General features: G+C 37.9%; 2 protein-coding genes and 1 pseudogene across 3 annotated transcripts; 1 reads left to right on the forward strand and 2 right to left on the reverse strand.

The window, feature by feature from the left end:
- Positions 1 to 13184: 13184 nt before the first annotated feature.
- On the forward strand, positions 13185 to 17056 carry LOC107824023 (uncharacterized). 2 transcript variants are annotated; one of them, XM_016650748.2, is made up of 2 exons: positions 13185 to 14266; positions 16718 to 17056. In XM_016650748.2, the coding sequence occupies exons 1-2, from the start codon at positions 13370 to 13372 to the stop codon at positions 16853 to 16855; spliced, it is 1035 nt and encodes a 344-aa protein (XP_016506234.1). In that variant the 5' UTR covers positions 13185 to 13369; the 3' UTR covers positions 16856 to 17056. The 2 variants fall into 2 exon arrangements, with proteins under 2 accessions (XP_016506234.1, XP_016506235.1); XM_016650749.2 differs by having other exon boundaries at positions 13187 to 14266; positions 16721 to 17056.
- Positions 17057 to 21693: 4637 nt separating this feature from the next.
- LOC107824022 (dynamin-related protein 4C-like) lies at positions 21694 to 24455 on the reverse strand (annotated as a pseudogene).
- Positions 24456 to 31478: 7023 nt separating this feature from the next.
- On the reverse strand, positions 31479 to 33083 carry LOC107824021 (uncharacterized). The gene has a single exon (XM_016650747.2). It carries the CDS (start codon positions 33041 to 33043, stop codon positions 31622 to 31624), a length of 1422 nt encoding a protein of 473 aa, XP_016506233.1. The 5' UTR covers positions 33044 to 33083; the 3' UTR covers positions 31479 to 31621.
- Positions 33084 to 72089: the final 39006 nt, after the last annotated feature.

Below are 72089 nucleotides of genomic sequence, written 5' to 3' on the forward strand. Positions count from 1 at the left end.
TGTATAGGTTGCAAGCTAAAGTATAGTAAAGCGACAAGGTCTTATGACATGAGTAAGGATAAGAAATGGCGAGTGAAGAGGTGACTAGAAATGTATAAGTCATAAGGATTAAGCCCATGAAAATAAGAGAGATAATGGTTTCTCTCAGTTATAGAAAGCTCAGTATAGCCTGAATGAACTCAAATGAGTCTAAGACTAATAGCATTTAAAAGAGATGGAATGTTGCCCTGGTAGTAAAATGGGGGTATACTTGTGATAAATGAAGGATGACGTTTGGACCTTTGATTGAGTGATGATTTGAAAGGATTTCATGAATTGTACAGGATTAACATACCCACGTAAGTGAGTCACATTGGGATGCTATAAAGTACGGTTGTTGAAGGACAGTATCGCCACTAAGTGGATCAGGAAAATCACTTCAAATATTCCCCGACGAGACATGATCCCTAGCAACAGTGTTACATAAGAGGTCAAGTTATCAGTGGTAGATTATGGATCAACGTTAAGGTGAATCGACAATAGATGGATAAAATTCCAATGTATGAGAGGAGATAAGGATTCCATCCTTTAGATGAACAATAATAAGGAAACATTTAAGGACATGGATTTATACATCTATGATAAGAAGCAATGAAAGTAACCTGGAGTTTGGTAGCAGACCTCAATAACGATAAATCAAAGTAAGAGTAATGGTATAGTATGACCTACCTAGATACAGTAAAGTCATACGAATGGATAACCGGGTCTATGAAATAAGATATAGCAATATTTGTGAGTTCAATAAAGTATCGAGCAAAGAACTTCAGTATACCTATAGATGCCAGAGAGACATCTTATCAAGCTCTGTATATGCTTACAAAGTGAGGCCTAGAGATTGGCTAAAAAATTGGAGGAAAAAAGTGAAAGAGTCTCATAGGCGCACATACAAGGAAAAAGCGTACATGCTGCATGACAGAAGGTAGCAACAGTTACGAGATTGGAAAAATTTCAACCACAAGTCGTGGTGTGAGCAAGAGGCCTAAATGGGGGAATACCCTAGCCTTCGGATTTATTCAAAGAATAGTTGCCTAAATGAAAAAGAGAATATTAAAGTATTCGGAAGACATAAGTTATGAAAATGATAAGTGCACCAGTCAACATTCGAGGACGAATGTTCCAAAGGGGGGAATGATGTTACACCCCATATTTTCATACGTGAAAGTCCGTCATAAATAAATTGATGAAAGCTCAGAAATGAGATGTTATATCCCACATTTTTGTACGTTAAAAAAATTTCGTCGTAAGTTAATCGACGTGAATTTGGGAATGAGGTTATTTTGAAATTATAAGTATTACGCTATTTCAAACATGCGATGAGTAAATTCGTGAAGGAGAAATGATAAGCAGATCGAAGAAATGAGTTTTGTCGAAGTTTGGCATTTTGGGATAAAATATGGCTCGAGCTAAAATACCCGATATTTTTGGACTTGTACCATACAAGGTACCACATGACCATGATAGTAAGGAGTACACGGTATGTTAAAAATAAGTAGTATTTTAAGTAAGTTGAGATAATTCTTAATTATTGAATAATGGGATATTACCTAATTAATTAAGAAATTATGTGGATAATTGGATAATTATTGGTTAGTGGGATATTAATAAATTATCAATAATTTGGATATCTTTAAGAGGGGATAATTATTGGTTAGTGGGATATTAATAAATTATCAATAATTTGGATATCTTTAAGAGGGCAAAACGTGGCAGTCCCTCCCTTAATATTTAGATGACTCTTAAAGTCATACTATTATGTGGCAAAGTCTAAAACGTGAGTCACACATCCACTTTCAAGAAAGAGTTACAAATCCCATATTTTTTGACACTTTTGGAAAAAAAAAGGCAAGACTATTTCCTTTTCTATACAACTGCTACAAATATAATATTAGAAGAACTCCTTTTTAATTAAGAAGGCACATTTGGAAGACTAAGGGGGCTAAGTCATCAAAATTAGTGGGGCCTACCAACTAACTTTTTTGAAGAATTCATTTTAAAGTGCTAAGCTTCATTTTTGGATGCTAAAGCTTACGGATGAGACTCCAAGAATTCAACCAAAATAATTCCTTATCATCTTAGCAACGTGGGTTGCTTCAATATTTCCTTCAAAATGTGAGATTTCAAGGCTCTTCAGAAATTCAAAGTATGATATTCCATAGCGTCTTCAACACTTCAAAAACCCGATATTTCATAGCACCTTAATTAACGTGAGATTTTGCAATATTAAGGGAATACAATATAATCTTTCTCAAGAGAATCGACTCAGGTATGTTAAGGCTATCCCTTCTTTCTTTTTGGCATGATCCAAATAATACAAATGAAACGAGCAAAATACGCAACTTCCATAAATGACTCCATTCATAGAAATACTAGGAGTGTCTATATTCTTCATTCCCCGTGTGAATTATTATTATATATTCTGTTCATGGGTCTTAGAAAAATACGTATTTGATAAAGTTTATCCGACATGCATATTATTTTTATGACATTTCGAGAAATCTTATTAACGTATTTCTTATGCATTTTATGCATTTATACATGTACATTGACCCATGACCAGAAAGCGTTATATACGCGTATATTATATGTATATGGGATATGAAAAAAGGTTAAGTAGTTATATACGCACCACCACCTGATCAGCTGGTATACGTTGATGATGTTGCCCACAGTGGCTGAAATGATATGATGGGATGCCCTCAGAGGCTTGATGATGTTATGAACGCATATACACATACATGGTATGACATTTATACGCATATGTATGACATTATAAAAATGAAATGATTCACAGAGCTATGCAGACGAACATGTCTAGTCTTTTACTCCATGTTTCTCTCATATCTATTATTTACTGGTTTTTATTCCTTACCTACTCGGTATATTATTTGTACTGACGTCCCTTTTGCCTGGGGATGCTGCGTTTCATGCCCGCAGGTCTCGATAGACAGGTCGAGAGTCCTCCAAGTAGGCGATCAGCTCAACAGAAGATATTGGTACACTCCATTTGCTCCGGAGTTGCTTGTTTGGTCAGTATGATTTAGATGTGTATGGTTTGGTATGGCGGGCCTCTGTCCCGACCTTTATGACAGTTATATATTCTTAGAGGCTTGTAGACAGATGTAATGTATATGAAAGATTGTACGGCCTTGTCGGCCTATGTTTTGAGTTTATTAATGATCATGTTGGCCTATTAGGCCCGTATGTCACATGTATATGATGATGTAATAAGAAAGATACGTTACGTTAGTACTCAGTTGAGTAAGGCACCGGGTGCCCGTCACGGCCCATCGGGTTGGGTCGTGACACTTATGGTACGTGAATATATCCACATGGACCCCATACAAGTAATGACGCCAAAACTTCAATGCAAATACCACCGCCGCAAGCTCTAAGTCATGTGTTGGATAATTCTTTTCATGATTCTTAAGTTGCCTAGAAGCATATGCTATCACGTTGCCATGTTGCATCAATACACACCCAAGCCCGATTCTCGAAGCATCACAATATACCACAAACCTATCTGTACCCTATGGCAGGGTCAACACCGGTGTCGTAGTCAATCTTGATTTCAATTCCTGGCAGCGTCTTTCACAAGCCTCTGACCATTAGAACTTAACTGCCTTCTGCGTCAATTTAGTCAACGGAGAGGCAAGAGTAGAGAACCCCTCCACAAACTTCATGTAATATCTAGTTAAGCCCAAGAAACTGTGAATCTCTATTGGGGTAGTAGGTCTAGGCCAATTCTTCACAGTTGCAATCTTCTGAGGATCAACCTAAATTCCTTCTATAGAGACAACATGACCCAAGAACGTGACAGATTCAAGCCAAAATTCACATTTTGAAAACTTCGCATATAACTGGTGCTGATATAAAGTTTGCAAAACTACCTTGAGATGATCGGCATGGTCCTCCCGACTCCGTGAATATACAAGGATATCGTCAATAAACACTATCACGAATGAGTCAAGAAAAGGCTTGAAGACCCGATTCATAAGATCCATGAAAGCTGCCGGGGCATTTATTAGCCTAAAAGACATTACCAGAAATTAAAAGTGCCCATACCCGGTCCCAAAAGCTGTTCTCAGAATATCCCTCTCCCTGATCTTCAATTGGTGATACCCGGATCTTAAATCAATCTTGGAGAAGTACTTAGCAGCCTGCAATTGGTCAAATAAATCATTTATCCTTGGCAGTGGGTACTTTTTTTTTGTTGTAACATTGTTGAGCTGCCGATAGTCAATACACATTGTTAGTGACCCATCCTTCTTCCTCACAAATAGAACTGGTGCGCCCCAAGGTGACACGCTCGGCAGGATGAAACCCTTTTCTAACAAATCCTTCAATTGCTCTTTTAGCTCCTTCAATTCTGCCGGTGCCATTCTGTAAGGTGGAATAGATATAGGTTGCGTGCCTGGAATCACATCAATCCCAAAATCAATCTTCCTGTCTGGCGGGATCCCAGGGAGCTCATCCGGAAAGACCTCCGGAAATTCATCACAATCGGCACGAACTCAAGTATAGATGCCTCAACATCGGTGTCCATAACCTGGACCAAATGGTAAATACACCCCTTGTTAATCATCTTCGTGACCTTAAGGTAAGAAATAAACCTACCCTTCGGCACCACATCATTCCCCCTTCCATTCAATCACTGACTTATTTGGAAATTCAAACAAAACGGTTCTGGTTCGACCGTCAAGCTTGGAAAAATATGAATAAAGCCAATCCATACCCATTATTACATCAAAATCAACCATTCCCAATTCAATGAGATCAGCCATGGTGTCCCGACCACGCATTGTGACAACAAAATCCCTATAAACCCACGTGGCCAAAATAGACTTACCAACCGGAGTAGATACAGAGAACGGCTCATGGAGCTATTCTGGTTCTATCCCAAATCCCTTAGCAACATAGGGAGTAACATAGGACAAAGTGGAACCGGGATCAATAAGAGCATACACATCATGAGATTGGATAGTCAATATACCTGTGACAACATCTGGAGAAGCCTATGAACTCTGGAGACCCCTCATATCATAGAAACGGCTGGGTCCTCCCGAACTCTGTGCGCCACCCCTAGCTGCGCCTCCTCATGTGAGTGCCGGGGTGCCTCGAGCTGGAGAAGGGCTGCAGATGTAGTAGCTATAGAACTGGGTGGTTGTGCTGTACCCCTGCCCATCTCTGGTGAGACGAACGGCAATCCCTCTGAATATGACCCCTCATACTACACCCGTAGCATATGGGTTGGTCTATGTAGCACGTCCCAAAGTGCATATTCCTACACTTAGGGCATGGGGGCCTCCGCTGCTACTGAAATATCCCGCCAGACCGACCATGCTGGATCCCATGTTGCCCTGGCTGGGCCTAAAATAGTTCCCCTGCTGCTTACTGGGGCCCGATGGCGATGTACTGACTGAAGACTGAGCAAAAGACTGGGATGGCACTGATTACCCTCCCCTGAAAGCTGTCCTACCACCACCACTAGAAGTACCATTGAAGTTGCCCACTGACCGGGTCTTGTTGCTACTCTCTCGCTCCATTATATCCTTCAGTTTGCCTCTGTGGCTTGAGAAAATACCATCATCTTACCATAGTTCATATCAGAATTCAAGGTAGCTATGGCGGCCTCATTAATAACCAATGGGCTAAGGCCCTGCACAAACCAACGCACTCTAGCCTCCATAGTGGGCAACATGTAGATGACATATTTGGGCAGGCGCGCGAATCTCATATGATACTCCCACACACTCATGCTCCCCTGTTTCAGGTTCTCAAACTTGGCGGCATGGGCTACTTTAGTCTCAGCAGGCAAGAAATGATCAATAAAAGCATCGACAAACTCACTCCATCTCGCAAGAGGGCTTCCCTCCTCACGCGAATCCTCCCACATTTCAAACCAAGAATAGGCCACCCCTTTCAGGCGGTAGAAGGCCAACTCTTCTCCCTCTGTGTCAGTAGAACGCATAACTCAAAGAGTTTTGTGCATCTCATCAATGAAGTCCTGGGGGTCCTCCTCAGGTTCAGTACCTGTGAACACTGGAGGATCCAACTGGAGAAATATGTTCACCTTGGAACTAGTGGAATCTCCTGGTTGACTAGAAGAACTGGGTGCAACATTTGTATGGATCCCCTAAGATTCTCATCAGATACATCAGAACCGGAAGTTGGGGCTGGAAGTGGAGGTGGAATATCAGTTGGAGGGATTGTTGCACCCTGAGTAGGTGTAGGGACAAGTGAGGTCTGATCAGGTATAGAATCAGGCAGAGTAGTAGTCGGGGGAATGTTATCGCCCCTCGGGTGCTCACCTGCATCATCAAGTATCAAATCAATTTCCACTCCTGGGGTGACATTGGCTCCCTGGCCAGTTTTTGCCTTCTTCCTAGGCGCCATATACTGAAAGTTAGAGCAAAGCACGAGTTAAAGGAGGAACAACCTTACAATCAGCTTTATCGCATGATCTAGAACATCAAAGAAGGGTATTATTCCTAAATGCCCGAATAGCCTCCCACTTATAGATGTGGTCGACAACACACCGATAAGAATGACTGTACTATACACGACTCTGAGACATCCTATGACACTTTAAAATCTTAGGCTCTGGTACCAAATTTGTCATGCCCCGGCCTCGGTGAGCGTGACCGGCACTCAACAGAGTTACCTTGGTCGAGCAAGCCTACGCAGTGCCGTCTACCCAACTCACCCATGACTAAAGAGAAGAATACTCTTCGTTAATTAGACCTTAAGAGGTCGGGTGGATAACACCAGTTCATTTCCATTAGTTACGTAATTAACAAGTCTTTGAAACAGAATATAGTACAATCATAGTTAAACTTCAACATAGTAATTGGGTAGCATGAGATGATAGTCTGTGCCCCCTGAATAATATGAGCAACCCCTTACCATAAGGGAGTTGCGAAGAATTATTTATGTCGCACGGGGTTATCCTTTAGGCTAAATATGAGCAACCCCCTTTCTTTATATATTTGTTATTTACACTTAGTCACCTAACATAGATCAATGTAGTTGTATCCTTGTAATCATTAAAGATTTGTACCGATTCTCATGTGTTATGATAAGACTCTCCGACTTCAATATCTCCTTTCGTTTATTTGATCACCTAGCCTAATCACATAATCCACATAGTTTAAAATTTGGTCAGAACCCACAATTGTGGACCTCGAAGAGTACCTAACAACTTCTCTTTGAGGTAATTTGAGCCCTTACCCGGTCTTTGGTGATACAGACAAGTCAAACAAAGTTATTTGCAAATAGGTGCCCTAACGCACCTTAAAAATCGTTAGGTGGCGACTCTTCTCTTTTAATACCTCCATTTAAAAGAGTTGTCACACGTTGAGGCCCGCTTTCACGAGGAAACGGGGCACGACACTTCTACTGGAATGAAATGTGCTGACTTGGTCAGCCTATCCACAATGACCCATGCTGCGTCAAATTTCTTTGAAGTCCATGGGAGCACAACAACAAAATACATGGTAATATGCTCCCACTTCCACTCGGGAATCTCAAGCTTCTGAAGCAAATCGTCAGGCCTCTGATGCTCGTACTTTACTTGCTGACAATTCAAACACCGAGCCACATATCCAACTATATCCTTCTTTATTCTTCTTCTCCAATAATGCTGCCTCAAATCCTGATATATCTTGGCGGTACCTGGATGATTGGAATACCGCAAATTGTGGGCCTCCTCAAACTACTTTCAGACGCAGAAGAAGCTACTAGCAACTTTCAGACGCAGAAGAAGCTCACACCAAAACAGGCTCGGTGGCAGGATTTCTTGGCCGAATTTGATTATGTGCTGGAGTATAAGCCGGGCAAAGGTAACGTTGTAGCCGATGCCTTAAGCCAGAAAGCCGAGCTTGCTGCAATCACTTCAACAAGATGGGACATTCATGAGGCTATAAAAGAAGGCATGCAACATGATCCAGCATCCAAACAACTTATCGAGTTAACCAAGCAGGGTAATACGAGACGTTTTTGGGTCGAAGACGACCTACTACTTACCACAGGTCGTCGGGTCTACTTGCCTAAGTTTGGAGACATTAGACAGCGGATCATAAGGGAGAGTCATGACACAATGTGGGTTGGTCATCCAGGCCAACGTCACATTAGGGCCTTGGTTGAGTCAGTCTACTACTGGCCACGCATGCGAGATGATATAGAGTGTTATGTGTAGACTTGTCTTGTCTGTCAACAGGACAAGGTTGAGCAACAAAAACCAGGGGACTTTTGGAGCCACTACCAGTTGCAGAACATCCATGGGAGAGCGTAACTATAGACTTTATCACATGCCTACCGAAGTCCGACGGTTATGGTACTATTATGGTGGTGGTGGATAGGTTTTCCAAATATGCCACATTCATGCCCACCTCACCAGGTTGCACTGCCATTGAAGCCGCCAAACTATTCTTTAAGAACGTGGTAAAGTATTGGGGCTTACCAAGGTATATTATCAGTGATCGAGAACCCCGTTTTACTGGAAACTTTTGGAGAGAGTTATTCGACATACTAGGCATGGAACTGCACTTTTTCACTAGTTTCCACCCACACACCGATGGATAAGAGGAACGGGTCAATGCCTTACTAGAATGCTACTTGAGGCATTATGTAAGCGCGCATCAGAAATATTGGATAAGGCTCCTAGACATCGCCCAATTCTCTTATAACTTGCAGCAGAGTGAGTCCACGGGGCTGACACCATTTGAGCTAACCACAAGCCAACATCCACAAACTCCACATTCATTACCAGCCGCGTTTGAGGGAAAGAGTTTGGGGGCTTATCATATGGCCAAAGGATAGGAGGAGCAGCTTGACATTGTTAAGTCCTACTTGGATAAGGCAGCTAAGAAGATGAAAAAGTTTGCGGACCATAAGAGGCATCCCATGGACTATAGAGTTGGGGACATGGTCATGGTAAAGTTTAACCCAAGACAGTTCAAAGCACTACGGGGCATGCATCAGAATCTGATTCGCAAGTATGAAGGGCCATTTAAGATCGTCGCCAAGGTAGGCAAGATCTTATACAAGCTTGACATGCCATCATATCTTAAGATCTATCATGTCTTCCATGCCAGCATGCTTAAGCCATATCATGAAGATGTGGATGATCCAAGTAGGGTCCAATCAAGTCGAGCGCCTATGACTATCACCTCCTCGCATGATAGGGAGATTGAGGCTATTATGGATTACCAGGCCAGGCAAAAACAAGGGCAAAAATCCACCGCTATGTTCCTCATCCATTGGAAGGGTCAATCACCGGAGAAGGCCACATGGGAATGATATGAAGACTTATGGCAATTCAAAGATAAGATCCGAGAGTTTATGCAGCAGCATTGCGCCGCAGTCGTCGCAACATTAGGTGGGGGAGAGTGTGATGATCCGCTATGTCATCATGTCACATATGTGTCATTTGGCATATATTAAAGCCATGTGGAAGCTTACATAGGAGAAAGACTAGCAATTGTAAGAAGATTTTAGAAAAGTATGGACATTTCCTTTGGAAGACCCTAGATTCCTATGGATTTGCTAGAAAAGTTCTTGGAATCTTCCAGGCTTGTAGAGAATTCTAAAGAAAGCCCTTATCATGTAAATATTAAGGACTTGTGTAACAATTAATATTTACACACTAGCCCCTAGGAGACTAGTATATAAAGAGGGCCATTCATTTGTAATTCACCAAGCAAACAATTCAAGTTCTCTCTAATACAAATCTTCCTTAACGATTCTCTTATGTTCTTTCTACCATTTTCTTAGCGATCTTGAGTGTAGTAAGGCTGACTTGGCATAGCAAGAACGTGAGCAAGTTGTGCAAGATCGTGAGCGAGTTGTCAAGTGCCGCACGTGTACTTAGTTAACGACTAAAGACGTGACAAGAAGCTTGTATAACTCCCGCCATATACAATACAATTTTGATTAAAAGAATGTTATGGCAATAAAGGACAGTAGGAATACCCTTCTAGAAGGTTGTCATCCGACACCACTCGGTGAGAAGTAGATTGTGTTTGAAAAATTAATTTGAAAAATACTTTTGAGCAGCAATTAGTGTTTGACCAAACTTTTAAAAAGTGCTTATAAGTGTATTTTTCTCAAAAGTAATTTTTAAATAAATATTTTTGGAAAAAAATTACTTTTTTCTGCTTCTCAAAAACTGCTTCTGTTTCTACTCAAAAATATTTTTTTTCCTTCTAAAAACTTGGTCAAACATTTAACTTTGGAAAAAAAAACACTTTTGTCTCCAAAAAATATATTTTTGACCAAAAAGAAGCTTGGTCAAACAAACTATAAGTGTATAAAAAAAATACTTTTTAATAAATGTATGTGTGTGTGTGTGTATATATATATATACTATATTAAAAGCACGAAGGCCCTTAGCGAAATGTCGTTAGCCTTTTTTACCCTTTAAAAATAAATTTCACATATGACAAAATAGTAATTCAAATTATTTCCTAATATTTAGGACTTAGTTCCTTAATTAAATTATGTATCAAGTCCTAATATTTAGGAATTCAAATCAATTAAGATTTTACCTTATTTAAATTATTTTATTATTTAAATTATTTATATAACTATAATCACTCCATATTAAGTTCTTAATACGTAGGATTTTAACATCAACTAAAATTCTATTAATTAAACGCTTTAATAAACTCACCCTACACACGCATGTTCAATGGTGGTAAGAAAATACAGGGGAACATCATGGAAACCATTTGGGCTAATTGATTGTTTTTTTACTTTAAAACTAATACTAATTTAAATTACCTTATATGAATTATTCTTTATTTTTAGTAACGTGACATAATTGTCATTCTTTTCATGTTATAATTAAATATTTAAAAGTTGGCATGAACAAAAATCTAATGAGTTACTATCACAATAAAATTAAATAATTAAGCCTTTGAATTAATTATTAGCAATAATCCAACTATTTTTCAAATGCATCATCTGACTAGAATTAATTTTTTAGTTGACAAAAATCTTTGATATACAAATTTGTTTCCACAAGATCAAGTAAATTGACGGTGAAACAAATAATAAAGGATGAATATCAATTATAATATAGCATTAAGAGTAAAATTGATTAAAATACAAACTAAAATTAATAAGAATAAAATAGTAGACATGATTATCTACTATTTGAATTAAATCTTTTCTTATTAGAACAATGTACGAACTCCAATATCTAGGTACTTAGAGTATATTGCAAAAATATCTCATTAAATATAAATTTAGGTAAACTAATATTAATTAAGAATTGAAAGGGTGGGAAGGAGATTTCCACGTTTTAAAAGCTTGGACGAAATTATAGTTATATTTAAATATTTAAAGTTTGAGTTAATATGGATTTGAATCAAAAGAAAATTAAATTTTTGCTTTAAGGTTGAGAACCAATGGTTAGTTCTTAAATTAATTAACTAATTATTAATTAAAAGTATCCAATTCATTTTTTTTTTCAAATTTATATAAGTAAAATAATTTTTTAAGTTGACAAAACTCTTAGGCTACATAAATTTATTTCTATATAAAAAAGGCACTGGTAGTGAGATATCATAAAATAGAGCAAAGTTAGTAATAGTATTACAATTCAAATTGATAAAAATACAAACTTAAAGCAATAAGGATGAAATATTAGTAGATAAAATTTATTTTAAATGTGAGTTAATTTTTATAATTATCTTTTTATTTCTTTTCACATTCATTTCAGCAAATGATAGCTCCTTATATATTTTTTATATTAAGTTATTTTTGAAAAGATATTAACTCAACAATTATTCTTAGACTTTGCATCATCATTTATCAATATTTTTGTGAGCTATAGGGCCAATCTTTTAATTCTCAAATCTCTAAGATACCAAAAGATTTAATTATTCAACTTTTCAATTTATTTTACTTGACAAATGTTTGAAGAACCATAAAAGTATTTTCTGTTTTAGGCAATAGAAATGCCAATAATTTTAAAATCACAATAAGACATCTAAAAACTTTGATGGAGCATGATTTCTTTCATTAAGTTTGCCAAATGAGATCGATATTCATTATTTTAAAAAACATACCCTTCTCCTAATTTTTATTTAATAACTCAAATACATAATAAGATTTTTAAAAATTGAGTACTCATTAATATAAATACAAGCGCAAAACGCATACTCTAAGACTAGTATATATATATATATATATATATATATATATATATATATTAGATAGAAGCTCTTGAAAATAATATAAATCAATCATTAATTTTGGACCAACATAAAGGCTCCGAGCTTTGGTGCCTTTATTTATAGTTTGAGTTTAAAATTGACATGTAAGTCGAATTGTAATTAAAAAACTAATATCATCAATGTAAAATACGTCAATGATGATAATAAAGCACGAACCAAAGAAAGGCGAGAGGGAAATAGCACATACCATATTAGCTTATTTACCTAGCTTTTAGGCTATTAATTTTGGCACTTTCATCTTTCTAATTCAGCTTTATTGTCAACATCTTTTTTTCTTGTTTCGCATTTGATGTGATATTTGATCTAAGTCGGCAGACTCGGCACTTGTAAAGCGTCGGCCCTTATTTAGTGGTCGTATATTACAATGAAATGAATGCAAGCTTGTGTAAAAGCTATTTCAATTTTTGATATTTGGAGAAGGGGTGCGACCTAAATAGAACAATAAGAATCGAGAGAAGGAAAAAAAAAGGAACTGCAACAAAGTATTTAGAAAGGAAAAAAATTGAAGAAAAGAAATAATAGGGAAATTTTTCAGAAAATATTTTAGTCTTAACATTGTGATTGAGATACACATATTTATATAATATTGACTAGAGATGAGTTTAAATAAAGTATTGTGGTAAGTGAAGTTCATACAATTCACATGACTTATTGGGGTTAAAGCGTAGCTATATTATTATTGCATTTTCATTAGGATAACATGTTGGTTAAAGATAAATTTGATATATAATAAGTACTCTATATTAAAATATATAATATTAAAATATATAATATATATTTTTTACGTTTGTATAAGCGATATTCTGAACATATTATTATGTATCCAACTTGTCTTAGATTTGGTGTCTCGTAACGCGTCACAGAAAATATGTACTTATAAAATAACATGAAACGTTAAATTATGTTACGGGGGGGGGGGGGGGGGGGTCTCAGTCTCATCTCATCTGATGGGAAACTGGAAACTACATTGCAAGTTGTGGGTATCTGTGGTAACCCACCAATCCAAAAAGTAGTTGATGCCATTCAAAACTTGCTCCTCCTCTCTTTTGTCCTAATCTCATATCTAGGGTTTCCTGATCAAACAACAAACCATGGATACCGAATTTCAAGATTGGGAGTTGCTCCACCCCAACTCAGCTTCAGATTCCGTTCTCCCCGTTAACTTACCCCAAAACCAGGAGGATACTTTCGTCGAAGAAACCAAGGGTCTTATTCAACCCAATTATTTCTCCATAGATTCTCACAGTACTCCTACTTTTGCTGCTTTTAACGGTTCTGAGGAATCGGATAATCCGACCTGGATTGACTCTGGTAGTGAAAGGTCTGAGGATCGGCAATTTGGGGAATTTGACGGGAAAAATGATGTGGGTGTGTTTGAAAACTCGAAATTACAAGTGGGTTCTGGAGGAATTGGAGATATAAGTAGTGAAAATGGGAAAAATCTTGAGGTGGGTGTTGTGGAAGACTCGAAATTGGAAGTGGCTTTAGGAGGAATCGAAGATATAAGTAGTGAAAATGGGAAAAATCTTGAGGTGGCTGTTGTGGGAAACTCGAAATTGGAAGTGGGTTTTGGAGGAATCGAAGATATAAGTAGTGAAAATGGGGAAAATGAAGATATACGTAGTGAAAATGAGAAAAATCTTGGGGAATTTTGGTCTGATACTGGTGGAGATGGAATTGGTGATGTGAAATTTGGGGATGTTGAAGAGAGGTCAGAGGCTTGTGTAGAACAAAAGGACGAAAATGAGAGGGTTGAAAGTCAAAAGAGGGATGAAATTGAAGCAAGTAAAGGAGGAGAAGAGAAGAGGAGTTTGGTGTGGTGGAAGGTGCCATTGGAGCTTCTCAAGTATTGTGTGTTCAGGGTTAGGCCTATGTGGGCCTTCTCCGTAGCTGCTGCTGTTATGGGGTTTGTGATATTAGGTCGTAGACTGTACAAGATGAAGAAGAAGACTAAGAGTTTGGAGCTCAAAGTTACTGTCGATGATAAGGTCAGTGTTACTTTGCCCATTTCGATACCATTATGTTAGTAACATTGTTTTTTCCACACTATAGGTGCTAACCTTAAGCTTGAGTAGTTTGTTTCTTCATCCTCTTTATCCAAAACATATTAAATAAATGAAAGAATGTTGATTCATGTGTTATGCTTTTGAAATATCTAATAGTTAAGCAAAATGAGGAATTGATAACGTTACATAGTTATTTTTGTTAAAGGGCTGAGCTTTTTTCATGGTAGATACTTGAAGAAGAGGGAGATTAAAACTCGAATTGGAAAATAATGGGGCCCTAGGGATCATGACACTTCAGTATACTCTTTAGCGAGTGTAGGGGAGATCAGTCTTATGGCTTACAAATGTTATTATAGTTATATGACCCGTTAATATAGTTATATGACCCGTTTCACAGGAATTAGTAAAATATAACACAGGAGATCAGTAAATAATACCAAGGAGATATTTGTAAGATCATAAAGGAGATCTTTGTAAGATCATTTTCTTCTATTCAAATCCTCGTGAGTGTAGTGATATTGTATTGTGGATGGCCCTGTCTATATGCAAGACAGAGTCATAGGAATCAGTAATTAGTTTGTGTCATCATTGCTTGGATGTCTTATAGTGTATGCTTAGATGTGCCATTTCATTTTCTTTTCATTTGTTGATAACAATTTTAGTTATGGGAAGAACAATTGTTTTTTAACAATTCTTCCTACTTTGGCATTTATTTGATTTTTTGGGTCGTCACTTGCATCATGTTCAAAATTTTATATTGAATTTTGTTCCAGAGTGCTGTGTATCTTGAAAATATAGGATGTGGGATAGAGCAATGGTATAGGACTATAGGCTGATAATGCCTTTAGAATTCTGTTGCCCTGTATCATTTAGCAGTTCGTTTCTTGTACCTCTTGACATTTCAGTAATTATGATTGCTGTTTCTTCTTTAGCGAGTGAAGTGCTTTATCTAGCTTGAAATAACAAGGCAACTTGTTTATTCTAGCTCGGCCTTGATATCTCTTGTGATTTATTTATGGAGCAAGTCATAGTCACATAGCTGGAGAAACCCAAAATCGCTAATTATATTGAAGTTGTTTCAATAAGATAGAGAATAAACAAATGGTTCCTCATGGATGGAGATGTAACTACCAAATTTAATAGTCTGTGCTATAAAATACACCCTAACATTCCTGGGAAAGATAAGCCTTGTGTTACAGTTGTATTAGATAATGAAGACAGCACAAGTGTTGTTTATCAATACCCCTATAGTAAGTGTTTCGAAAGTCTCAATCATGAATAAGTTGTTTTTTCTTTTCTTTTATGGGAGTGGGTGGGTAAATCTATACCTTCAGTTTGTTCTCCAACTTCTGCTGCTTCCAGCTTCCGCCACGGTCCTTATTAGCACTTGTGAAATGTAAACAAAGAGGATACAAGGGACCACAGCTTGGAAGCCACTCTGTAATAGAAGTTGCTAAATAGACACCGGTATTGTTAAGGCACTTTGTGAGTCTACCTTGGATTAAACGACTGCTGCTTCATTACTTCTACTAGTGCTCCTTTAACATTATTTTAGTCTTCTGTTGTAAATTGTTTCACATGATGATTTTGCTTTAAATTCCACCAGCAAAGAAAAAAATAAAAGGAGAAAAGAGAAGGAAAAGAAGAGAGAAAATAAACCAACGACTCGAGACATTTTCATTTGGTGCAGATGGTGTCTACTTCGTTGGCATCGGCACCGTCAAATGCTATCTTTTCAGGCTTAACGTCAAGTTTGGTTTCATTTTTATTTAGTTTATGGATTTTGTATACCTTTTGCTCAATTCTGCATGTTGCCAAATAGCCTGTTTGGCCAAGATTCTAAAATCAGCTTATTTTGAGAAGTGTTTTTTCTCAGAAGTACTTTTGATGAGAAACAGTTTGTATTTGGCTAATTAATTTGAAAAGCAATTCCGAGCAGCAATTAGTATTTGGCCACGCTTTTGAAAAATATTTTTAAGTGTATTTTTCTCAAAAGTGCTTTTCAAAAAAGTGTTTTTGGGAGAAGCTGCTTTTTTTTTTTCTCAAAAGTGCTTGGGAAAAAAGTGTTTTTGGCCATGAAGAAGCTTGGCCAAACAGGCTATAGATGTTACCAGAAGTACATGCTCTTTGACATGTGTAACTATGGAAACTGAATTTTTAAACCCCCTTCTGAAGTGTCCTATAGAACTATCCAACCTTAAACAGCTGTAAAACTTGGAATAACCAAACAGTGTTCATGCTTTGTGTCTCGAACAGATTTTGATGTTTTTGACTTGAAACGTTTTCAAAAAAATTTGTACTTCTGTTGTGTGAATATTATAGGGAATCATCGGATCAAGTCCTTAAATCCGTCCTTTGCCTTGGACCAGCACTCTTTCTTCTCACTATCGAATCCTTGTCTGTGTGTTGATTAAGTTTCTTCATTGTGTGCAGAAGGTATCTCAATTCATGAGCCGTGCTGCACGCCTTAATGAAGCATTTTCTGTTGTGAAGCGGGTTCCTGTGATTCGGCCGCAGCTGCCAGCACCTGGAGTTTCACCATGGCCTGTTGTGAGTTTGCATAGGGTGTAATCATTGTAAAAAAAAAATGAAGTTTATGTATATTGGAAGAAGCATTGGTGTCGTCACCAAGTCCCATTTGATATATGGCTGTGTTTTTGCTTGGCTAATTTGTGTTTAAACTTTCTTTCTATCTGTGCTCAATATACTCCTGAACAGACTGATGTACGATTTTAAAGCTATGTATGTATAAACTCTCTTATCTTTTGCCCATATGTCGTGTTGTATGTCTCTTTAACAGTTTTTCTTTTCCCACTACCAATTAGTAATTCAAGGGGAAGTGGGTTCTTGTTTGACATTCCTGCAACAGAGTTCTGCAAAATACTTTTTCTGGTCTTTCGAGGAAGCTCTACAGTCAAGTGATAAACAAAGTTCACATTAATCATACACAAGAAAAATAAAAAAAGTTGTACATTTTAAGGCATGAAACTGTCGTATCTATATTTTTATGGTCTTTTCCAAGTTTATAGAATAATTATCTGATAGCCTATAGTGTATTGCTCTTACGATTTAGCTAGTTATATTTATATTAGGTTAGGTATTTGTCAAGAATTTTGCTACTGCTAATCTTACATGTTTCCATTAAACCTCGCAGGCTAACAAAATATTTACTTTATATTGCCTTATAAAGTAAATACTCCCTCCGTTCACTTTTACACGTCCACTATGAACTTTGCACACTTCTTACGAAATAATAAATGAAGTGTATAATTTACCATGATACTCATATTAATTGATGCATATTTTTAATGGATTTGAGAAAATGATTTGAAATGAGTAATGAATATTGTCGGTATAACAGGAAAAGAGAAAAATGTCATCTCTTGATATGCTAGAAGTGACAAATATAGAGGTGAAAATTTATTATTTTTAGAATACTGGATACGTAAAAGTGAACGGTGGGAGTATTTTGTTTGCCTGCGAGGCCTAATTGAAACACGTAAAATTAGCAGTAGCAAAAGTTTATGGATTCTAGATGAATGAGCTCCTAGTTAGAGTCTTAAAGAAACAACAAAAATTCATATGATTGTTTTTGACAAATTAAGGAATTAGATAGTCTTTTGAATATGGCTGAACATTTAGGGGTCGTTTGGTAGGGTGTATAAGAATAGTGCAGAATACAGTGTATTAGTAATGCATGGGTTTGTAATGCAAGCATTAGTTATGCAGATATTATCTCTTATAAACTGTTTGGTGTGGTGTATTAAAAATTATAATGCATTGCATAATTTTTAAGAAAAATAGTTATTTACAAAAATGCCCTCCATATTCTCTAGCTTTAAGGGACTCTAAGGACAATTTTGTTTTTAACCATACTAATGCATGCATTAATAGCCTTGGTATTACTAATGTCAAGGTTTTCTATGCCTTACTTATACATAGGTTAATACCAAATATGATGTATAACTAATGTATTAGTTATACATAGGTTTAAAAAATGTACCAAACAAGGTATTAGTAATGCACAAAGCTAATGATTGCATTATTTTTCCTAATACCTCCTGTCAAACGACCCTTAAAGTATTGCATCATTATTAATGAAGACACCTTCCTAGGTTGCTCTAGCTGTATCACTATGTCCTAATTAACTTCATTAATTATTTGTGCTCGTGTTAATGCGTATCTAGTTTTCTGGTACGTTACCTCCAGTTGGTTAGTATTTGACCTTTTGATATAAGTAAAACACGATTTCATTTCTTAGAAATTCTTTTACATTTTACATAGGACAAGGACATTGGGAAAGGGATTAATAACAATCGACAGTGAGAGTCATGCAACTTTTTCCATTACATAAGGGAGAGAAATCTCACATGGTCACCCAAAGCTGAAGTTTAAATTAAATAAAAAAAAATTATGGGCTTTTCTTATTTTTCTGTTTCCTTCTTTTTTTTCTTCATAAAGCAGATTGTTTCACACAATTTGGATGATTTCTTTAAATACAAAGCGCATAATAACTTTTATTACATCTCCTCCTCTAAATTTTGAATGCATGCACATAAAAAGCAGAAAAAGTAATTAGAAAACTTTGGCCAATTTTAGCTCCAATCAGTGAATGGCTAATTTGTAGTACTGGTAACTTTCCTTACAATACCAAATTTTTAAAAAGCTAGCCGTTAATAGTTTCATTTAAATACACTCTTGAATCTTAATTGAGGTATTAAGCAACTAAGATCTTTGCTTACATTTTCTTCTTCACAAACAAAAGATTTTCACAATATTTTCTTTTAGACAAACAAAATCTTCTTTGAAAGAAAATGACTTCCACTCGTTGTGCAGCTTGCAAGCAATTAGATGTCCTTCGGATTGTATCTTTTTACCATATTTTCCTCCAAATAATCCACAAAAATTTTCTTGTGTTCATAGCATCTATGGTGCTAGCAATGTTGGAAAGATGCTCCAGGTAAGTACCATATCATATTCCTATAAGAATCTTTGTTTATTCTCTTGCTTGAATTAAATACGTTTTAAGTATATTTGTACAGACAAGATATTATTTTGTATATTCTTTTCTCATTCAGTGCTTCATAATATCTGTGTAAATATGTTTCGGCAGTCATTTATTTAGGTTAGTTAAAATGTTTGGATCTTTCTTTCTCTTGCTCCTTCAATGATAAGTGACAATAAATTAAGATAACCACATAGAGAAGTAGTTATTAACTTATTTATTCGTATTGATTACTATCTCCATAATGTTATAATGTTATGAATTGAGACCCATAATTAAAATGGTTTCATCCCATAGTTTAAACCGTATTCTTTTGAGGTGGAAAGAGTAGTATTTCACACTTCAAACCATAGTTAGCGAGGATTATTTGCATGTCTATGTATCCAGCTTTTGGATTCGGAAAGATACGAGTTCCTAGTTGAACTTATGTGTGCTAAAATATGTCAAAGAATTAAAGAAACTAATTTCTTTTAATTTTATTTTATAACAGCAAGTACAAGAGCATCAACGAGGGGATGTAGCAGACACGTTGTACTATGAGGCATATTGCAGAATAAAGGATCCAGTTTACGGTTGTGTTGGGATCATTACTATTTTACATGAAGAAATCTACCAATTACAATGCGAATTGACTAAAGTACAAGCTGAAATTGAATTACTCAAAGCTCAGTCACCACTTCAAGGACAACAACAAGTTGAATATTTTGCTAACTTATTGGCTGATCAAAATGGAGTTTATACTTCATCACCATCTTTATTTGATCCTTCATTCCATTGGTTTTACTAGAACTTATTATGTAGTGTTCCTTTTTATTTTTCATGACATATTTTGGCCATTTTATGGATTCTCTTGAGTTACTTTGAATTTTATTAATTTGATTTGGACTTGTATCCTTAACTTCTACACGCTGATTTCATTCATCCTATCTTACATTTGATCAACACCATAATATGCTTAAACTCCTAGTAAAATTAAAGTTAAAATTAGTAGAATTTTGAACCATAAAGTTTCTCTTGCCAAGTAAATCCACAGATAAAAATGCAAAAACATTCTTGACATGTGAATACGTACTATTCAAAAAGAAAAGAGAAAAACATTATTTTCAACACATCGTACTAAACAGAAATCAATAGGGCAAATATCACCTTGCAAGAAAATAGATATTTACGGAGTGTAGTTCGATGAATTAAACCTATATCTATAGACGAAATCACAGAGGTTTAAACAAGTATCTTCAATACTTAATTCTCTCACAAAAGATTCTATTTTTTAAATACTAAACGTTTTCTGAAATGAAAAGCAAATGGATTTTCACGAAAACTAACACAAATATCTTCAAATAAATACATTTTCTATACTATCTTTGTTTTGAGTTGATTACCACAATCAAAATTGGTGGTTGCATATCTCCTTGCAGTACCAATGATGGGAAGAAAATATCAAATTGAAATGTAGAATTGCTCCATTTTGAAAGGCGTCTTTCTCTTTGATATAAGTTCATCTGTTGTAAAAAAGGAATGATCATCAATAATCACGTTTAATTTGTGTTCTGTGAAAATTATTGTATCCTCCCTTTTTGGTTTCACAAAAGACAAAAAAAAAAACATACTAGGTCAAAATGAAGCCAATATGGAGAGGACATTATTTGATTCTAAGGTTCCACCTTTATTCACATAATGCAAAGGTTTATCTCCCTTTGACCCGCCACATACCAGGCTACCAACCCTGTCTCGCAACTTCACTTCTGGCATTTAGCAGATGCCAACACTGGATTGATATTGAGGTTTAGTTATTGTTATTGTATTTGAGTTATTTGGATATCATAATTTTATAATTTCAGATCTGAGTGTCACGACCCAAAATCTCTCCTCAGGAGTCGTGATGGCACCTAGTCTTTAAGACTAGGGAAGACAATTTCATTTTAATGTACATAAGAACCTAAGAGTCTAAATCGGTCAAATTTTCACATATAAGTACTCGTATTTTTTTTTTGACTTCTAGCTAGCTAAGATATCCTTTTTTCTAAGATATACTTATTAGGAATAAGTTTTAGCATGTCCAACTTGCGACTAGAATGCAAGGTTTGCCTAAGTTGTTTATCTGCATCAACACGTTAATGCCCAATCAGTAACGAGAAAAATAGAAAAGCCATTTTTTCGATTTTCTATAGCCCAAATCTGTTCTTGAAGTCGAATTCATCAAAATGTTCTCCTAAAAGAACAAAAACCGTAAAGCACCTTTAGGAGTACGCTACTGAATAATGTGTGTATGAAATATAACGCGGTTAAGTATCTTTTTGTTTACCATCTTTCTTGCATATATTGTTATCTCAATTAGATGCTTGAGTCATTCTTTGTTTCCAGGGACCTAGATTCGTGATTTAGGAACCTCAAACTACATAACAAGTAACATACATTTGTTCATTTGTATTTCCAATATCTTATCACCACCCATAGTGTCCCTTACCATTGGCATCGAAACCACGGCCAAATTAAAGGAGTTGTTCCATTACCTTGTTTTGAATGATTTAACAAAACAAGTCACTCAGTCCCTTTGTTGTTCCATTACCTTTAGCAGTCAATGTACTCTTGTTCATACCCAGATTATGGGATGTATGATTAGTGAAAAGTGTGAGCCGCAGGACCTTTACTACCTCTATTCCAACATATGATAATTTCAGATCCAAATCATAGCCAATGGATGTAAATTTTGCAGGAAAAAGGAAGCAGCGCACTCTTCAGAAAAGAAAAGCAGCATGAATTTAAGTTCCCTTAGGCCAAATTAGAAGATAGAAACTTGATTTGGCATTAGAATACACGAAAACTACACACAAGCAGGGCCACTTATACTTAATTCCTACTATAGGCATTTCACAACTAAACTACTTACTTAGGTAGTTACATACTAGGAGAGGAACATTGGCTGAAGTGGAATGCAGTGCCCTGATCAGGAGTACAAAATATTAATCTAGTCCTTTTCTTGATCACCATGAAGAGAAATCCTGTCCATGATATTTGCCACCACCTCTTTTGACTCCTTGAGAAGCTTGACACTCTTGTCGAGCCTAGTGCGCTTCTCGGCAATCAAAGGTGACTCATCCAGCATTCTCTCGATTCCACCACCGTGAGGCGCCATCAGATCCTGAACGATCTCCTCTTCCATCTCCTTGTTAACCATCTTTTGAATGCTGTACATAATGTGCAAAGCCATAAAATCAACCATCCTCATCAACACAAGCTTCCAATAGGCAGTTATCCTCATCTTCATATCAAATGCCTGCTGCACCGAACCTAGATGCTTCCTTAAATGACCAACATCAATATCTCCAACACCTTCCAAGTTTATTACGGAGGGCTTCGAGGGATCGTTCATAATCTCCATAAACGCGTGTTGTTGCTCTATGAGCTTGCTATAAGTTGCTAAATAGTCAGGATTACAAGTGTAATCAGTCAGCTTTTCCATCCCGATGATTTCCCTTACCCAATCAACTGATTCGTTCTTCTTGATGAGAATCAAGTTTTGAGCAGCTCTTCTGGTGGAAGACTGAAGTTGTGGGTAGTTATCACAATGATACATTAACACTTTGATAACAATTCTCTCTACGTAATTCCACAGTCTACCCACGAAATCCTCTGGAATTCCAGCAATCTCCTTGACTTTTATCTGCAATACATTGAGGAAAACGGCCTGAGGAAGGAAGTTCGGCAATCCAATCCCTTTTGTTTCCTGTAAAGCCATCATCTCTTCCCTCAAAAAGTCTTCATTTTTCTCTAAATTCTTTGAATGCAGCTCAATAGAGTATTGGTCAAGCATTTCAACCAGTCTAGCTGTGCAATGCATTTCTTTTTCTTCCGGATACTCGTCAAACTCCCCTCTTAGAAGAATTTTCTTTAATGATTCCTTGGATGAACTAAGAATACGCATGAATGCCGTCAAAGCTTCAGCCACAGAACTTAAACGCTGAGGCAGCCTGTTGAGTTCGGCGACATTAGCAGTTAGTTTGTCATTGATTTTCCCCACAATTTCAGGCAAGCATTTCGAAATGATACTTGCTTGAATACGCACCAGCTTTTGTGCCAGAACTGGAATGCCAAGCATGGATTTATCAATCTTTGATAAAAGTGGATGGGTTGAGAAAAGCCTTGCCTCATCACTCCTGGCTTCTTCGTAAGACTCATTCCCAATTCTATTCCTCACACAAACATAGCCGAGTCCTATATTCACTTCATCTGCAGTAACTTTCTCAAGCAAACCTTCAGGAGCTTTATCGGCCTTTGTCACAACAGCTAAAGTCCTTTCCCCTGTTTTGTCAACCTTCTGAGACATCCTAATAAGTAGGAAAATCGACAGTAACTGACAAAACATTCAAGATTATGCTTTCCTCAGGAGCTATGTATTTCATAATGATATCAGAAATCTGCTCATAAATGTCTTCAGGTTGTCCCTTAACAGGAACTCTAGTGATTCCAGGCAAATCTACCATGGTTAAGTCTGGCACACCATTCTTTTTCACTACAAGTGTTAAAGGGTTGTTAGATATGCCCTTACCATGGCCTGCAATCTCATCAGTTGCAAGAATGATAGCATCTGCAATGCCAGCTTCATCGACAGGGAGCGACTTCTCATTGTACTCCAAGCGAAGATTTGTTGTTGTGATTTTTGTGTCATTTTGCAGCCTCATAATTAGAGGAACTCTGGTGCAAATGCCTTGCCCTCTAGGAAGGCTGATTCCAGCAAGGGATTCAAGAACACTGGATTTTCCAGAAGATTGATCGCCGACTACTACGATGGTCGGAAGCTGGATGCCTTCTTGCATGATGTTAAGGTGGCGGAGTTTGTCTACGCAGTCGAGGAGTGGTCGGATTCTATCATTGAAGGATGCAACAATAGGAGGATGAACACCACAATCTGGTGGTGCTACTACTGCAAGAGGTTTAGGATCAAGAACAGCAATTTCATCAGATGGATATTGTTCATCAGAAGAGCAGTCATCGATGTTTTGGTAAGCCATACTTTCTTGGGAGTAAGTAGAAATGGTTTTGAAGGTTTCTTTCAAAGGTGAAATTGGTGTGGTGAAGTATATAAAGAACTTTTAGGTGTTGTTTGGTTTAAGAGATAACAGATGTATAATTCTGGTATACTATTTGGCAGAAGAGATATTACTGTAGTAAGTACTTTGGTTTTCTGTTTTTCCTATACATGAAATGAAATTAATGTGTTACTTATACACTGTTTCATTTTTCATATAAAATTCATTTTTACTTGTGTGTGCATAGTTTAATACCAAAACCATATTATGGTCCAACTTTTATCCTAGGAATAAATCTAGCTTTATGGTATATAATGTGCAATAAAAACAAAAATAAAAAAATATCGTGTGCTTAGACAGTAAGACAAATCATCCGTACTTCGAGTGGCTGTGAATATTGTGGGACCTATTTAAATAAAGAAAAGAAAGAGAATGATTTAGAAAAGCATAAGCAAAAGCAAAAGCAAAACCGAGGACACTTTTGAATAAAAAGAAATTAAAAAAAAAAATGCAAAAATCAAATTGGTTTGGCAAGACCATTTTTCAATCTTGTAAATATGCAAAGTAGCGGACGAACCAATTTTAATTGGTTTTGGTGAGTAACAATACTATAAATAGTAATACGACCAAAATGAGTAAACAATAGAAGTTAAAGAAAGTAATTCATGAATTATAGTTTGTAAGATAATTAATGAGTGTGAGTAATATTATAGTGATGTGCTTAAAATAAAGAATATTATTTTTTTCAAAATTATAGTAATCTCTTGATACTATTAAATTATAATATTATAGTGGTAATATTACTCCGTTCGAGTATTATATTTTACCCCATTAAAAGATTTAATATTATTATTATTATTTTGTGTCATTATTATTTATAGTGAATATTATTTGTGGACGGGATATATTTATTATCAACCACAAATATTACTTTTGTTTGAAGAAGCTTTGAGATGAAAGCTACGAGCCATATATATAGGCTTTCTTTTCCAATGAATACAGATGTAGGTGTTTCAGAAAAAAGAATAACCAGACCATAGCCCTTCCTGTGATATATGGTTCCAATGCATTGTACCTCTTTTCTTCTCATTGTACGCAACCTCGTTGGAAGAAGTGTTCATGATGTAAAGAAACCAGCTTTAACAAGGGATTCCTAGGAAAGAAGATCTCTTTCTGATTTCCTGTCAGCACGCATAATATCTACTCAGCCTTGGCCATAAATTTTGACAACTTTTTTTTTAAAACATGTTCATGGTTATATGATCAGTTTTTTGAAAAAATAATTCAAGTTCTCAAAAATTGCCAAAAAACATTTTCACTCATAAAACTTAAAACAAAATTCAAATAAAATATATATTCAAACACAACTTTAACTTTAAAAAATTATTTTTTAACACAATTTTAAAAATTTATTTTTCAATTTTCAACCAAATTTATATCGAGACGCTAGCTAAGATTAAGCTCTCGTTTGGCCATAAAATTTGAGATTTTTTTCAAATTTTATTTTTAAATATTTGTTTGTTTATAGATTTTAATCCTTTTTTGGCAAATTTTGAAATATAATTCTTCAAATCCCAAAAATAGCTCTAGAAAAGTTTTTGAAGCTTTTTACTCACAAAATTTCAAATTCTTTTCAACTAAAATATATGTTCAAACACAATTTTAACTTTCAAAATCTATTTTACATCTCATATTCAAAAATCTATTTTTTTAAGTTTCAATTAAATCAATGTCCAAACACTAGCTAACATTTTGATTGCTATAAACTTTTCTTTTCTTTTTTGTGAACAAATTGCTTATTTCATAAGAGGAGACATTTTTAATAAAAAATATTTTGGGTGTGTTTGGTACGAAGGAAAATATTTTCGATAAAATATTTTTCAATTTTCTCATTTTTTTGTTGGCTTAAATACTTTGTAAAATATTTTTCTCATTAACTCATTTTCCTTCAATCGAGGAAAAACTTGGAATAACCTATCAAGAGGGAAAAATATTTTCCAAAACTCTTTTTCAAGGGATCACAAGGGGTGTGATGTAAATACTCTATCCTAATACAGACATTAATGACTAATATGTTTCATCCCAAACTAATTGATCCGCTATATAAATCTTGACGGTTCATATCGCTAATGTCATAAATTGTGTAAGTCAAACAAAAACAATAGGTAGAAAGAGGATATAATGGCAATCTATCCAATATGTCGGGATTAATTTGATAATTTATAGCAAAAGCGGTCTCCCGAAAGTGCCTTTGTGCCTTTGTATAGGAGCGAAAAAATTCCCAAAAAATTTAAGGGAACATCTGAACATCATATGAACGTCCTAAATGCATGCAAAAAATTGGATGCATATATTTTATGTGCATTTTAAGTATAATTTTTACACTTCGGATAAAAACATCTTTAAGTGCAGCTAGTGTTTTGCATGTAGTACGAATTTGTCTTAAATATAATTTTTCAACAAACTTTTTATATGCACTTAAACGTTTTCGTCCCCAACTTCAGATGTGATTGTGACAATTTAGTCACTTGCGTCTGAAGTTTTGTCCTTAGTAGGTACAATTGCAAAAAACAAATTGAACTTAGGATACAAAAAACAACTTAAATAGTGACCACAAATTTGTGAACTTCTCCCCTAAATTCAAGGATAATTTAGCATATAAAGTGATAATGACATGTTTAAAAATAGAAATGAAATTGGACATTTTTTTGTAATATACTACTCCATCTATTCTCTTTTACTTATCCATTATACTAATAATAGATTTTCTGTTTTCTTGTCATTTTTAAAAAATCAAGGGAAAAAAAAAATTAAAAGTTTACCTTATCATTAAGTAATCATTTTCCAAACTAATCGAGATATTCGTAGTCAAATTTAGTTCCAAAGTATCATTGATAACCATAATTTAGTAAAATAAATATTTAATTAATATTTTCTTAAGAAGAGTGTAAAATACAAATTGAACAATTAAAAGGGAACAGATGGAGTACGATTGATACCAAAGTATATCTTTCTCGTTATTAAGCAGCATGAAAAAAATTTGAGACTATCCAATTTTGGTCTTAAATGTGGATATACTAGACACATGGTATATCTTTTAAAGACTAGATAGGTATATGCTCGTGCAGAGCCCTCAAAGTACCATATTCTAAGTTTGCCTCAAACAGTAAAATTAAAGAACACAAATTCAAGCAGTTAGTTTTCAAGTGTTATGGATAAAGATAAACTAATGGATAAACTGATGGATGATGATATTGGAGACAATAATAATTTGGGATAAAATGTGCATTTATTTCTCAATCTGACTATATGAGAAACAAAACGATATAGAATATATAATTTACTTTTCTTTTGACTTCTTTTTCCTTTTGATGTTTTCAAAGAAATTGATAATAATAATAATAATAATAATAATAATAATAATAATAATAATAATAATAATAGTAATAATAATAGGAAATAAATATATCAAGCCATCTTGTGTCGTAGAAATACAAAAGATCGTTCTATTTGTGTAGAGACAAAAATGTGAAAAGCTATAGCATTCACTTTCCATAAAAGGAACAAATGTTTGCAAACAAAATCATTTAACTAATGAAAAACGTCACATTGTGTCTCTTATGTCTCACCCTAAACTTCATCCGATTAAATTTTCTTCACACAAGCATTTCAGATTTTTTTCTTAAAAACAACTCAGTTGAGCCACCAATCTTTGAAGCGAAGTATCAAGCACAACCTACAAATCAATCAAGAATAGCATACTTAGTAGATGGAAAGCAATTTATCCTACAATATAGTTATCATGGCTAACCTTTAAAAGGAATCGGGAGGACCCAAATGACAAAGAAACAAAAGGAAAGAAACATATATATGGTCATAATTATGAAAATAGGTGTAGATAAAACTTATGAATATTTATATAGCACTGGATGAGACAATAGTAGATTGATCTTCACACATGTCATTTACCAAAATTCACTTAGAACAGAATCAAGCACTCAGAAGATCCATGCTTTTCCAAGAAAATGAAAATTTTAAAAGTCCTCCTTCCTGTGGCCTTACAAATAAAACTTTTAAATTCTGAGAAAGAGCTTAGTTTCTCATTTGAAGTATAGCTTACATCTTAAGTCCAAAGTTATCAACAAACAAATCAAGTACTGTCATACACATTTTTATACATAATATACATAAAAACAAAATTTAAAAATTAATAAGTTTGTCAAAAGTTCTTCTTAATGTTTAACTCTCCCTGAGCCCTCGCTTGGCTCGATCAGGAAGTTTCTGAATTTTATTAACTTGTTTTTGTTTATGGCTTTTGTTCTTTCCCAGAAGGCCCTGGGCAGTCTTAACCCCAAAGTACAAATGTAAGCGTCCAACCCTTTCTTGAAGAGTCGTACCTAATTTCCATCACAGACTTTATAAAGAACTCTGGTTGTTACCTATCATGATATTGTAGGAAGACAACTTACATTTATTACTTTTAGAAAAAATTCCACCAACGTATTATTTTAACTTGATCACAACATATCAATTGATCTACAAAAAGTTAGTAGTGCATCTTTGTACATGAGCAATTGAAATATAGAAAGTGATGATATTAATCTCCGAATAAAAACCTTGAAATTCTATTGACTGACATGGGATTTTTAGTTCATATAGACCAGGCATGCATTTCCATCATTGCACACCTAAAAATTTAGAATGGATTAGAAAGAAAAATCAGCAAGTAGAGAACGGAATGACTTTTAATAACAATAGTTACTAAAAATAGTTCTTGCATTTAAATGAATATTAACATTTTCTTGTTAGTTGAATAAATTCACCCCAAAGGGAGAATCGTGATCATAGGGAAAGCACAAGACATTATAGCTTGCAGAATAGTATAGGTTGCTTACAATCGGCCAAACCTCTTGCAACTGCCCGGAGCTATATGCTTCTTTGGCTCTGTTTACTCTTAAAACGGATAACAATTAAATTTGTACGCGATTTTGAGGATATGTGGATTGATTCAATACAAGTAATCAAAAATGATAGATAAATGAATTAAAGATAAAATAAATAACCAAACCAATTGTGACGCTGAGTCCAGACCCGGATTTAAGCTTAACAATAGTATTACCCTCGACCGGACCCTCGATTCGAAGCCAAATGTGTATGAGAAGTATGATTAAAATAAGAACCTTTCAATAACTAGAAAACAAAGAAATAAGTTTGTATTGCCTTGATATGTGTGTTACAATGTTCCTATTCAATAAGAAACTTTCCCTGTATATAGTAGGATAGTTTTATCCCTAATACTATTCTAAAAAAGGTAAAAATCCTCCTTGTGCATCAATCACGATGCGCTATCGACGATTGGGCGAAATCCGCAAATGACGAGGTATCATCTAATTCTCACAAAAAGCAGACCAAGAGTTTATAATAATCATAATCATTGAAAATAAATACATGAATTGTGTTCCCTTATTAATTAAAAGCAAATACATGAGTTATGTCTTGTCTTTAATCACATGTTTATTGTGATACAAATTTATGGTTTATCAGAAGGTGAAATTACTTTTAGCTACAACAATATTGTAGGAATAGGATTTAATACAAGGGTAAAATAGTTATTTCGCTTTTGATGGTCATTTAATTCTTACATTAGAAGTTTTGCACATGATATGATATATGAAGAGACCTGAGTTGTACTAGTTCGAATTTGAGCTTGCTGGTTGCATTTATTGACTTGGCTTGAGCTAAATGTTAGGTATTCATTGACACAGTAAAAGACATACAGTTACAGGTGAGGAAAAACAAAGGTAACTATGGACATGATAAAGTTGCAACTTGCAAGTATTAATAAACTTACACTTTACTTTATAAAAAGCTAAAAACATGGCCGATTACTTTACAAAAATAAACTTACAGTTTCAATTGCCATTCATATTAGGTAACATGATAAAGTTGTATGCATTGAAAGAAAAAAGAAGAAGCTATAAACTATAGAGGCATATTCCAGCACAAATTGAGAAGTATATAGATTATGCTTTGTATAGATGGAAAGAAATGTTGATACACATTGATAAATTAAAGAGCAAGCCTGAACTAGAACGGAATATACACAAGATTTTCTAAAAAAGATAACAAGGAATATTTAAGTCGTTTTAGCTGTGTGATTAGGGATGTACAAATAAAACTGACAAATCGCACCAACCCGATAATATGAGTCAAATCGAGAACAAAAAATCCGACTATGGTTTGTTTTGATTGGTTTGGTGTTGGAAAAAAAATCGACGATATTTGATTTGGTTTGGTTTTAACTAAAAAAAGTCAAACCGAAACCAAACCAACCTGATATTATATGTATAGAAGTTTTAAATATATTTAATATATGAAAATATTTATTGTAGTGTACTTTATAAATATTTCTTAAACTCTTACATAATTTTATCTTTTAACGTATTATTTCAAGCTTGAACTTATAATTTTTGGATGCTCCAATAAGTTTTATAGTCCATAAATGTCAGTAACTCATATAAATCCTAAACCAAAATCAAATCAATACTAATGATAATAAAAGACATTCAATTCAATTGCGCTATGAATGAAAATAGTGTTGGATATTTATTTTTAGTTTTTTCATGGTTTAGATAAAATACATAATTTATTTTTCTTTTAGTGTTTATTCCATAAAGTAGTACTTATTAGTCGTACTTATTTTAGCGACTTATTAGTAATTTTAAATTATATTTGTTTTTATTATGGCTTATAAATAATATGTATTTTATGTGATTTTCTCATCTTTATTGTTGAATATTTTAATGCAATGCCATGAATCATATCATATTTATGTTATTTATTAAAAAAAACCTTATATAGTTCTGTCTTATTAAGATTAAAAAAATATTTGGAGCACAAATTCTATGTTTTGTGCTATGAAGACTTTATGGAAAAAAACCCCGAAACAACCCGAAAACCCGAAAAAAACCGAGATTTAAAAATTCGATTTTTATTGGTTTGGTTTGGTCTTTAAATTTAATAACCCGATATAATTGATTTGGTTTAGTAATTAAAAAATTCGAACCAACCCGATTCATTTAGGCCGATTGAAGAAATATAGGCCCAACAAAAAAAGTAATATGGAGAATGAAAATAAACAAAGGGCAGTCAAAAGGTATACTGCTCTAAAATGCAAGCATTTATTGAACAAAAGTGCCCCAATCTGGTTGTAAAACACCAAATTATTAGCAATATGAGTGATACAATACTATTCAAACACAATCAAAAGTTGCAGAAAAAAGAAAAGAAGCTGATTTTGCACTAAGATTTGCAGGGTGGCAATGGTGAACCACAAAGACAAGCATTTCCAGCAAAAGAATTAGCCCCAAACTTTGATGGTGGAAGCTGACCACACAAATGATTACTACTCAAATTCAACTTCTCTAGTCCAGAAATTGCCTTCGGTACTTTACCATAAACCATATTCCTAGACAAATTCAAATCCTTCAATGTCTGAACAATCCTTAACTTCTCCAAATCGAACTTCAATTTATTCCCAGAAGCATAAAATCCAACCAAGAAATCAGTCTTGTTCAACAACCCAATTGGACTTCCACTAATCTCATTACCCGAAAGATCAATATAATCGTAAAAATAAGTCGTCTTCGGTTTCCAATCATCCAATTTAATCTTGATCCCACATTTAGCTAGCTTCAATGAGTATATAATTGGAGAACTTGTGATCCAACTTGGTATTGTACCAAGGTGGAAATTATTGTACGATAAATCCAAAGACTCAATACCTTTTACGAACAATTGTGGAAATGGGTCGACAAGAAGATTGTGAGAAAGATCAAGATTGAATATTTTGGTTAGATTTGCAAAGGATTTCGGTACAGTTCCTGAGAACTTGTTCGAAGAAAGATCTAATGTGTCTAGAGTACGGAATTTTCCAAGAAAATCTGGTATTTGACCTGTTAAATAATTGTGTCCTAGCTCAAGGTACCTTAATTGTGGAGCTAAAGTTGCAATACTACTTGGAATTTTCCCAGTAAATTTGTTGTTAGAAAGTTCCAAGATTATGAGGTTAGACAAGGAAGTAAAGAAGTTTGGTATTAACCCAGCGAGCTGATTCTTCTTTAAACTCAAAAAAGTTAAGCTCTTGAGCTTGCTAAATGTCTTGGGTATAGTGCCAGTGAGCATGTTGTTACCGAGTTTGAGCTGGCTCAATTGAGTTAACTGACCGATTGAACTCGGTATCGGGCCGGTTAACCGGTTACCCGAGAAACTCAGTGCAAAAAGTTGGGTCAAGTTACCAATGGTTGCGGGTATACGACCCGATAACTTGTTGTTTTCAATGTAAACAATTTGAATTTCAGGTAGAGTAAGGAGAAAATTCGGTGTACCCGATAAGTTTATAAGATTTACAAGATTAATACTTGCTAGTCTTTTTAGTTTGGAAAGAGAAGACGAGATGGTACCCGACAAGATTTGTTTTTTCTCGGGTTGTCCATAGATCTGTAGTCCTGTGACCCGATTGTCTTCCCCACAAGATACACCCGACCAAGTACAACAATCAGTACCCGTTTTCCAACTTGCAAGAAGGCCCGACGGGTCGGATGTGATACCCGACTTGAAACCTAACAACCCGGCTTCATCGTCTACGTGGCATTTTGCTGCTAGGCCTGTGAGGCACTGCAGGGTGAGAATAGAAAGGAAAAAGAATTGAGAAGAAGATAGCATTGTAAATATGGATATGTGTGCTTGTGCTTGCTCAAAGTAGGAAGCATTTATAGAGGGGAATTTGCATATTGGGTCCCAATACTTTAATTATTGGTAGTGAATATCTTGTGAAGATGAAAACTTCTATTACTCAGTTAGAGAATATGCTTCAAATAAAATGTGTGAGCTTTGACCTTTTTCCACGTTCAAAGTTCTTGCATGAGTTCACAAATTCTCATAGAAATTCTACCATATGATTAATTATGCATATAATGTTAAGTGTTGTACTATTTTGTTCATGCTTTTTCTTTATCTAAATCATTTTAGTTAAAACATTATACAAGGAAACTCATAAACATGATAGAAATAAAAATGTTGATGCATTTTGAAGACATTTTACATTCATGTGTCCATATACCATATTTGGATATGCATGAACATAGAGGATTACTATCTTCATAAGTACTTCCAAGTATTATAATTGGGTATACAGTCATAGAACATGTCCATTCTTCAATATTGATGGCTCTAGGTAAGACAAAGTCAAGATAATGTTAAAAAAATATGTTTTGTAATAGTGCAACATGGTCAAGATCCTTTAGATTTACGGCATTAACCGTAGCTTTTATGAGTGAAATGTAATTGAAAGCAATACTGCTTATTTTGGACGTGAAATTAATTCCAAACTGATGATATGAGAGAACAATAATATATTTAATGTCAATGCAATTAGATTTGGTTAGTTTTATTATATGGATATGGACGGGTTCGAGCCATAAAAACATCTATTAATGCTTGCATTAGGGTAAACTGTTTACATGCGGTCTTTTTGCGTATTCTGTGTGAATATAAAATATTTTATGTACCGGACTGTTTATGTCAATGCAAACTGATTGTGCTAATTTCACCATATTGATCAAGAATGTCTTGTCATTTTCAATTTCACTCTAATAATTGATTGCGTGGAAACCGGAAATGGGAAAGGAGGAAGGCTAAATTTATTTTGTGCTATTAAGTTCTATAGCATCTGGTAAGGACTAGATTTATCTATTGCAAATCTCGTAAAGGCTAAATTTTATGAGGAAGAAAAAAAGGAGAAAATGAATACTTAAGCATATGCTAAATGGCCAAAAATTAAAACTGATAAAAGTTTTTTTTTTCATCCTCCGCCTAAATATGATCCCCAAATCAGTTGAGTACTTAACTTTCAAAAATGACTTTATAGAAGTAACAAATAAAAAGAGTTAGAATGTGAGATTAATGCACCGAAAAATCTTCTCTAGAAAATGTTTTTCTCCTTGGTCAAATTAACAGAATCAAACTAAAGAATATATACATGAAAGTAAAATAGATAAGATTACACGTCTCAACTTAATAGGAAGATGAGCAGCGAATAAATATAGCTGACAAGTAAGCAATGATCTTAGCACGTGCCAAAAACTATTTATATCTGATAACCGAAAAATATATATAATTTATATAATTTTTATATATAACATACAGAATATATATATACAAAAAATATACAAATTTTATACGTTTTTTCGACTATTATTTTTAACCGTACAGTATCATTTTTCCATGATCGATCTTAAACTGATAGTGGGCGGCCCATTTTAATAAACGCGTTGGTGCTGGTCACCTTCCACCAGTTTGCTGGCAAGTTGGCAACTGGCCCAGTCCAAGTGAGTAGTGAAAAGGGATTATTTCTTGTAAAAATTAGCTAGGTTTGCCACTTTAGCTATATTTTAAATTATAATAATAAATTGGCCAATAATAATTTAAATTAACATTTTTCCCCCAATCAAACATGTGACATAACTCCAACAATCGATACTGGAGTTCGAAATTTTGACGAGTGGAACCCCAAAAAACTATGCTGGAATTAAAAGATTTGCTGAATTTTCAAACTCAAAAAAAATTCCTAGTTTTTGAATATTTACTATTAAACAATCCAGGAACGATTCCTGTTTTTAAACCTTTACTAATGCAAAATCCATAAACGATTCCTGATTTTGAATTCACACTGTATTTCAGTAATTTTGAATCTTTATTAGTGCAAAATCTAAAATCCAGGAATACTTCTTAGTTTTTCAACCTTTAATAGTGAAAAATCCATGAACGATTTCTGTTTTTTTTAAATTTATATTATACTTCAGCAATTTTGAACCTTTTACTAGTACAAAATTTAAAATTCAAGATAAATTACTGGATTTTGAACCTTTATTAGTACAAAATCGAGGAAAATTTAGGAACGATTTACTGTTTTTGAATTCACATTATACTTCATCAATTTGTAGCCTTTAAATACAAAATTCATGATAGATTATTGATTTTTAAACCTTTACTATTGTAAAATCCAAGAAAATACATGAATAATTCATGATTTTTGAATCTACATTATACTTCAATAATTTTTAACCTTTAATATAAAATTCAGGATAGATTACTGGTTTTTGAAGCTTTACTAGTACAAAATCCACGAACGATTTATGGCTTTTAAATTCACATTATACATCAACAATTGAGAATACTGCTTCAAATCATTCAAACTCCAGGAACAATTCCTAAATTTTGAACTAATAATTATTCAAAGTTCAATAATCGTTCCTGGAGTTCTTCCGTATTTTAGATAGGGGTATTTTTATTTAGACTTGTGATTCTGTATTAATAAGTGGCTACTTCCAATACACTTTAAAATATGGTTAAACTCTAATATCCGATCTAAAAGTAACTATTTACTAACTTTTTACTTTTTTCTTATATATAGTATATTATAAACTATTTTACTTAGTTTAACTGAAGTTTGCTAATTACCAAAACTAACTGAATTTTTTACAATTTGTATGCATTCCCCTTAAAAGGCTCCCAACATCGTGATTAGCGCCTTCAAATAAGGATTTCAATTACATTTTTTTCCTTTCCCCTAACTCTCATCTCATCTCTCTCTCCCTCTCTCTCTCTCTCTCTCTCTCTCTCTCTCTCTCTCTCTCTCTCTCTCTCTCTCTCTCTCTCTCTCTCTCCTTTACTGCCTCTCTCCTTCCCCCTAATTGTCACAACCCAAAAGCACCCCCGGTCGTGATGGCGCCTAACCCACTTGTTAGGTAAGTCAATCAGTGCACATAGAGAAGACGCGTGCAAGTCTTATAAGAATTTAACAGCTCAGCATATAGAGAAGACATGCGTCTATCGCCAATGAATCATCAACGTTTTGCATATAGAGAAGATATGCATAAATAATCAAGCCAATGTGCACAGGTTAACATATAGAGAAGATATGTATTGTGCCTTCATTCTTCAGTCCAAGCAACATATGGAGAAGATATGCATAAAGAGTCATGTGTACATCCCAAAACTAGCATATAGAGAAGATATGTGATAAAATCATGTATACCCAAGGTGTTTTCATATAGAGAAGATACGTAAATACCAAACAGTGATCAGTTTTACTTATACCGTGTGTACGTCATCAAGAGAAAAATATGAGAGGACGATCCTAGAGGTATGGATCCTTATTCACACGCTGCACGGCCAGCTCAAGTTCCAAAATATAACAACCGCATAGACTACTCACGTGCTATTATAACTTAACCCGCATGGACCACTCACGTGCTGCCAATCTAGTCTATCACCCAGATAGCATATAAAAGAATACATGTATACGAACAATGGATATCAAATCACATACTCATGGACTAATGAAAAGTGGCATGCTAAGGTATATGCATATGTAAAGTATGCTACCACAACTCAGATTAGGTGGATACGTCACAAAATAACAATTATCATATTTGAATAGGAAATTAACCTACACATGATCTCTATCATGACTCAAGAAGTTCACAAAGCCATAAAACATATGGAGCATAATAGTAGGTAACATAGTATCCCAAAACAAGGCATAACACAGCCTAAGGACTACCCTAACATGGATAAAACATGATGCATGCATATATTCTCATCCACCGCATGTACGTAACCCTCAGCACATAGAAATCATCAACAATTCAAGCAACTAGTTCCTCAAACCAAGGTTAGGCAAGATACTTATCTCAAACGAGCAAAGTCAATACTCCAAGAATGTCTTCCCTCGTGAATCGATCTCCGACTGACTCAAATCTAGTCAAACAACACACCACAGTATCAAAATAATGCTAAAGAGAATAATTACGGAGCATAAAGGCTCGATCTTTAATCAATTATACAAAGTTAACCCCGGTCCACTTTTTGGAACCCAACAAAACTAAAAAACCTCGACTACCCATTCAAATATGAGTTCAAATATACAAGTTTCATCCAAATCCGACTCCAAATCGTAGTTCAAATCTCAATTATTCACTTTCTAAAATCTAACACACAACCCAATTTTCCTCTTTCAAATTCATGTTGTAAGTGAACGAATCTATGGGTAATTGAGACATATAATCAAATTAAAGTAGAAAATACTTAACCTTAACATGGTAATAAAAATCTTCCCAAAAAGCTCCATCCGCAGGTGCAACGTCGCACCTGCACACCAAACCTCGCAGGTGCGGCACACCAGCACCAAAACTTTCACTCAACTCCAAAATTATCTGGAACCCATCTGAAACATACCCAAGCATCCTGGGACCCCGTCCAATCATTCCAACAAGTCGGAATACCTAATATGAACTTATTCTAAGAATCAAAGCATTATAATAACATCCACAATCATAAATCGCGCATCAAAACTCAGCTTGCATAACTCTTAAGATCTGAGGTGGTCTTGCTTGATTTCCTAGAGAAGGAAAAGTAGAGAAGGAGGTCGTTACCATAGTTTTTCGATGATTCACCATCGTTAGTTGGCTTGTAGTTGTCCATTTTTTTTTGCATGGCAGTAGATATGTGTTTGAAATAGTATCTTGCTGCTTTGGGGAAAGCAAAGGAGATGAAGGAAAGATGGGAGGTTGGATTGGTCGGATATCAATCGACTGTGAGAGGGATTAATGTAACGATCCGGTCGATCATTTTGTGTATTGAGTCTCGTTTCCCTATTTGATGTTTTTCGTATGATTGTTTATTTCATGACTTGCGGGGATGGTTGGCTTAATTTCGGGAAGATTTGGGAGTAGATTGGAGCCCTTTGTTCCGTTATTGGATGCTTAAGTTGTAAGAGCTGGTAAAGGTTTAACTTTCATATAAATGATCTCGGATCAGAATTTTGATAGTTTCGATAAGTGCTGATACTTATTTTGGACTTGAGCGTAAGCCCGAAATTAGTTTCCAATGTGTTAGATGAATTTGAGGCTAATTTTCAAAAGTTTATAATTTGAAGGTTTGGGAAATTGATAGGTTTGACTCATGGTTAACTTGGTGGTTATCATGGTCCATTTGGTATTCCTAGCCTTGGAATAAGTTCGTTTGGTAATTTATGACTTGTGTGTAAAATTTGGAGTTATTCTGAGTTGTTTATATTTGGTTATAAGTTTGGAAATTAGACGTTTGGATAGCTCATTAAATTTAATTGGAGGTGCGATTTGTGGTTTTGATATTACTTTGTGTGATTTGAGACCTCGAGTAGGTCCATGTCAGGTTTTGGGACTTGTTTGTTATGCTCGGGTGGGGTCCCGGGGGACTCAGGTGGGTTTTGGATCACCCAAAAGGAGATTGAAGTTTGGATGGATGCTACTGATTCAGGTGTTTCGCACTTGCGAAACTTTTGCACAGGTGCGAGGTCGCAGAAGCAGCCCATGTTGCACATTTGTATTACCACTGAAGCGAGGAAGGCAACATAGAGGTGAGGTTAGCCTAGGCTTAGGAGTCCGCATATGCGAAAGTTTAAGTGCAGAAGTGCGTAGCTGAAGGCACAGGAGCAGATCCGCAGAAGCGAAGAACCGACAACTTAAGTAGGTTTCACATCTGCGAGGATCCTGTCGTAGAAGCAACGTCGTAGAAGCGACCAGAATGTCCGCAGAAGCGGAATCCACTAGTAGGATATTATATTCGAGGGTTAGATTTAGTTTTATCATATTTTAAGATTGGTAGCTCGTATTGGAGTAATATTTTAAGCAATTTTCACCCACATGGATTGGGCAAGTATTTATAATTCGAATTTGATTATTCTTCATAATTTTGTCTTCAATTTTGGCATTTGATTGGTGAATCTAAGGAAGGAGTTTTAGGATTTTGTAAGAAATTCTGGAAAGTGAATAAATAGGATTTGAACCCTGATTCGGAGTCGGATTTGGATAAAACTTGTATCATTAAAATTGTATTCGATTGTCGGAATTTGTAAGTTTTGTTGGATTTCGAGAAATGATCCCGGGTTGACTTTTTTGTTGACTTTGCTTTATTGATTAAAGAACGCATTTTTTTCACTATTATTGTTTCCTTTGGCATTTTCTATTAATGAGGTGTGTTAATTGACTAGATTGGACCCGTTCAGAGGCCGATTTGAGAGAGACAAGGGATTTTTGAAGTATTTATTCTTGCACATTTGAGGTAAGTATTTTGCCTAGGTTTGGAATGAGGGTATTTCTCTCTATGCCATGATGCTTATTACATGTTGGAGGTGACGTACATACGAGGTGACGAGCGTATATGCGGGCCCCATGGTTATTCATGATCGGGGTAATCCTTAGGCTATTATATGCCTTGTTTTACTACCATGCCTCTTTGATACCGTATTTCCTCCACTTGTATGACTATGTGAGTTGTTATCCATGCTAAAAATCATGTCTAGGCTATGTGTTTATCTGTTTGAGACATGATAAGATAAGTTTTTCTATGTTGAGCTCTTTGCCTTAACTGTAGTCATATATTCAGTCATGATATGATATCCACATGTTATATTTCTATCTATATGGACATTTTATATATTATCTTACATGTTGATAGTGCCCTTGTGTATGACACGAGTTTGAGCTGAGTCGTGGCATGTTGGTACATTCTGCGCGGTATTTTGATTATTAATATTGTGAGATGTTGGAACATTAAGACTTCAGGATATTGACGACTGATCCTCGGCCATAGAGCCATGTTGATATTGGTATTGAGGTGACGATTGCGCCAAGGCTCTATATTGGGCTGAGTGATATTAATCGTTGGCTTTTGATCCGATCAGCACTTGGGCTAGGATCCGCCCCTTCGAAGTCATGTAATAACCTTGTGAGTGAAGGCACGCGAGGTGTGCTTAATGAGGGGCTTATGTCAAGCACCCGAACAATGCTGAGTAAGTGTGTGTTTTTATGATGATTCAGGAGCATTGTTTCAGACACCATGAGAGTGCTGAGAGTATGATTGAGGGTTACTTGTGCCAGGAACTATGAATGTGTTGAGACTTTGTATACTTGATGATTAAATTATGATGTTGTTGAATTTGGCATGTATGCTTATCATGCAAGCATAGAGTTGTATTTTTCTCATTCTAATTGGTATTTGATGTCTCTATTTGATGTTTAGAGCTTGAAATCACAATTTACTTTGATAAATCTCTGTTTAGGTGATATATGTGAAAAGGTTGATGCCTAGACTGATATACTTAAAAAGTCATGCTTATTTCTCCTCTTATTGTGATAGAGTCGAACCTGATATTACTTGAGCTGCTTTTATTTTTTGCCATTATTCTGCTGTTATTGTTGTTGGTTGTTGAAAGTGAGTATTGGACATTGCCAAGCTCGTCACTACTTTTAGCTCGAGGTTGGGCTTGCCGCTTATTGAGTACATGGGGTCGGTTGTACTCATACTACACTCCACAATTTATGTGCAAATCCAGGTGTTGTTGATCATAGTGGTTGCCAGTGAACTGTATCGGGATTGATCGGAGATTTCGAGGTAGCACTGTTGTTCCGTTCACAGGCCTTAAAGTCCCCTCCTTTATCTTATATTCTTACTGCTTAGACTTCCAGACAATATTATATTTTTTTCAAACTTTGTATAGTATTCTATAAAGCTCATGTACTTGATGACACTAGATTTTGGGGTGGTTATAGTTGTATCGTTATTTTACTTCAGTTAATTAAGCTATTCTGCTATTTGAGATTATTTCCTACTGCTGTTAAATTTTATTTTTGTATAGTTTTTATTGGTATACCTAGCAACCGGTGTTAGGCGCCATCACGACTCCGGTGGAATTTTGGGTCATGACAAGTTGGTATTAAAGCACTAGGTTCATATATGTCTCATGAGTCATGATCAGGCCTAGTAGAGCCTTGAGGATCGGTAGGGAGACATTTGTACTTATCTTTGAGAGGCAATAGGACATTAGGCAAAGTTCCCTTTCTTTCATTCCTATCATGCAATTTGATTGATCCGACTCTAAACCTTGTATTTCTATTCTCTCATAGACGATGAGAACACACGCGTCAGTTGGTGATTAGGAGTCCATCCCCAAAGACGGATCCGCGAGAGATAGAGGCAAGGGCGTGGTGATAAGTAGGGATTTTGTCTACTTATTAGCGCCTTTTAGCTTTTGTTTTAGTCTAAAAGCGTTTAATCATGTTCCCGAAACTGATGAAATGTGCAAAATTGCAGGAATGTTGGAAGTTGGACTCCCGAGATGAAATCCGACTAAAAAAGGAGTAATCAAAATACAAGGCGACAAAAGGCACACAAACTTGCAAAGTGCGGACCGTAAAATTCCATCTGCGGCCGCAAACAATGAAGAAAAACCCAACATGCTTCTTAGCAAACTACGGTCCGCAAAATAATTGTGCGGCCGCAATAGAAAATGTGCAGACCGTAGAAAACTGATTGCGGCCGCAAAACAGCCCATTCTCTGTTATAAGAGAGTTGGCATATTGGTGGAGTCTGAGTTACGGCCGCATTGACAATTGTGCGTACCGCAATCCAATTCTGCGGCCGCAATGATAAATCGTGCAGTCAACAATGCCCATTCTGTGGTCGCAATGAGAATTCTGCGGATCGCACTCCCTACCCTGCAAACATGTTTTACACTGTATTGTTCATTGTCTCTATGGTGTGTTCTTGTATGTTTGCACTTGAATTACAACTGACACCTGCTTTTGCTTGGTACAGAAAATGGTTAGATCTCGAGGCAGAGGTGATACTTCAAAGGGGAGGGGTGAACCTTTCAAGGGTCGAGGCAAGAATGCTTTACCCCTCTCCCTCCAAAAGATAATCACAAAAAAGGCTATAGCCGGCCGAGGGAGAAATGCAGAGCCCTCCGAATACAGTTCTTATGTCCCATCTAGGGAAGCATCGGAGGGCAATTCAGTTCAAGAGCAACCGACTGTCCAATCAAAGCCACCATGAAGATATCAACTCCGGGATGAGCCTTCCACATCTCAGAGCACTTCTGAGGGTTCGGAAAGTGCTAGTTAGGATTCCGAGCCCTCCTTTATACCTGTCCTTGAGGCACTAGCGATTAAAATTGGCGACATCCCCGATGATGGCAGAGGGGGAGATGCCACAGTTGTCGGCCTTGAGCGATCAAAAAAGAAATAGGTCTGGGAGGACCGGTTTGTCAGTTTGGATGCCTTCTCTAGTTTCTGTGAGTGGTGGCCAATGAGATCGCTCACTCTTGAGTGTCAGTTCCAATTGAAAGATCTTGAAAAGTATAATCCGGCAGTTTTGAGGCAATTCCGAGAGCGGAAGGGGTGGATGTGGTTCACCCAGAGCGTAGTGGACGCAAAGGAATACCTTGTCCGGGATAGCACACCAATGTGGCGCATATCAAGAAAGGGACCAAGGTAACTAAAGTGAGGAACCTGAAGGTGCAGTTGACCAGCACACATTGAATACCTTCTTGGGGTTTGATGATGTTGAGCCCACACAGTATTTGGAGAAGTTTTCAATATGGGATGCAGCTCGCCCATGGTAGCTGAGATTCTGGCAACTCTTTAGGCCACCACCACCATGGATCACAACAGGGGTGTCTATTCACAGAAACACCCTGAGTTTCGAGGCAAAGGGGTGGCAGACCTTTGTATGCAGCCGACTGGACCCGTGTCAGAATGAGACATACCTTCCTATCCCCCGGGCAGTTCTAGTTGCCTCCATCATGGCCAGGTACCTGATCAATGTGGGTGCCGTGATGTCGGCCAACATATCTGTAGTTGCTAGGCAAGGTGATACCTCCTACCCATATCCCAACACCATTACTGAGTATCTTACGGATGCACGGGTGGAGCCGCAAGATTTTGATACGAAGGTGCGGGCAAAGTAGCTCTTCTCATGGTATTCTTTGATGGATGCACACAACCCTAAGAAAAGGATCAGCCGACTACCACCATAGGCCAGTCTGATGAGCCATCGGTGGTAGCTGCAGAGATAGTCGACATGCCATCTACTTCAGCAGAGCCTTCAGCCAGTGCAACAGTTATGCCCCCACCTCTAGCCTTAGTGCCTCCAGCAGCTTCTATTACAGGTTCCACCTCGACTTTAAAGCCGGTGCCGATTCCCACTGCTCCACTATCTGCGTTGCGAGTCTCCCAGATACTGGCAAGCCTCAACAACTGGATGCAGACAGCTACTGCAAAGCTATCTGACATATCCAGTAATGTTGCAGCACAATCCTACATTTCGGCACCTCAGATTCCCCCCACCGTTGGAGAAACTTTGAAGAAACTCTTGGAGAACCAGAATACAATCATGGCCACTTTGGTACATCATGGGTAAGTGATAGAAGAGCTGGGAAGGAAGTTAAGAAGATGCGAAAGTCCCATGCCTCCAAAAAGTCAGTGGATAAGCTCTAGAGACAAGTTACCAAGCTTGCAGCAGCCAGACACATTCCCTTTGACATGCTAATTGACCCGCACCACCCAAGCCCAGATCTTACAGCACATAGAGCACCAACTGGCTAGTCTGAGGAGCCAGACCATGCTGCTGACACTGCCGAGGTAGTACGTCAGATGTTCACCAACCTAGTCACTCCAGAGCTGAGGATGATGAGATCCAGTTGGACGAGAATGAGGTTGGTGATGCTGCTGTGGACACAGAGATGGCCAAGGAGCCATAGGGAGTTTTCTTCACTCTTACCCTTCCTTTACTTTTATTTTGTTAAGAATTGGGGACACTGCTTATTTTTATTCGGGGGGTGAGGGGTGGGGGTGGGGGTGGAGTTTTCTGAGATAATTGGTTTGTAATAACTAACAGTATTTTCTTCTTTTTCCTTATTCTGTATATATTCTCTCTTTTCCTCTCTCATTATGTATATATCTTCTCTTATTATGTATATTCGTTAGGCTTTCGATAGGTTTTGCTTTGTAGCTCTTTACATGTGTTTACTTATTAGTTAGTGTTTAACTGAGTAACTTCTTTTTGTTTTAGTAGCTTCTTTTTATGTTTTAGTGGTTAATAAGCCTTTGGTTTTCTTAATGTCACGGTTCTTTCCAAAGGTAGTTTTTGTGTGAACTGTGTGACTCTTCCCAACGATGGATGGCATGACAACCTTCTTAAGGGATTGAGTCCGTTTTTGGTGTTTAGGTAATAATAGTAGTAGTAATGAATAAAAAGACCTCATTAAGTCATGCTCGAAGAGTCAAACATGCTTCACTTGGTACCAACACACTTAACTACGTGCTTATGGTTAAAAACAAGTTTTTTGTTGGAAAGAAATAGCTCTAGTTAGTAACTTTGTGACTCTTGTATTGACTTAGGCAATCATCGAGTGGTTTAATCGAACCATAGTGATTTTCAATCTTGAATGTGGTCGTTGTGGGCCCTCGTCTCTTTCCTCTTTAACAATCCAGTTGCGTGAGGGGTGAAATGTTTTTGTTACAAGTCCAAGTACCTGTGCGAATGGTCTAGAACTTGCCCCGAATGTGTTTCAAGGCAAAATCTTAAATTTTTCTTGGCTTGAGAAGTGATTGTAGGCTTTCCTTGACCCACTTAAATTTTCCATTGCATACCAATGTTGTTATCCCTATTCAACCCATTTAAGCCTCGAGCCTTTCTCATTTGATAACCATGTTACAAGCCTTTAGCCGTTTTGTCGTAACCCTCTCTTGGCACCCGAGCTTTCCTTAACACTCTTGTGAAATAATTGGCTAAAAACATAAGTTTGGGGAAGAGATAAGAAACTTGAAAGAGGTATCAAGGCACAAAAGGAGAAAATAAATGATGATAAGGAAAGGCAAGAAAAGGAAAGAACAAAAAGAAAAGTGCAAAAGAAAGTGAACAAGTGGAGGAGTTGAAGGGATTCATAGAAGAGTAATGATACAAAGTATGAAGAAATCAAAGAGGTAGAAAATAAATATCATAATCAAGAAAGAGCGATGTTAAGTCTCTCTAGTTCCCCAAGGAAAAGAAAGTACCTCAAAAGGAATTGGCAAAGCATGAGCCGAGAACAAGAAAAATGGAGTGCTTAAAGAAAGGTGAACCCACTCAACTGTAGCGTATCCAACCTTAGTCCAATAGCCTTCATTATATCTCGAAAAATCCCTACTTGATTTGAAGCCGAGTAAGCTTACATTAGTGGCGATCTACATGAGGGGCAAGCCTATGGTACTTGAGCCGTACTTGCAACGTTCTCTTTAGAGAGATGAGTGAACCTTTCGCAAATCTTTGGATTGAGTGCTTAAATTCTTAAGTGAGATAGGCAAACAGAGAGTAGAGAAGGAAGAGTTTGGGATCCACAATGACCTATACGAAAGAGCAAGCTTCCTTGATGAATAAAGTCAACTCTTGATGCTCAAGTGTCACATTAGAACTATATGTGCATAAAAGTTTAACTTGTCACCTTGTTGATAATAAATAAGTAGTGTGGGTAATTGTTTGTCCCAATTGATGTGTGAATGACTCACCTTTGATTGGCTGGAATGACCCTTAACTTGTGGAGGTGGGAACTATTCTATTTGCTGGAGGACAAGCAAGAACTTAAGTTTGGGGGAATTGATAAGAAGGGATTTTGACTACTTATTAGCGCCTTTTAGCTTTTGTTATAGTCTAAAAGCGTTTAATCGTGTTCCCAAAACTGATGAAATGTGCAAAATTGCAGGAATGTTAGAAGTTGGACTCCCGAGATGAAATTCGACTCAAAAAGGAGTAATCAAAACACAAGGCAACAAAAGGCATACGAACTTGCAAAGTGCGGACTGTAGAATTCCATCTGCGGCCGCAAACAATGAAGAAAAACACAACAGACTTCTTAGCAAACTGCGGTCCACAAAAGAATTGTGCGGCCGCAATTGAAGAATTGGAAATCAACTTCAGAGGGTGTGCAATTTTCCAAAAACCAAGCTCCTCAAGATTGCAGACCGCACAAGAATTGTGCGGCCGCAGACGAAGTACCTTGCGGCCGAAGAAAGAGAGATGCAGACCATAAAAGAACAGATTGCGGCCGCATTGATAAATCAGTGGACCGCAGAAACATTGCCTCGCGGCCGCAACGGAGAATTGTGCGGCCGCAGATTCCCAGCTCCTGTAGGATGAAGACTTCTGCGGATTGCACATGGAATTGTGCGGCCGCAGAACCTCCCGAAGGGCATTTTTATCCGAAATTTTCAGCCTTGGATAAATAGACGAGTTTCAAAAACTTAGGTCAACTTTTGACATCAGCAATTACAGTAGTCGTTTCTCTTGCTTCTTTTAGTAGTGTTTCATATTTTGGGATATTTTAACATAGATTTAATCATTTTGAGTTTACAATATGAGTTTAATTAGCATTTCTTCTTCTATTTCTTCAATTTCCAGCATGAGTAGCTAGATTTGTACTAGGGTTGTGACCCAACCCTAGTGTGTAAACCTTATGGGTGTTTAATTTAATGCTTGTTTATGGTTGGATGTTTATTATTTAGCTTTGTTCATGTTTTAATTTGTGGAATTAATGGTTGCAAATATTAGTTCATGCCTATTTGACTTAGTCTATACTTGAGAAAGAGAGACTTAGTCTAGGAAAACTTAGCTAACAAAAAATTAGGTCAATCGAGTGATTGATAATCCCAATTAAAGGGTTCAACCTAGAGATAGTAATAACCCGACTTGATCTTTTATCAACCGTTTTGTGCAATACCCATTTGGACTTGAGAAAGCCAAATTGGGCAAAAATCACTCTCTGACTGAGAGGTATTGAGTGGGTAATTGAAAGTTGATAGCTATAATACACCCCGATCAACAAAACAAGCATTAAGGTCTATATCCCATTAGGCAAACACCTAGGTGATGGTCATAACCCTAGGCTTTTTACAAAACTTGAAAAATAACAAAAATAATTCTCTTACTTTTATTTATTAACTTTGCAATCTTAGTTTTAAATTAGACATAGAAAAACCCCAATTTGTGGAAGTGTAAATTAAGATAGTTCAAATTTACGTACTACAATATATACTCCTAACTCCCATATATAGCTCCCTGTGAAAATCGACCCCGACTCTTGTTGGGTACTATTATTGCAATCGACCATTTCATAACCTTGATTTGAGGTGTGAATTAGACGAGATCACGTGGCTAGAGGTGGAGCACGTGTCCCGGCTAGAGGGCGTGCCAGGGCACTTTCTGTGCAGCCACCAATAACTCTAGTAGATGAGCAAGCCCAAATTCGTATGGAGCCGGTGGGACCAGCTTAGGTTCCCAGGTTTTATTTGCTATGCTAGTTATTCAAGATGCCTTGCTCTATATGGTTGATTTATTCAAGAGTTTGGCTTAGCCTGGGTTATTTGCTACTGCACCAAATACTTCCCAGGTAGGGGTAAGAGCGAAGACTCCATCTACTCATACACTAGAGCAGATGGCCCATGGTTACCAGACCCCTAAGTACTTCTAGTTAGGGGAGTTCAGCTTATTGTTGCCGCACAGCCTGAGGATAGGCGCACAATGTTAGTTGATGAGCTGAAGAGGCTGGATAGGTTCACAAAGTTATATCCTTCTCACTTCAGGATTACACATTCAGAGGATGCCCATGAGTTCTTGGATCATTGTCATAATATTCTGCGCAAATTTGGGACTAGTTGAGTCCAATGGAGTTGACCTCACAACCTTTTAGATGTGGGGTTCAACCAAGAGATAGTGGTAGTATTATGAACTTGGCAGACCAGAAGGATCACCTCCTCTTGTTTGGGCTCAGTTCTCCAAGGTCTTTCTGGAGAAGTTTGTGCCCTACATAGGAGAGAGGAGTTGAGGAGGCAGTTTGAGCACCTTCAGCAGGGTCAGATGTTAGTTACTGAGTATGAGATGATGTTTCCTAGTTGTCCTATCATGCTACTATTTTGATTTCCTTTGAGGAAGAGAGAGTGAGGAGATTCATTGATGGTCTTCACCACAGTATACTCCTTGTTATAAGTAGAAAGGTAGAGACCAAGAGTTTATTTCACCAGGCTGTGGAGATAGTACATCATTTTGAGCATATCCGCAGTGATACTAGAGAGATGATGTAGGTAGGAAAAAGAGGGCCTAATATTCAGGTAGCTTCAGTGCTGTGTTATTTGGAGGCCGAGGTCTATTTGGGAGAGGCTAGTCTAGCATGTTAGCTTATCATACATCACCACTTAGTTGAGGAGCTTCTGTGTAGTTTTCATTGAGCGTACTTCCAGCGCAATGTTCTCATTGCACTCTATCTATTAAGGTTTCATCGGTACTAGGTTCTTTTGGTGGATATCCTGGGTCACGGGGTCCAACTCAGGCCATAGAGTCATTTTCGGTTAGAGGTTGCTTTGAGTGTGGAGACTTGGGGCTCGTAAGGAAATACTGCCCCCATTTTCACAGAGGTTTAGGACATTAGGGAGGTCAGACTATAATTCCAGCACTGGTTACTATACTACCCACCCACCCAGCTTGGGGTGGAGGTCACCCAGGACGTGGTCATCCTAGAGGTGGAGGTCAGGCTAGATATCATGCATTCCCAGAGAAGATCAAGTTTGTAGCTTCTGATGCAGTTATTACAGGTATTGTTTCTATGTGCCACAGAGATGCTTCGGTATTGTTTGATCCTGGCTCTAATTGTTCATAAGTGTAATCATACTTTGCTTCTTTTCTGGATATGCCACGTGATTATTTGCTTGCTGCCCTATTCATGTGTCTACACTGGTTAGGGATACCATTATGGTGGATCAAGTTTATTGATCATGTGTAGTCACTATATGTAGTTTTGAGACGAGAGCGGGCTCTTTATTTTTAGATATGGTAGACTTAAATGTGATCTTAGGTATGGACTAGTTATCTCCATACCATGCTATTTTTGATTGTCACGCTAAGACTATGATGTTAGCTATGTCGTGGTTTCCAAGGTTGGAATGGAGGGTTCTCTTGGCCATACTCCTAGTAGAGTGATCTCATATTTTGAAGGCTCAACAGATGATTGAGAATGGGTATTTAGCATATATAGCTTTTGTGAGAGATGTTAGTGTTGATATTTGTAGCACCATGGAAAATTTCAAAGTACTTAAGCGTATTAAAGAAGTTGATGTATGCTAATTATATTATTTTGTGTGTAGACAAGGGCTATTAATATGATAGATATCAATTGGATATGATAATAAATGTAGAGGCATATTATAAGTGATGTGGGGTCTAAGGAGAGGCCTAAGTCTAAGTCAAGTTAGAAAATTACATGATAGACTAAAGTTCCAAATGAGTACGCACAAGACCAAACTTTGGACAATTATATCTACATATATATAAGAAGTTATATGATGAAAAATCTTCCAAAGGAAATATCTTCGAGTTTAGTTTCTAACGCTTCAAACCGTTCGTCATTTGGACACTCCTACAAGAAGTTATGACCAAATTACCAAAAGCTGACAGAATGTGACACTACCGCGCTACCCCATGCGGCGCGCCTGTGGGGATTTCCAGAACACTTCAAAATTTCGTTTCTAGGCACATTTTTCACTACCGCACCACGCCCCACGGCGCTCCATGTGGTGCGACTGTGTAAATTTCGGGGTTTTTACAACCCAACCCTACTTTAATAAATAGCCTTAGTGGCTTTATTTGGGACGATTTTCTGGTGAGTCTAGAGAGATGTGAGAGCTTTTTAGAGAGAGAAGGAGAAAACCTAACCTCCCAATCATCCAATCTTGCACCAATCTTCAAGAATCAAGGAAGTCAATCATTAGATTATCCTTCATTCGGGTAAGTCCTACTTCTAAGCTTTCATACAAGAGGTTATGAGTTCAAATATATTGTGGGGTTGGAAATAGGCCATGCATGTGACACAAAGTTGTAGTATGTGGGGTTAATGAACCATTTTGGGTAGTTTCTTGTTGAAATTGGTTGAGGGATGAAAGGATCTCCATTTTAGAGCCTTGTGGTCTATTTCGCACATTAGGTATTTGACAAAATTCCTAAGAGAGTTACATCATGGAAATCCTTCTAATTTTTAACCGATTTTCACTATCTTCCTATAGATTGTTATTGCTAGAAGTGTTGGGGCGTTGTAGTAACTTAAGGAAAGCTCGGACAAGGTATGTTGGCTAAACGTTCTCTCTTAGAATCGAATTCCATAATGTTCCCATGAGTTTCAAAGTATGGGTTGGTATTAAAATGTTATGGATTTGAGTCGTGTTTCAAATGAAAGCTAGTATGCCAAATTGTGTGGGAAAAACTTGATATGTTTAAGGCTCTAAATTGCTCATATGTGTACCTAAAGTCTTGATTAAAAATGTCTTATTGTTGGTAATTTATAAAGATGCTTGAAAATGAAATAAGTGAATTGGGGATATAGAGTGCGGCCAACGTGCCGAGAATTTAAGTTATAATTGTGGCTAGTGGTGCCAATGAAATGAGAGGGTGTGATAAAGATTATGGAATGAGCCTCGACTCAACTGTTTAAAAATGATTTCGAAAATAGAATTGCCTAAAAGCTTTTGTACTCAATTCATGCCCATAAATGGCCATTTTAACTAATGCCTTGCTTTATAAATATATCCAGTGTGGCTCGAGTTCTCACATGCTCAGGTGTTGAAATTGTATATTGTCATTTCTGGGAAAGAGTATTGCAAGAATAAATAGTGTATTGATTGTTTATGATTTTGATGTTTGTTTCTATTGTTGGTCGGTATGCCCCATTCTTTGGGAAGAAACCTTTTGTGTTTAAAGTTTCCATTACTAATAAATTTGAGGTATATGATTGCTGAAATATTCTATATGTTGATATTTGATGGTGATCTTTGAAATGGAAAGAGTTAAAACTGTGGAACATGAAACACGTCCACCGTGCCAGGAATAAAGAATCTTGTGAATGGCCAAAATGAGCCAATGAAATATTGTTGTTGTGAGTGACTGAAAATACTAATGAGAATTTATACAATGTGAAAGAGATTGAGGTGAGTACAATTGTATCTATGTTACCTTTGTGTGCAAATCAAATAATAAAAATATTTTTGGGAGTTTCATTAGCAAAACCGAGGAAGAGTGGGTCATAAAGCCCATACCTGAAACTACATGTGCCGGTGCAGAAGTGGATTGTGATTATTCCCCTTATTTGGGATGAAATTGAAATATTGGTAAAATTGTGATTATTCCCCTTAATTGGGATAAAACTGGTAATAGTTGTGAATTGAAAAAGTTAACTCACATGGCATATGTGGGAAGGCGGCCTAGCTGATCGGGTGGAGATCGGACACCATATTGCACACATGGTGGTACTACTCTTGGTAACAACTTTCTTTCACATCACATATCAAACCACATTATTCGTGGAGAGACGGCCTAGCCGATCGGGCATGATCGGACTCCGTGCTAACAAAGATGGTGGTATATTGGTGCTAATGATCTCCCAACCAAAAATGTATACTCCCTCCAGTTTCAATTTATGTGAACCCATTTGACTGGGCACGAAGTTTAAGAAAAGAGAGAAGTCTTTTGAACTTGTGGTGTAAAATGAGGCACATATATTTTGTGTGGCTATAAATCATTGCATAAAGATAAATTTTTTCCAAATAAGGAAAGAGGTCATTCTTTTTGGCACAGACTAAAAAGAAAATAGGTTCACATAAATTGAAACGGAGGGAGTATTATTTTCGTATTTTGAAAATTGTTATGTTTCAATTGGGCATTTGGATATAGTTGATTGTGACTTGTTGTTTCTATGGTTTTCCTTTTCTTATATGATCATTCTATTTTGAAAGAGGACTTTTAGCTTTACATACTAGTACGATTCAACAGTACTAACATCCCTTTTGCCGGGGGCGCTGCATCTTAAATGGATGCAGGCGGTTCCACAGCAGGCGGCATTGATCAGTTATAGCGGTACACTCTCTTCAACTGACTTGGTGAGCTCCCCTTCATTTCGGGGTCATGTATCTTTTGTTTCTCATGTACTGTGTTTTGAGGTATAGCCAGGGCCTTATTGCCGGTATTTCCATATTACTCTTCAGTTGTACTTAGGGGCTCCGTAGACAAGTTGTGGGTGATGTTTGATGTTGGGAATTAAATTAGAGCTGTTGGTATTTGGCAACATGTTTTCCATTAAATCTATAAACTCGTACTATTTTGGAAATATTGAATGTTGCTGTTAATGAGAATGAAATGGAAGTGGTTATTGAAATCTTTTCAGTATTTGATTAACGGAGTACATCTCCTCTTTATTCAGGGATGAATTTGGGTAGAATGAAATCTAATAGGCTTGCTCAACCGGGTTTACTCGGTTGAGCGTCGGTCGCGCTCCCCGAGTTTGGGGCATGACAAACTTGGTATCAGAGCCTAAGGTTTTAAAGTGTCCTAGGATGTCTCAGAGTCGTGTCTAGTAGAGTCCTTCTCATCGGTGTGTTGTCGACCACATCTATAATAGGGAGGCTACTCTGATATTTAGGAAATTTCACACTTCTTTAATATTCCATATCGTGTGATAGATCCCAATACAAGGAGCTAATCTCCTCGCTATGTCTCATTTTTCGGATGAGTAACCCACGAGATCGAGTCAGCAAGGAGGGAATGAAAGAACCAATTGCTAGGTGAAGTGTTCTTTTTCCTATTAATGTCACCATGCCATCAGATCATGTGGTGATGGCAACTAAGAAACAAAAGAGGATTGTCGGCTCTAATCCGCCGGATCGTTTGATTTGTAATAAGCACCACTTGGGTTTATGTTGGGTCACTCTTGAAATATGTTATGGTTGTGGAAAGAAGGGGCATAAGAAGGACAAATTCCCTAGGTTGGGTACACCAATACCGGTCTGCCTGATATGCGAAAAGGCACATTTTGCGTCGTGTTGTAAGTATACTCTAGAGCGTGTTAGGGGTGGTAGGCCTGGGAAATTCCATAGGCCCACACAGAAACCCGGTACAGAGATTTTTACTCCCGTTGTGAAGGCCTGGAGGAAAGATAAGAGGGATTCTTATGACTTATGCAAAAGGGTGAATATTTAGTCAATGGGGCGAGTCAGTTTAGCGAACCTCATCCCCATTGTGTGAAGTGTGGGAGATATCATTCGGGGGTATGTCACTATGGTACCGATGTATGTTATGGATGTGGAGTCGAGGGGCATCAATTAAGGTACTACCCTGTCAATCTAAAATCACCAAGTAAGTCACTCATTGCTACCTTATTATGAACACCGCATTATTTTCCTTGTTGTACATGTACATCTATATTGAAGGGGCCTACATAAATATGGTCTTAACCAAAATGCTGAATCACAAAACATTGCATTTACCTACTCTTTGGACGAGATGCAATATTCGTGAAGCCTCTTGATCACAATTCTCTTATTTATGACCTCTTGAGGAATTGAGTTTTATAATGATTTCTTTGAATTGAGTCACAATCCTAGGGAAATACTTCCCACTTGCTTCCCTAAACTTCTCAACAAGGGACTACACTTGATGAATTTCTTACAGAACCTTTTCAATCAAATGGATAACATCTTCTAGCTTGTGCTTATGCATGCACCTTCTTAAAGTTTACCTATGTGGTATCAAATCCAATGTAAGGCAACCTAGTGTTGAGATCCTTCTTAAGCCACTCTTTCTCTCTCCGGTGTATGTGGCTCATCTGGCTTGAACAGTCACTCTACTCCTTTGTGAGTATTATTATGGAACCTTTCCACTGTCTAGTAACATGAGAGCATAGCTCATCACCTATCATGTGTGTACATGTCAATTGAAAGGGGCCACTTGTCCGCATAAAGTTTCTGAGAAATTTGAGATTTATCACAAATTTATTACAGGAAGATTTTGTTGTTTGCCCATCTTAGTATGACTTTCATGTTCACCTAAATCGTCTCATAGGAAGGAAATAAAGTCACAAGTCTCAATGGAATCAAACTGCACGATGAGGAAATCATGAAGGAGAAGTGCTCCTAATAGCCCTGTAGCCTCTCAAAGATAAGTACAGATGTCTCCATACCGATCCGGAAGATTCTACTAGACTTGATCATGACTCGTGAGACCTAAGTGAACCTAACGCTCTGATACCAAGCTGTCAGGACCCAAAATCCACTATAGGCCATGATAGCACCTAACGCCGCCGTCAGGCAAGCCAACGGTGATTTACTAATTTAATTACTCATTTTAGTATTTTGAAATCATAATTTTCCTTAATTGAACAATATAAAAATAGAATTTATAGAGTAAATAAAATGTTTACACGAACCACCATAATGAATAACCTGAAGGAAACCCCCAAAACCCGGTGTCACAAGTGCATGCGCATCAACTAGGAAAGATAATAATATATAACATCTATTTGGAATACAAATTAGACAGGAGAATATAAATAACTCTGATGGAGACTCTGTAGGCTGCAGACCGTAACATTAAATGCAGCTCACGGTAAAGTCCCCGCCCCAAAAGATCATCAGACATATATATGTACCTGCACGAAAAGTGCAGCAAGTGTAGCATGAGTACGTAAATCAACGCGTACCCAGTAACTATCTAGCCTAACCCCAGAGAAGTAGTGACGAGGGGTCGACGTCAACTCTTACTAGTGGTCCAATAAGACAGATACAGTAGAGGTAAACATGTGTGAGACAGAGTAAATAAGAGAAATAACAAGTATAATACGTGGAACAATCCTCCTCTCAGCGATAACTCAAACTCTCAGCTAGCAGCTACATCCTCAATCGGAGTATATATATAATGGACCTTACCAGATAGGTCATCATAGTTCAATCAGGAAAAGCTCACAGATATGCTGGCTTCTTGCCAATTATTACGCACAATTTCATAACAGTATTTTATAGAAATGTCGAGGCGTACGGCCCTATCCATCGTAACATTTCTGAACCATAGTTACAACTATTTTATTGCCAAGGCGAACGGCCCGCTCCCATGAGAGTGTGGTACATAATCCTGCGACGTACGACCCGATCCATCATAGTGTGCGCACTGTCGAGGGTCAAACGGCACGAACCATAGATGTATCTATCCTGCCAAGGCGAACGGCCCGATCCCATTAGAATAAAAAACTTTGACGAGTCCTCTACCCCAATCACAAACAGATAGGTGAGTTATAAATTTTCAAGGGAAACCTTTCGATGAGAACACATGACGCGGGAGAGATTCGTAAGAGGACTACAATTATTTCGCGGCTAATCATGAAGCCCGTCGAACTTCTACAATAGCAAGTCTATCAGTCAACATAAGTCTAGTCTCAAGTCGCAACGTAAAATAAAGGAATTTAATAAGCAAGAGACAACTCGAATAGTACAGTTATAGCATCGCGGGAACCTAAGTCTACCCGGACATAACATCAATCTAGCTACGCACAGACTCTCGTCACCTTGTGCATGCATAGCCCCCACAACAAGTAACACATAACAAATACATCACCTAGGGGTAGTTTCCCCCTTACAAAGTTAGACAGGAGACTCACCTCGCTCTGAAGTTCCAAAACCAGCTCGAAGGCCTCTCTAACACCTCAAACCAATGCCCGTCGATCCAAAACTGTTCAAACAACGTGCAAACCAATCAAAATATATTCTAATACCAATAATTAATCAATTCAACCAATTCCCAACTCCGCTCGAAAAGTCGATGAAGACAACCCTCGGGCCTACGTGCCCGGGTTCTGAAAAGTTTCGAAGATAAACATTACCCATAACCTTACAAACTCAAATATATAATTTATTCTCAATTCCACGTCCAATTTCGTGGTCAAGATCCAAAAATACCAAATTCTAGGTTTTCTACCAAAACCCCCACAATTTCTAAAATTTCTCATGCTTAAATCCATATACACAATATGTGGAAATTACTTACCTTAACATAGATGATGAAAATATCTTCTTAAAGCTCCCCAACAATCGCCCAAACCAAGTGAGAAAATGAGGCATATGAGCAAAACCCCGATTTTTAAAACAATCTGCCCAGCCGACCTTCTGCACCTGTGGAACACTAGCTGCACCTGCGGCTCCGCACTTGCGGAAAATTCATCGCAGGTGCAGTTCGGCGAAATTCGCTTTTACGGACCACTTTTCGCTTTTGCGGTCCACCACGCGCTCTTGTGCGCCCGCACGTGTAGAGATCTTCCGCTTCTGCGACCCCGGCTGCCCATCTCATTTTCCCTTTCTGCGGAGCACCCTTCGCATATGCGGGCTCGCAGATGCGAAAATACACTCGCATTTGCGGCCATCCCAGCTTAGTCCAAATGTTGCTTCTGCGGCTCCGCACCTGCGGTCAAAACCTCGCAGGTGCGGTTACACCAGATGCCAGCTTCTTCAGCAATCCTCCCAAGTCCAAACTCGATACGTTTTCAATCCGATTCGCATCGAGGCCCCCAGGACCCCGTCCAAACATACCAACACATCCCAAAGTACAGTACAAACTTAGTCGAAGCCTTAAACCATGTCAAACAACATCAGAATTACAAATCAATGACTAAAACCTTTCTTTCAACTTTCCAACCTTCAAACTTCGACGAACGCGTCCGATTCTTATCAAAACATTTCGGAATGATGCAAAACTTTGCGTGCAAGTCATAAATGATAATAAGAACCTATTCCAAGGCTCGGAATCCCAAGCGATCATCGATAACATTAAAATATACTTCAAGTCAAACTTAAGACTTTCTTAAACTTTTAAAATACCAACCTTCCATAATAAGCGTTGAAATGCTCCCGGTTGGTCCGATACTCAACCCGAACATACGCCCAAGTCTGAAATTATTATTCGAACCTATTAGAACTTCAAATTATGATTCCGAGGTAGTTTACTTAAAAGTAAAACCTTAGTCAATTCTTCCAACTTAAAGCTTCCGAAATTAGAATTTTCTTTCCAAATAAACTCTGAACTTCCCAAAATTCAATTCCGACCACACGTATAAGTCATAATACCTGAAATGAAGCTACTCAAGGCCTCAAACTGCCGAATGATGTGCTATATCGTTACAAACATGGTGTGGGTTGTATTTTGATTGGGGGTAGTAGACTAATCATGTTGTAAGTATCAAACATGTTTCCCCTTTTAACTATAAGCTTGTAATATTTTGGGAAATCGGAAATGAAATTTCTAAAAGTAATAAAATTGGTGTTGTACATGTTATTCCCCTGTTTGTGTATCTCTTGACATTTATCTTTGCATTATTCATGAGTAAGGTCGGGTAGAAGGCATCAAGTAGGCTTGCTCGATTGGGGTAACTCAGTTGAGCGTCAGTCGCATTCCCCGAGGTCGGTGCATGACAACTACACTCGAAAGAACCTTTCTGAGGATGTGACTACTAACACTAAGTATACCCCGAAAGACTGGAATTACCACTGTAGGAATCCCGTGCAGAAGATGCACTGAAAGATGATTGTCCGAAGCGAGTGCTCCAAAATTGATGGCTAGCTGAAGCACTATGGAAAACCTAAAGTGCGGTCTGAACCGGTCGACTGACAAAGCCTCTGCCATGACGGGTCTGAATCGTAGAGTAGAAACCACTAAATCCTCCAGAACCACGAGGCATCTTAGCATCTCTATCCTCCTCTCCTAACCGCGAATATGCTCTAGCCTCCTTATAATATCCACAACCTGATAAAATGCAGTCTTAGTCTCCAACCCTCGTGCCATCCCAAATTTGAGGCTATAGATAAGTACCTCAATAAATCTATGGACTCTCTCTCTATTAGTGGAAACCAAGGAATGTTCATTACGAGATAACTCTATAAACCTTATAGCATACACAGTCATACTCCCCTGGAGAAACCGTTCAAAGTCGTTGCGCAACTCGTCCCTGTGAGTCCGTAGAATAAACTCCCTCAAGAAAAGATTAGAGAAATGGGATCAAGTAAGTGGTGTTGTGCCAGCTGGCCTACTCGCCTTATAAGTCTGCCACCATCTGCATGTCAGCCCCGTCAATTGAAAAGTAGTAAGGTCGACCTCGCTCGAATCCACCAAACCCATGGTACGCAGAATGCGATGACACTGATCCAAGAAACCCTGTACATTCTCAGAAGCCCCTTTACTGAACTAGGGAGGTTGAAATTTTTGAATCCTCTCCTAACTCTCTGCCTCTTAGCCGATACAGTTGGCCCTATCTCGGGCTGAACTACACAACTGGTTGTACCGGTAAAACACCCAGTGTCTGATAAGCATGAGCCAGTTGCTCTAGCGTACATACGGCGGGAGTCTGAGCTCCTCCCCCGGTTGTTGAAGTATATGGTGCAACCAGAATCTACCTGCCTGGGCCAAACTTCCAAACATACTCATAAAGTGTGCCACGGTCTCCTGTAGCCCCAATGTAGAAATAGGCTTCTCATATGCACGCTCTACATGCTCGGACTCCTGATCCTCAATTGGGGCCACTAGAGGCTACACAACAGTTGCTCTAGTTGTGGCATGTGCTCCATCTGGGCCACTACCTCGGCCCGTCCTCCCGTGACTCTATGAGGGGGCGCTAGTGCCTGCTCAATCGATTCGACAGAATGTGTCCTCACCATTTAATAGAGTATAAAATAGTAAAGATTCAAACTTTGGAATAACATATCGGCACGATAAAGAATGAAAAAAGGTGATGTTTCCTAATAGTTCGGTAGTGTAACAACCCATTCAGTCATTTTTAGTATTTTAGTCCTATTTCCCTTATTTGATGCATTACATATGTGTATTTGTTGTTACGTGACTTGCGGGATTGGCTAGTTTGGTTTCGAAAAAGTTTTGGATTAATTTGGGACACTTAGTCCCTTGATTGGAGGCTTAAGTTGTAAGAGTTGACCGGAGTTTGAATTTTGTATAGATGCCTATGGAATGGTGTTTTTATGGTTCCAACAGCTTTGTATGGTGATTTAGGACTAGGAGTATGTCCGAATTTAGATTTGGAGGTTCCTAGGTTGTTTTGGCTTGAATTGGCAGAAGTTGAAAAGTTGAAGGCTTGGAAGGTTGATAGGTTTGACCGAGGGTTGACTTTGTTGATATCGGGTTAGGAATTTAGTTTTGGGAGTTGGTATAGGTCTGTTATGTCATTTGGGACTTGCATGAAAAATTTGAGGTCATTCCAAGTTGATTTGATATGGTTCGGCATGAATTTTGGAAGTTAAAAGTTCATTAGTTCATTAGGCTTGAATTGAGGTGTGATTCATAGTTTTGATGTTGTTTGGTACGATTTGAGGCCTCGAGCAAGTTCGGGTGTGTTTCAGATGGGTTCCGGGCCATTTTCTCTTGTTTTGGGTCGCTAATATCGAATATATGGTTTCCTTCATCGCGAACGTGACTAAGGAGTCATGTTCGCAGAGATCATCTTGGTGTTAGGCGAGATTTTCTTTGCGTTCGCAAAGAAGGGTTCATGTTCGTGGAGCTCCAGAGGCAGTGGCCTTCATGTTTGCGAAAGCGGGGACACGTTCGCATAGAGAAAGGCTGGCTAGGGGATGGGCTCGCGTTTGTTCTTCAAGATCGCGTGGGTTAGGATGTATTCGCTTAGGCCCCAACAGCTTGAGCATCGCATTCGTGATGGTTGTCTCACATTCGCGGAGGAGGGCCAACAATTGGGCATAATTTTGTCTTCACGATTGCGGCGTATGTCTTGCGATCGCGATGTGTATACCTGGGAAAACCACTTAGGTACTCTATTTCGATGATTTTGTTATTTTATCACATTTTGAATTATAGTGCTCGGATTTGGGTGATTTTTGAGGGGATTTTAATGATTTAGATCGGGGTAAGTATTTTTTTACTTGAATTTGTTTATATTTCAGGTTTCCAACCTTGAATTTAGCGATTGTTTGATGAATCAAATTGTAGAAATTGGGAATTTTAGTTAAAACTTTTCTAGAGTAAAAAGTGATGATTTGAAGATCGATTTGAGGTCGGAATTGGATGAAACACATATATTTGGACTCATATTGGAATGGGTGGTTGGATTTTGTGAGTTTTGTCGGATTTCGGGGTGCAAGCCCGAGGTTGACCTTTTGGGTTAACTTTGCATAATTGAACCAAGATCGAAGCTTTAGTATACGAGCTTGTTTCTTATGGATTTTATTGATATTATTAAGTTGTTTTGGCTAGATTCGAGCCGTCCAGAGAGTGATTCGTGCAGGAAGGGCTTCTTAGAGCATTGACTTAGCATATTTGAGGTAAGTATCTTATTTAACTTTGTGTGGGGTAATTTTCCTTTAGGATTGGTCTAATTTGCATTATTTGTGCTATGTGAAATGACGTGTACATAAGGTGACAAGTGTGTACACGGGCATATGTGTTGGTTGTGACCGGATTAGACCTTAGGCTATTTATAGGCCTTGATTTGGAGTTGTTTGTTATATGAAACAAGCTTTTATTTTGTTGTTCACTCCCCACACCCTGATGTTATTGTTATGATTCTTATACACATTGTTGTTGAGTCGTAAGCTATATCTTGTTGTGACATTGGTATTATTGTTCTGGTGATGTTGTGGCACATGTGTATGTGTTGTGCGGGCTGATTGTTATTGTGTGGAATATAAGGGTGGCGAGATGCGCATGTGGCAGCATAATGGTAGTTTTATTGATGTGCATGCAGCGAGATAATTGGGATTATGTGCATGTTTCAAGTAAGGGGAAATGCTTCATTGTGATGCACACGCAGCGAGATAAGGGGCCTTATGCGTGTGAAACTATATAGGGGAAATGTTTTAAATTAGAAGCTCACACGACACCATTATGGTGACTTGTGATTATGTTATGTAGTACATCAAAATGATTCTTATTGTCATTCTTGTGCTGGAACGACTTGATGATTTGGACATGTCATTGATTTTCTTAAATGATGTCACTTTGGGTTTTACATGTTTTGGTTTATCTGTTGTGTTATCACATGCCTATTCTTTGATGCTATTCAACTGGTTATGCTTTTCGTTGTTAGTTTCATATTGATATTCTACATAAGTTATTGTCTAGTGAGTGTCTCGACTTGAACCTCGTCACTACTCTACCGAGGTTAGTTTTGATACTTACTGGGTATCAATTGTGGTATACTCATACTACGCTTATGCACATTTTGTGTAGATCTAGGTACCTCGGATCATGTTGGTCGCTAAATTTTGAGATGAGTTGTGGAGACTTTAAGGTATACCTATTTTTCCCCTCGTAGGCCTCGAAGTCACCTTCTATTGTTCTTTTGCTAGTATTTATTGTATTTCCAAACAATATTGTATTTTGGATTTCTAGTGTATTCTCTATAGAGACTATGACTCAGTATTACCGAATTTTGAGATTTATGTGACTGTTATATTCCGCTTCTAGTTATGTTATGGTACTTTTTAGCTTTCGTTAATGAAAGAATAGCCTAAATGGCACCTCTACTTGTGCCACTTTGTCATGCCGGTTCCCAAACTTATCAATTTGCCAAGTAAACACTTACACTCGTTCAAACACTGTATAATAAACGCTTATGATGGGAAGCTGATTCTATGTGTCATATTTGGCTTTAGTGCATGATTCACATGCCTTTAAAGGGCATGAGGGCAGTTGAAAATGACCTAATAGTAATATTATGACCTATTTAATAGCCATATTCTTCTTTCTACCTCATTCTCCATTGTTGAACATGATAGAAACTCATTTCTATCCAAATGTGATGCCTTCTTCTTTCTCACATTAACTTCAACAGTCAAAATTGAATTTCTTTGTTGGGATTTTTCATTGCCCATCCATTTCTGCCATTTCCTTTTCTTTTCAAGGTTTATTTTTTTCTTTTTCTATAGCAAGAAATAATAGGTACTGCAGCATTTGTCTTCTCCTTTAGCAATGAAGAAGGAACCTTTGTGTTATTGTGGAGTTGCTGCAGATCTTAAAATATCACGAACACCCACCAATCCTGGAAGAAGGTTCCAAGGCTGCCAAAGATATGAGATTGGTGAAGATTGTGTCTTTTTCCGATGGGTTGATCCTGCGATTGAGTAAGAACACTACACGACTCTTCTTGCGAGTCTTATTAAAGAGAGTGATCGATGCCATTGTCAGAGAAGACAAGGAAGGTCAAAGTTCAGTGTTGTTTCCATTATAATTGCGGTTGTAGTTGTTCTAATATTAGCTCTTATATTATGTGTTTAGGATTGATAGCTTAATTTGTTATTTCCTGGGTTTAGGCTACATATTTTGTTTTGATGTAAAATTTTATTCATGGAATATATTGACAAAGGGAACATTTAAGTCAAAAAATTACAATTTACCATTACAACAACAATACTTCCACTACTAATATCATTGTCTGTTATAGGCAGTTAATAAAACATCTACCATAATGAAGTAGCTTTGCAAAATATTGTTTACCATATGCAGTTAACAAAAACATCCATCATTAAGTCTTCAAAATATCAGTTGATTACTTCAATTAATGCATGGTGTGGCTTGGTTGCTTGGTATCTTTGGTGTGGCTTGAGTGGTCGTAGCAGAGTTTGTCCTTCTGTAACTCTGTTCTTGCAGCTTCCTTTGTGTAACTGCAGCTTGACCCTTCCACTTTAGTCCATGGGGTTTGAACCTAAGTTCAATATTGGTAGGGGTAGAACTTATGAGTGTAGAAAGAATGTGTACCACTCTGTCAGTAGTTCCAGACTACACAAAGATAAAAGGCTGTGAGTGAGAGATTATGTAGCAGACCATATTGTTGACTGTGTGATTAAGTGGAAATATTTACCCTTTATATCACAACGGCACTTGAACCAAATAGCATACCATATACAACTGCCTTTGGTCTCTTAAACCCTACATTTGCATCACCTCTTCTAGGATCATTGGTCTTCCTTTTTGGACCTCCGGCAACATTAGTTGATTGTTGTGTGCTTGAATCAGCGTTTGGTTGAGTGAAGGTGCCACTTTCCACAATTGAAGTTGTTGCTGCCCTTCCACCTGCTGCTGAAGCAGTTTCAACCCTTCCACCTATTGATGATGCATTTTCATCAGTTTCACCTCCTACTAAACTAGTTCCAGCCCTTCCACCCTGGGTTCTCTACATACACATAAAACAACAGACATCAGTAATAGAATTCATCTGATAATGAGCACATATGAATATTCACATTAATACTTACAACAGTTGGACATCCTTTCTTGTTATGTCCAAGAGTCTTGCACAAAGAACATCTCATTTGTCTCCTTATCCTTGTGCCCTTCCCAAACTTCTTATTTGGTTTATCAATAGCTTTTCTCCTTTTTTTTCTTTGGCCTTCCTGGCATTGCATTTATAACATGTGGCTCAATAGCTTGCACTGTGCTTTTCCCCTTTGGTTCTTATGCATATCTTCAAAACTAGAATCTATACCAACAGGAATAGATGGTATCTCATCTACATTTACTAGGGCATTTTTTTTGTTGATTTTAGTCTGTCTAATTTCAGCTAGGTCATCTTCTAGATCACTAAAATCTTGAATGTTTTCATCTACATCAAACAGTGAGTTAGACTCTTCAGAATCTTCAGAGTCCTCATCAATATCAGATTCTGATGTTTGAAGATGATAGGATGAGAAGTTATTACCTTCACCTTCATCTAATTCTTCAAGCTCTCCATTTATATCTGCCCCCTTACCCTTATCTTTGTCATTATCAGTCATATTTATATCATTGATGAGAGGTGACACATCTGCCCTAGCATTTAACCCACTGTCATGCCCATCTGTTTGTGGAGTGGGGTCCAGTTCAGTTATGTCCTCAATAAGAATAGGGCTACTAATTACATGGACAATACAAATATCAACAAAGTCACCACCTTTCAATCTATTAAGAAACTTTAACATATCAACATCTATTTTTAAATGTAATAGCTACCTTTTTGTTAACTTTGCATCCAAACAAATCAACTTCCAAAAACCCTAAGTCCCTAGCAAATTTGTGAAATAACAAAATATGCAGCTCATCAACATCAACTGTAGCTTAATGAGGACAAGTTAGTCCATTAGCATACCATTTACCCTAAAACGGATAACAATTGAATTTATACGCAGTTTTAAGGATACGTGATATAACTTGGCACAAGTTAAGAAGACAGATTAATATTGAAATTGACAATAGACGAATAAATGCAAACCACACGTATCGAATTGCCTTGTCCCTTGAGTTTGACCACCTTCAAACCAAAGATGTTTCAACTGAAATATGAACATGCTAATAGAGTAACAAGATAATAGAAGCTAGAAAGTGTCAGTATATTGCTTTATGTTGCGTTTATATCCTCTCCATTACAAATGATCAGACCCCCCCTTTATATAGTAGGGGTGTCCTACTCTTGGTACAATTCTATACAGGGTAAAAAAGCTTATGATTTGCTAATTACTCGGCCTCTTTTTGATATGTGCCGAAATTTTCGCCATGATCCTCTATCGATCGCGGATATTTTGGATGTCCGTTATTTGGGTTAGTAAGTTTCCCTCGATCTTGCTCATTTTCGATCTTGCTTGGTCTAAATCTTGCTCGATCTCGATCTTGATCGATCCTTGGGTCACGAGCTCGTCGATCTAATTTTGCATCATGGTTTGATATAATATGAGGTCGAACCTTAACCTATCATATTCCAGTCTCGATTAATCACACAAGAGGCGAGCCCGGTTATGATCGTATACAGATAGTCCCCTCATTTCTCAGAGAAAAGATGACGAGAAATAATATGAACTTCTGAATCCCGTCTTGATGGGCCATGACGTAAGCGATGAACATTACATATACACCTGACTATGATGTAAGCAATAAATTGATATAGAAACGTCCCATCAATCCAGCTACCAAGGTATTAAATGCCTGTCAGTTGTTGGTCGGCCACTATGGGTTCTGAACCGTCACTAGCAAGCTATAAGTACTCTAACCTTCCTATATTCAAGCTTTACGTACAAATCTCCTCCTATTCTTGTTTCTTTTCAAAAATCCCTTTGCTTTGCAACTCTTGCACCCAAATTTCTTCAACTTTTAGCAAACCGCATACCATCCTAATTCCCTTTTCTTCTATTCTACAATGGCGAAAACTTCTAAGACTGTACCGCAAGAGGCCGCCTCTTCATCACGACCCACCGGTGATGGGGTTGCGGCGGAACCTCATCCTGAGGAATTCGTTCCGGCAGGGTGTCCTACTGTTGCCGATTTTAAGATTGAGAAGACATCCTTGGTACCGGGTCGATGTGAGCCGGTCTCGAGGTACATATGCACAATTACTGGTGATCTCCTCACCAAGGTTAAAAAGGATTGCAACTGGGTCGATAAGCATATGGTGGTACCTTCGCCCAAGGAATCGATCACTACCCACGTGGAGGGTTTTCTAAGTGTTTACACTTAGGCCTTCACGTTAGGTCCCTTAGACCCTATCATCATTACTTTATGCAAGAGGTACGACGTGACTCTTGGCCAGATCCACCCTTCCTTCTACAGAATAGTGATTCTCTTCCGATTCTTCGTAAGAAAAATCGAGGGATGTCCCTTTACCCTCGATCACCTTATGCTCCTCTATAGTGCCCGACTCTATTGAGAAGGGTTGATCAAGCTTGCCCGTCAGTCCAACAAGGCCCCGTTCTCGAGTATAGACGAGGCTCGGAACCGAGGTTGGATGGGACGATTTGTTCGAATAAAGACTTTGGACCTGATCCCTGCCGAAGACATGCCATTTCCTGAGAAATGGAATATGAATCGTAAGTACTTCTCCTTGAATGTTCAATCTTGTTGTTTTACCTCTTATCTCCTTCCTTATCGATATTTTTGGTGTTGTAGCAGTCAAATTCTTATCGTTATATTTTCTTTTGTAGGTCTCCCCAAAGATGTTGCCATGAGGCCTCCATCCAGTTAGGAGGATATGCCTCTCAAGTCCCCTGCTTCAAAGCAGGGTGATGAAAAGAAGAGGAAAAGGGTCCCGAGTTCCCCGAACTCAGAAAAGAAGAAGCCGAATAAGTGGTCGCGCAAGCCCAAGGGAAGCACCGACACTCTATCCTCGGACTCAATCCACCAATTAAGGGACGAGTCCAAAGAAGAAGAAGAAGAAGAAGAATAAGAGAAATCCCAGTTGGTGGCCCGTGTGTGGGCAGGTGAACCGGCGGATGCCGAAATCGGACAGTCCCTACATGAGGAGGTCGATGAGGGAGTCTTAGCTGAAGCTCCTGAACCAAAAGGGGTTGAGGCCACTTCGCCCCCAGCTAAGGGGGTCGAGAGAGATACTGGCGACGACGCCTTTCGAGCAAAGGAAGGTATCACGAGAGATGAAATTGGGGTGATCGACATTATCGGGTTCCCTCAGATTTCACACGCCATGATTCGCGAGGCCGGTATGTTAGAAAGTCGTTCTTACGAGGGGCCTCATGGGGCAACTGGTATCCATCACTTCTTGGACGGATTTGAGTCCACTGCCTTCGAGGATGTCACTGGGCTCGGAGACTTGCCGGTGCTAAAGAAGGTACCATCACCGGGAGCCAGTGGGTCTTCCTCGAGCCCAAAATGAGTGAACCGGTTCCCGGCCCCGAGCGTTGATCCTGATTGAAGACGGTCAATAGCTTTCTCTATCCCGGAGGATGCCCGGGTTTTCTCTGCCCCTGTGGGGGTTGCTAGCTACCTTCTGTGCTTAGTGACCGAAGAAGATATGGAAGTGGCCTATTCAATGAAGCCCAAAAAATATTAAATCGGGTAACTTTGTGTACCTTTCTTCTCATATATTCTAAATTTAAAGTTATAAATAACCATAACACCCTCCCTTATGCTTGTAGGCTTCGGTGCAGCATGATGAGACTTTCCTCTGATACCAAGAGAAATTAATTCACCACGAAGCCGAGGTTCGGGACCTCACTGAGAAGAGTGACACCTACAAGCTTCTCAGTGAGAAGCTTCAGGCCGATTTAGTAAAGGCTCGAAACGAGCATGCCAAGATGCCCGAGCAGGTATTTCGAGTGCTTCACGATAGTGAAGAAAAATTGAAGATAGTGACTAATGATCCAATCCTGTAGGTCCGGCAAAGGTTTGAACAGATCGGGGAGCTTCAGGCACAAGTAGATACAATTCAATCTAAGGCTGAGAAGTTCAAGAAAAATATGGACATCTTAGCCTCGAAAAGGGAATCTGCCCAAGCACAACTGGAGTCGGACGAGACCCAGCTCTGAGCTGCAAAAGAAAAGGCCTCGGTGCAGATCAAGAAAATCGAGGAGCTTCAATCCCAATTGGACTTGGCTATTTCTGATAAGGAAAACTTGGACAATGAATTTGAGGCGGCCAAATCTGAGGTGGCCGTGGCCAATACCAAAGCCGATGCTAAAGTGTCCCAATTCAAGGTCAACGTCGAGGCCATCCAGGTGCAGGTTAAGAGCATGGTGGATCATGCAAGGTGGCAAGCTCGAAGGGAATCCCTCGAGGGAGTCCATGCTCAGGACTTCTATATACTGGCTGAAATTGAGAACGCCAAAGCAGAAGAAGTCAGGGCCCAGAAGATGGCCTTTCCTAAGGAAAATTTCGAGAGTTTATGCGAGTCTGAAGGCGAGGAAGATTCCGAGGGAGGAGATGCTGCCTCCGATGAAAACCAGGCCACTTAGGCCTTTATATTTTTTGCTTTCTTTTGCATCTTTTTTAGGCCATTTTGGCCATTGTAAAATTTTGAATTAAGCCATTCTGGCCTCTGTAAAAAGATTATTGGGTAAATATATACAAGGCTTTCTTTTCCCTTTCGGCTTTCAAATTTTTCCTCTGCTTTATTACTTGTATTCACAAAGGTCGGAATGCCTTAGCATAAAATAACTTAGGTTGTGTAAGTTCGAACAAACCCTGACTTTACATTACTTTTATTTTTGAGTCATCTTGGAGGTTCGGTGTTACCGGGAACCTTCTCCCAAAGTAAGTAACTCATATTATAGTTTACTGAGGGTAGCCTTTAAAACCGGTTATGAAAATTTCGAAGGTCTATTTTATGTTACGTTCTCGAACGTCTACGAGTTGTGTTATTACGGCCGTAGCCTTTTAATTCGAGTGTAGCCCAGTGAGCTTGCTTTCTCAAGTTATCCAGGCTTGCCTAAGATAACAGTCCCCGAGTGGGTATGGATGTGGCCTTTAAAATCCAGGGGTTTCCTTAGAGGTCTTATGCCCCTGATGTTAATATTTCGATCTGTTCGAGTTTGTTTTTTAGACGACAGTCCCCGAGTGAGGGAGTGATCATCCGAACTCTGGTTATAATCAGCCCCTGAGTTCGTTTCCTTAAGAGATCGAGAGTACGAAATTGTAAAAAGGAAATTTTTCTAAGACATAAGATAATTGCAAGGAAAGTACTTCTCTTTATTCTTATGAAAAACAGTTATACATGCGTACATGCTTTATGCCAGGGCTCGAGCAACCTATGTGGGCACGGTTCGTTTGACCGTTTGGCCCTTACAACGAATCTTACCTATCGAGACCCTCATATTACGAAGTAATTTCCTCGCAAAAGTCGATACCCAAGGGTAATGCCCTCCGGTATTCGAGGTTGATTGTAAAGGAACCTCAGATACTGTTAGTGCTATCTTCGACACCAATTCGTGATCGGCCTTTGATTCTAAGTTAGCACGATCCACTGTTGCCTCGTTAAAAACCTTGTCGAAAAACCCAATTGGGACAAAAATGGTTCAAGAGAAAAAGAGTGCAACGCGTGCTTTCAGATCTAATACGAAATAGCCTTAGCAGTAATATCGTTTTGGGTGAGATACATTCCAATTGTTTGGTAGCTGTTCTCCGTTTGTCATTCCGAGCTTATAGGATCATTTCCCTGTGACCTCGAGAATCTGGTATGGTCCTTCCCAATTCGGATCCAATTTTCCTTCGTTCGAATTCCCGGTGTTTAGTGTGCCTTCCTTAGTACTAAGCTCCAGACGTTGAAATATCGAAGGTTGGCCCTTCGATTGTAATACCTATTGATCCGTTACTTTGGGAGGTCAATCAAACAAGTGTGGCTTCACGCCTTTCATCCAATAGCTCTAGGCTCGTGTTCATGGTCTCGTCATTTGATTCCTTTGTTGTATATTGGAATCTGATACTCGGCTCACTAACTTCGATCGGTATTAGAGCTTTGGCACCATAAACCAATGAGAACGGGGTAGCCCCGGTACTGGACTTCGAAGTTGTATGATATGCCCACAGAACTTCGGGCAGGATCTCTTTCCATTTTCCCTTAGCGTCAGTCAACCTTTTTTTAAGGTTTTGGATTATGGTTTTGTTGGTCGATTCGGCTTGTCCGTTCCCATTGGGTTAGTATGGTGTGGACAAGATCCTTTTGATCTTATGAGCTTCGAGAAATTTGGTCACTTTGCTGCTGATAAATTATTTTCCCGTTGTCAAATACGATTTCGGATGGCATCCCAAACCGACATATGATGTGGTCCCAAATGAAGTCAATGACCTCCTTCTCCCTGACTTTCTCATACGCCTGGGCTTCAACCCACTTAGAAAAATAGTCAGTCATAAATAAGATAAATTGATCTTTACCTGGTGCCCATAGGAGAGGGACAACAATGTCCATTCCCCACTTCATGAATAGCCATAACGACAAGACCGAATGCAGCAGTTCTCCGAGTTGATGAATCATCGGAGCATGCCTTTGACATTTATCACATTTCTGTACGAACTCCTTCGTATTTTTTTTCCATATCGATCCAGTAATAGCCGGCTCCTTTCGAACCAATGATTCGGAACCTGAGTGGTTATCGCAGGTTCCTTCGGGACTTCACTTAGAACATGCTCGATATCTCCCGATCCCAAACATATAGCTAGTGGGCCATCGAACATTCTTCTAAACAAGGTTCCGTCTTCGGTCAAGCAGAATCGAGCTGCCTTTGTGTGCAAGGCCCTTGACTCTTTAGGATCTGCGGGTACTTTGCCGGTCCTCAGATATTCTATGTATTTATTCCTCCAATCTCAAGTTAGGCTAGTAGAGTTTATTTCGGCGTGACCTTCCTTTACTACCAATCTCGTGAGCTTTATGACTGCCCCCAATTTGAGCTAATCGTCCTCGACCGAAGAACCTAAGTTTGCAAGTGCATCGGCCTCACTATTCTGATCGCGAGGTACGTGCTGCAAGGTCCACTCTTTGAATCAATGTAATGTTACATGTAGCTTATCCATGTACCTTTGCATCCGTTCTTCTCTGATTTCAAACGTTCCGTTAACTTGATTTACCACAATGAGGGAGTCGCACTTAGCTTCGATCACCTCCACCCCTAAGCTCTTTGCCAGTTTGAGACCTACAATCATGGCCTCATATTCGGCCTCGTTGTTATCCAATTTCACAGTTCTAATGGATTGTCTGACTATATTGGCTGTGGGTGGCTTCAGTATGATGCCAAGTCCGGACCCCTTTACGTTCGATGCACCATCCATAAAGAGGGTCTAGATTCCCCAAGTCGTCCCCGAGTTTATCAGTAACTCTTTTTCGACCTCGGGTATTAAGGTCGACGTGAAGTCGGCCACGAAATATGCCATGATTTGAGACTTAATGGCCGTCCAGGATCGATATTCAATATCGTACCCGCTGATTTCTATGGCCCATTTGGCTAGTCGACCCGAGAGTTCGGGCTTATGCATCATATTTCGCAATGGGTAAGTTGTCACAACACATATAGGGTGGCACTGAAAGTACGGTTTTAGTTTCCTAGAGGCGCTTAGCAAAGCGAGCGCCAGTTTTTCCAAGTGAGGATATCTAGTTTTGGCCTCACCTAAGGTCCGGCTAACATAATAAATCGAAAATTGCGTGACTTGTTTTTACCGAACTAGGACTCCACTTACCGCTATCTCTGATACTGCCAAATACAAGTATAGTTATTCGTCTGCCTTCGGTGTGTGAAGCAGTGGTGGGCTCGATAGGTACCGCTTGAGTTCTTCCAAGGCCCGTTGGCATTCCGGGGTCCATGTGAAGTTGTTTTTCTTCTTCAACAATGAGAAACATCGATGACTCTTGTCGGAAGACCTCGAGATGAACCTCCCCAGGGCAGCTGTGCGCCCGGTTAGCCTTTGTACTGCATTCACGTTGTCTACTATTGTGATATCCTCGATGGCTTTGATGTTGTCGAGGTTGATCTTGATTCTCCAGTTGGATACCATTAACCCAAGAAATTTACCCGATCCGACTCCGAACGTGCATTTTTCCGGATTCAGTTTCATGTTGTATTTCTTCAGTATACTGAAGGTTTCCTGCAAATGCTTTAAATGGTCCTCTGCTCGCAAGGACTTGACTAACATATCATCAATGTAAACTTCCATACATTGCCCTATCTGTTCTTCGAACATTCGGTTTACTAGGCGTTGGTAAGTGGCACTAGCATTTTTTAACCCAAATGGCATTACATTATAATAGTATATGCCGTACTTAGTGATGAAAGAGGTTTTTTCTTGATCATCCGGGTTCATTTGTATTTGTTTATACCCGGAATAGGCATCGAGAAAGCTGAGGATCTCGTGGCCAGCCGTGGCGTCGATCATGCAATCGATGTTAGGCAACGAAAAAGAGTCTTTGGGGCATGCCTTATTTAAATCCTTATAATCCACACACATTCTCAGTTTATTCCCTTTTTAGGGACTACCACATGTTTGCTAGCCATTCTGGGTATTTGACTTCCCGGATAGACCCTATTTTAAGCAGTTTAGTTACCTCGTCTTTGATGAAAGCATACTTGGTCTTGGACTGCGGTCTCCTTTTCTGCTTGACCGGATGGAATTTCAGGTCCAGGCTTAGTTTGTGAGTGGTGATCTTCGGTGGAATCCCTGTCATATAGAGATGGGACCAAGCAAAACAATCCATATTAGCAATAAGAAATTGAATGAGTCTTTTCCTGAGCTCGGGAGTTAATCCCGTGCCTAGGTATACCTTTCGATCGGCCAGATGTTCGATCAATATGACTTGCTCCAGCTC

The sequence above is a fragment of the Nicotiana tabacum genome, chromosome 4, assembly GCF_000715075.1.
Source record: "Nicotiana tabacum cultivar K326 chromosome 4, ASM71507v2, whole genome shotgun sequence".
NCBI classification, from domain to species: domain Eukaryota; kingdom Viridiplantae; phylum Streptophyta; class Magnoliopsida; order Solanales; family Solanaceae; genus Nicotiana; species Nicotiana tabacum.

What these genes read in the sequence shown, in the direction of transcription:
- LOC107824023 (XM_016650748.2), top strand. Translation starts at nt 13,370, where the DNA reads ATGGATACCGAATTTCAAGATTGGGAGTTGCTCCACCCCAACTCAGCT. An exon ending in AAGTTACTGTCGATGATAAG is followed by an intron (nt 14,267 to 16,717) that starts GTCAGTGTTACT and finishes CATTGTGTGCAG; the next exon opens with AAGGTATCTCAATTCATGAG.
- LOC107824021 (XM_016650747.2), bottom strand. Translation starts at nt 33,043, where the DNA reads ATGCTATCTTCTTCTCAATTCTTTTTCCTTTCTATTCTCACCCTGCAG.